This window comes from Macaca thibetana, chromosome 9 (genome assembly GCF_024542745.1).
Source record: "Macaca thibetana thibetana isolate TM-01 chromosome 9, ASM2454274v1, whole genome shotgun sequence".
Taxonomy (NCBI): domain Eukaryota; kingdom Metazoa; phylum Chordata; class Mammalia; order Primates; family Cercopithecidae; genus Macaca; species Macaca thibetana.
Genome location: NC_065586.1, coordinates 106,579,881 through 106,636,991, shown reverse-complemented (window position 1 = coordinate 106,636,991; position 57,111 = coordinate 106,579,881). Strand labels below are relative to the sequence as shown.

General features: G+C 47.0%; 2 pseudogenes; one reads left to right on the top strand and one right to left on the bottom strand.

Moving 5' to 3' along the window:
* Positions 1-18,370: 18,370 nt before the first annotated feature.
* On the top strand, positions 18,371-20,178 carry LOC126962280 (60S ribosomal protein L37a-like; annotated as a pseudogene).
* Positions 20,179-29,495: 9,317 nt separating this feature from the next.
* Positions 29,496-42,356, bottom strand: LOC126962279 (high mobility group protein B3-like; annotated as a pseudogene).
* Positions 42,357-57,111: the final 14,755 nt, after the last annotated feature.

Sequence of the window (57,111 nt, the reverse complement as noted above, 5' to 3'; positions counted from 1 at the left end):
TTTCTTCTTAAGTTAGGATAATTATTCAGTTGTAAAATAGAAACAAAATAATAGACGAGAAAATACCTTGTAAAATGCTCATAATAGTCTTTTCATCAGTAACTTCCTTGCTCCTGGGGGTCTGAAATCCTATCCTTCCTGGTCTAGGACTAGTGGGGAGAAATTTCCGAAATCTCAAGAGTTCAGAGCGAGGGCTTTGCCCAAGGTCCTACTGGAGTTTTACCACTTGATCTGCGGTGGGAGTTATTTCCCCTCTCTATGCATCAGTTTCCTGTCTTCTAAAGTGGGATTGTTATGGCAGTGCTTCTCAAACCTTATTGTGCATAAAATCTCAAGGAGCCTTTGCAATGCAGGTTCCTATTCTGGGACTGAGACTGTATTTCCAACTAGCTCCCTGGTCATGCCCATTCTACTGGTCCGTAGACCACACAGTGAGTAGCAGGGGGTTCTAGTGCTTAACTTCCTGGAGGTGTTGAAAGGCTTGAATTAGACAATACATCCTAAGCATTTAGCCTGGTGTTATGTCAGGTACTTATCATAGATAGTAGCTCATTGTCAATATTATAGTGAGTTATGGGTTTATAGGATGTGAGGTGGGTTGAGAGGTAACCCGACACGGAGCTAGCGATCGATGATACCTGTGAGATTTGGAAAGAGCAATGTGCTAGGAATCAGGAGACCAAGGTTCAAGTCCTAGCTTTATAATTTGTGCCATGAGCTGTGTAAGCTTGGGCAAGTCTCTCAACCTTTCTGAGCCTCAGTTTCCTCTCTACAAAAAGAGGGGAGAGGTTTGAATTAGATGGTGACTAAAGGTTCTCTCAGCTTTAAATTGCTGAAATTTGAGGGTTATAGTACCTGCTCCATCCTCACCACCAAAAGACACTTAGCAAGCCTGACCTTGGCCATAGCCTTGAACTTCATCTGTTGCAGGGATGGGGCTCTCTGAGCCTGCCTTGACCATGGGGAGGATGAATAACTGAACCGCCCAGCCTGGTGCCCTTGGCATTCCTCGAACCTCGGGTGACATCACTCCCAGAAGCCTCTGTTCTCTGGGCCTCATGCAAAGCTCTCCTTGTTAAGGCAGAGTGATTTACAGCCTGAACAGGAGTAAGTTTGTGGCATGCCCAGAAAAATGATGTGAAAAGGAGGCATTGTGCACATTCTATCCCACCACTTCAACACACAGAGGCAAAGATGATTCATGAGTAAACTCACTTCCTTGTAAGCACATGTCACCTCCCCCTCACCCCCAATTCCATTCCTTTGGCATGTCTCTCTGGACTCTAGGGACTTGAGACCCAAGCAACCAGACTCTGCAGGAAACCTGCCTCTTGGTGGAAGAAATGAGCATGCAGCAGCCTAGTGCCCAAACGGGAAGAACAGGCCCCTGAGATAAGTGAGCCCCTGGCCACAAGCACCCTCCCAGTCCAGCCCCAGCCTGTGTATTAACCTACAAGTCTATACTAAGTCCTCACCATGAACAAACATTTATTGAGCACCTGCTGCATACTTCTGTCTAAGCAAGTTCACCTGAATAACTTACTTAACCTCTGCTTCTCGGTGAAGAGATGAGTACAGATGGGGCACCCAGGTTCATAGTGGCTAAGTGACTTGCTCGGAGTCACACAGCACCAACAAGTATCACTCATGAGGTTGAGCTGACCCTCCCTTCTCTCTTCTCTGTTATGAACTTGTCAATGCCCCTTTCTTTCGTGTTTACATTTGATTATTTATGTTTCCCTCTCTCCCCCTGACCAAAGAGTCAGCTCCTAAAGCCCCCGCAGCCACATTCCCTCGCCTGTCCCTAGTAGGATGTTTTGCCCAATGAATACATGAAATTCCTGGGTGGAGTAGGGAAGGGAGAGAAGCCCAAGATTTCGTTCCTGACCTCAGGAAGGGCTGGGGAAAGGTATGCAAGGGTTGAAAACCAGGGAGGATTTACTCAGGCAGAGGGAGAGGGAAAGGCTCTGTAGCTGAAGGAGACAGGGGAGGCGGAAGCACAGGAAGTGGGAGGTAGGAAGCAGCCAGGTGTCATTTCCAGGGAGGATGAGGGGGCAGGGAGGTTTGGGGAATGGTAAAAAGGTGGGGGCGGGGCGGAGGTAAGTATAGGAAGTAACACCTGCTTTGTGCAATCAGGCATTATGCATATGAAGTCTAAAAATGTTTATTACCCTTTGACCTAGTAATTCCACTTCTGGGAAATGATCTTAAGGAAAATCTCCAAAATGCGGGGGAGGTAAAGCTATATTCACAACAGTGTTCATCACAGAGCTATTTATAAGAAAGTAAAAATGGAAGCAGCCCAAACATTTCTCCTAAGAGAATGGCAAAGAAACTAGAATCTAGCCATTCAAAACTAGCCATTCGAGGTGAGTTTTTAAAGACTCCAAAGAACATTCAGAATCAATTATGTTAAAACGTTAAGGGAAATGGAACAATAACTGTCATATATTAATCTTATTTCCTAGGGAACGAGGTGGGTGCTTTCCGTACTTGGTTTCATTTAATCCATACAACAACCCTGGAGCATGGAATAACTTCCATGTAACAGATTTGGAGACTGAGGCTTGCCTAGGTAGGGTGAAAAAACTGCATGTGATTCAGCCCTGGTCACACTCCAGTGTGTTCTGACCACCACTTTCTGTGAAAGGACCACATCCAGCAAGGAAGCTGAGAGAAATACATCAAATATTAACAATGGTTCTTTTTCAGAAATGGGTGGTGGAGGGAGGGTTGATTCTACTTCCAATTTTTCTGTGTTTTTCAAATTTTTCCTTATGAAGTTGTGATACCCTTTCTGTATTCTTTCCTAATTTTTAGTTATTTATTGTGCTTATTCTGCAACTTGGTTTGATGCAGTTACTAGTAGGTCTTAGTGACTTTATTATCTTTGGATGCGTTTTATTCTTTTCTGGGGGTGGGGTGTGCTCAGACTACACCACAGTTCAGATTTGGCCCAATTTATTTACTTGGATCTCCCTTTGAAGGACATTTAGCAAATTTCTAACTTTTCACGAATACAACCAATCCTGCCAGGAGCATCCTTGATTACACCCCTTTGGGCAGAGGGTTTTGATGGTTTTTTTTTTTTTTTTTTTTTTTTTTGAGACGGAGTTTCGCTCTTGTTGCCCAGGCTGGAGTGCAATGGCGCAGTCTCAGCTCACTGCAAACCCCACCTCCCGGGTTCAAGCAATTCTCCTGCCTCAGCTTCCCGAGTAGCTGGGATTACAGGTGCCCACGACCATGCCCAGCTAATTTTTGTATTTTTAGTAGAGACGGGGTTTCACCATGTTGCCCAGGCTGGTCTTGGACTCCTGACCTTGTGATCTGCCCGCCTCGGTCTCCCAAAGTGCTGGGATTACAGGCGTGAGCCACCACGCTCAGCCTTGATGTTTGTTTTTAACCAAAAAGACTGGACTAGGGAAAAAGTGTACTTATGGGTGACTATATTTTTGGCTTTGGGAGATTGCGAACGGAGGGATTTAATTAGAGGCTCTAGAATCAAAGACGTCCCTGTTGGTAAAAAACAGAGGGCTGGTGTGAGTGGGAGTATTTGAAGTCTCAGTTCTCTAACAGTATCCCTCATTCCTCCCACTTCCCACCAGGGCCAGCTCTATCAACAGGCTAGGGCTTTTCTCTTTGGGGGAAGTTATAGATTATGGTTCCCGCCCTTGATTCATATCGACATTGACATACAGCTTAATTCGGTTGAGCTGTGGGCAAATCCTCTTCAGGAAGACAGTTATTCTAATGCCTGTGGTGCTTCAGAATGCAGAATCTACTCCATTCAATTCCACCCCTTTCCTGGAGGTCTTTTATAGCAAATATAGTTTGAAAAACTGGGGAACCTCAGCCAATTCCTCACACCTGCTGCGTGGCCTGCAGCCAACTTTGTGAGAGCCCTAGGCTGCTGTGCTTCATTTATATGGAATAAGGGGCTAGAGTTAGAAGACTTCAAACAGCTCCAACCTTCTGCTGTGATTCCATGAGATCTAAGTAAGAAGATACAGCTCTACGCCTTATGAACTGTGTGATTCCGGGTGAGTTATTAACATCTCTGAGCATCAGTTTCTCATCTGTAATACCAGGCAGTGAGACCTACCTGGTACGGTTGTATAGATTAAATGAACTGCTACAAGGAGTTTGGCACTTAAGACAGTGGCCATACCTGGAAAATGAGCGACGCATCCTGGATCCAATCCGTAAGGCACCTAAGGAGCCCCTGGACTCCTTCAGCCCCATCTCCAGGATTACCTGGGGCTGCCGGGAAAGCTTTTCTTTGAAGACCTCTGACTTATTAGAGAAATGAACCTATTCATTTCTCAGCCAGTGAGTTGGTACCTTGAAGCTACCTAAGCTAAAGCACAAAAACAATAAACAAACACCCCATCTGAATGTAGCTCCTGAACAAGTGAGAGTACTAACCCGTCCAGCCGCTGTTGTAGCCAGCACGTTATGCAAAATGGCAGTTCATCCCAAGGTTTACCTTCATCCTTAGCTCCAGCAGCCAGAACATCCACATAAGGCTTTTAACAAGGGAGGCAACGCCGGGTGCAGTGGCTCACACCTGTAATCCCAGCACTTTGGGAGGCCGAGGCGGGTGGATCACCTGAGGTCCGGAGTTCGAGATCAGCCTGGGCAAAATGGTGAAACCCAGACTCTACTAAAAATACAAAATTAGCCAGGCATTGTGGCACCTGCCTGTATCCCCAGCTACTTGGGAGACTTAGGCAGGAGAATCACTTGAACCTGGGAGGCGGAGGATGCGGTGAACTGAGATAGCACCATTGCACTCCAGCCTGGGCAACAAAAATAAATCTCCATCTCACAAAAAAAAAAAAAAAAAAAGGCCAGGCGCGGTGGCTCACGCCTGTAATCCCAGCACTTTGGGAGGCCGAGGCGGGCGGATCACAAGGTCAGGAGATCGAGACCACGGTGAAACCCCGTCTCTACTAAAAATACAAAAAAAAATTAGCCGGGCGCGGTTGTGGGCGCCTGTAGTCCCAGCTACTCGGGAGGCTGAGGCAGGAGAATGGCGTGAACCCGGGAGGCGGAGCTTGCAGTGAGCCGAGATCGCGCCACTGCACTCCAGCCTGGGCGACAGAGCCAGACTCTGCCTCAAAAAAAAAAAAAAAAAAAAAAAAAAAAAAAGAAGAAGGGAGGCAACAACTTAATGGAGTTTAAAGATCTGGTTCGGCCGGGCGCGGTGGCTCAAGCCTGTAATCCCAGCACTTTGGGAGGCCCAGACAGGCGGATCACGAGGTCAGGAGATCGAGACCATCCTGGCTAACACAGTGAAACCCCGTCTCTACTAAAAAATACAAAAAAAAAAAAAACTAGCCGGGCGAGGTGGCGGGCGCCTGTAGTCCCAGCTACTCGGGAGGCTGAGGCAGGAGAATGGCGGGAACCCGGGAGGCGGAGCTTGCAGTGAGCTGAGATTCGGCCACTGCACTACAGCCTGGGCGACAGCGCGAGACTCCCTCTCAAAAAAAAAAAAAGATCTGGTTCAAAATGTATTATTGGAGAGTGATTCACAAGTGAGACAAAATGTCTGACACTACTATTGTAGGAAAAAGAAAAAACTCACTTAAGTTGGGTGCTGTGGCTCACTCCTGTAATGCCAACACTTTGAGAGGCCGAGATAAGAGGATTGCTTGAGGCCAGGATGTTGAGACCAACCTGGTCAACACAGTGAGACCCCATCTCAACAAAAATAAAAATAAAAACAATTAGCTAGGCATAGTCCTGGCTACTTGGGAGGCTGAGGTGGGAGGATTGCTTGAGCCTAGGAATTCAAGGCTGCAGTAAGCTGTGATTGCTCCACTGCACTCCAGCCTAAGCAACAGAACGAGAACTTGTCTCTAAAATAAATAAATAAATTTTAGAATTTAAAAAACCCACTTAACTACATGGGTATATATGTCCATATCTTTTTATATACTTGTATACATTTTACTGGTATACACATTCTGCTGGTATAATTGTTATCAGCTAACAGCTGTTCCTTTGGGGGAGTGTGGTGAGCTCTACCTGTTTACCTTCTTTAGCGTCTGACTTTCTGATATGAGCTTATCTTTCAAGAGAGGCGGTTATTGTAGTGGTTAAGAATGAGAGGAATTCCAGAGTCAAACCATCTTGTTCCGCTTCTTTTTTGTTGTTCGTTTGTTTGTTTCAGATAAGGTCTTGCTCTGTCACCCAGGCTGGAGTGCAGTGGTGTGATCATAACTCACATAGTCCCTATCTCTGAGGCTCGAGCCATCTTTCCACCTCACCCTCCAGAGCAGCTGGGACCACAGGCACATACCACCACAGCTGGCTAATTTTTTTTTTTTTTTTTTTTTTTTTTTTTTTTTTTGAGACGGAGTCTTGCTGTGTCACCCAGGCTGGAGTGCAATGGCCAGATCTCGGCTCACTGCAAGCTCCGCCTCCCGGGTTCACGCCATTCTCCTGCCTCAGCCTCCCGAGTAGCTGGGACTACAGGCACCCGCCACCTCGCCCGGCTAGTTTTTTTTTGTATTTTTTATTAGAGACGGGGTTTCACCGTGTTAGCCAGGATGGTCTCGATCTCCTGACCTCGTGATCCGCCCGTCTCGGCCTCCCAAAGTGCTGGGATTACAGGCTTGAGCCACCGCGCCCAGCCTTTTTTTTTTTTTTTTTTAAAGCAGAGATGAGATTTCACTGCATGGCCAGGCTGGTCTCAAACTCCTGAGCTCAAGCAATCCTCCTGCCTCAGCCTCCTAAAGTGGTGGGATTACAGGCATGAGTCACCATGCCCAGTCTTGTTTGGCTTCAAATTCAGATATGTGTCTATGTGTTTCTGCATCAGATACTGAAGCTGTGGCAGTTTATCTGTAGAAGCAGGTTGACAATAACAATAAAACTAGACTTATAGCGTTGTTTGGAGGGTTAAATGAAGGGGTCCCTATATTTACCACAATACTTGGCATTCAGGAAGTACTCAGAAAAGATAAACTATTATTATTACTTATATAAGTTATATGTGTGTGTATACACACACACACACACACACACACATAGGTTTCTTACCAAAGCACAGTGGTAACATGAGGTTGCACATGCATGATACATACAGCTATAAAAAGAATGTGAGGGGAAAGAAACAAAGAAAAGAAGGAATGAATGCTTTTCATAGCCAGCTCTGAAAGCCCCTGTCCCACATAATTTTCCACTATTCTCTCAAGAAGGGCAATTAAATAAAACTCTTGCCAGATACAGTGGCTCTCACCTGTAATTCCAGCTACTTGAGAGGCTGAGGTGGGAGGACCACTTGAGGCTAGGAGTTCAAGACTGGCCTGGGCAATATAGGAGACCCTGTCTCTAAAAAGATGGAAAAAAAAATTAGCTGAACGTGGTGGTGTACACCTGTAGTCCCAGCTACTTGGGAGGCTGAGGCTGGAGGATCATTTGAGCCCAGGAGTTTGAGGCTGCAGTAAGCCATGATTAGGCCACTGTATTCCAGCTTGGGTGACAGAGCAAGACTATGTGAAGGAAAAGAAAAAAGAGGAGAGGAAAGAAGGAAAAGAAAGAGAAGAAAAAGAAAAGAAACAAAGACAGGAAAAAAGAAGAGAGAGAGAGAGAAAACTGGTGTGGGAGGAGGTAAAATGCTTAAAGGCCCAATAGAGAGTCCACCCTCACACGTGGCTTCAGCGAATCCATGACACCATGGATTCACTGGAGAAGTGACACAGGCTTATCTTCTCTCTTGACCCACCAGCTTCTGAGGTAGAAAGGAATTTGAGCTGTCCCAGCCATCCACTTATCCATTGAATATGTATTAGGTGCCTTTTGTGTACCAGTTATTGTTCTAAGTCCAGAGATACAGCAGTGGACAGAGAAGACCAAAACAAAACATCAAACAAACAAAATCTCATCCCCTCATGGAGCTACATCCTACTGGATGGAAGTAAATAGACACTAAAAATGAGTAAGACTGGTGGAATGCCTAACAGTGATAAATGCTACGGAGAAAAATTAAGGAGGGAAATGTTTTAGGGATGATTAGGATGGGTTGCAATTTTAAATAGGATGGTTGGGTAAGGTCTCACTGAGCAGGTGACATTTGAGTAAAGACCAGAAAGAAGTGCAGGAGAGACCCCTGTAGAAGGAAGAGCAAGTGCAAGGACCCGGAAGTAGTAGGGTGAACAGCACGGAGGGCAGCAGGGCTGGCGGGAGTGGTCTAGACCAGTGGTCCTCACAGGGCCATTTTGCTCCCCGCAGGGTACATCTGGCCATGTCTGGAAACATTTTGCGTTGTCACAGCTGGGATGGGAGTGTGCACTATGAGGGTCAGGGATGCTGTTCAACATCTGACAATGCACGGGACAGTCTCCACATTCTCCAAAGAATGATCCTTCCCAAAACGTCAAGAGTGCCAAGGTTGAGAAGCTCAAATCTAGACTTAGGAAGAGTTGTAGGAAATGATGTCAGAGAGATAACAAGAAGTGTGGGGGATGGAGGAGGGGGTATGGAGAGGGAGATCACCAAGAGACCTGTAGGCATCCTAAGGATTTTAGCTTTTTATTGTAGGCCTGATGGGAAGCCACTGGTTGTTGGCAGTGTTTAGCTGGTGGAAATTCCAAGTCATAGGGAGAGGAATACCAGGTGGTCCTTGATCTTGGTCCCAGGCGCTGACTCCTTCTGACTTCCTCTGGGAGGGGCCTCACTTCAGGAGCTGGAAAGTATAAGACAGGTGATTTTTAGTCATTAAGCAGGACTTCATCAGCAGGTAAAATCACAGCTTTGCTAGGAGATCGTTAATCTTGATTCTGTGAGAATATCCAACCCAGCCTCCCTTAATTACTAGGAACAATACATAGTCTGGACTTGATCACAACAGAGGAGTCAACGTTTCATTTCACCAATGTTTCCTTAAGGCTGGTTGAAGTGCAAGGTTAGTGTTTGGGATGTAAACTTTGCCTTCTAGGAATTTTTTTTTTTTTTTTTTTTTTGGACGGAGTCTCACTGTGTCACCCAGGCTGGAGTACAATGGCACAATCTCAGCTCATTGTAACCTCTGCCTCCTGGGTTCAAGCAATTCTCCTGTCTCAGCCTCCCAGGTATATGCAACTACAGGCGGTCACCACCACGCCCGGCTAATTTTTATATTTTAAGTAGAGACAGGGTTTCATCATGTTAGCCAGGCTGATCTCAAACTCCTGACCTCAAGTCATCTACCTGCCTCAGCCTCCCAAAGTGCTGGGATTACAGATGAGAGTCGCCTTCTAAGAAGTTTTGATGTAATGAAGGACAGGAGAGGAGAGAAAGATTAACCCCCAGATTGATACCGCCAACATTCACGGAGCACCTGCTGAGATTAGAGGGGGAATGAACGTAAGCAGGTAAGGAAGAGAGGACGTGCTGGGAGGAGATGGCATATGCACACATCCCACCATTTGGTGACATAAGTGCAGTTACAGAGGGGGCCACTGGGCAAAAGGACTGGCTCAGCCATGGCAGCCAGTGGCACAGAAGAGGTGGCGTTTAGGCGTTGGAGCATAAAAGAGTGCAGGTGGTGAAATTATGAGGGAAAGGCATCCAAGCAAAGGGCAGACAGCCAGTGTTCTCAGGAGCTCACCTCTGCAGATTTCTGTACCACATCCTTCTAGATTCTTTTATATATATGTACACAACACACACACACAGACACACACACACACACACATTTATGTATGTATATGTTTTCTTTATGTATATGTACATACAATTTTTGTATATATATATATATTCTTTATATACACTATGTGTGTGTGTGTGTGTATATATATATTTGTGTGGTCTGGCTCTGTCGCCTAGGCTGGAGTGTAATAGTACTAACTTGGCTCACTGCACCTCCTGGGCTCAAGTGATCCTCCCACCTCAGCCTCCCAGGTAGCTGGGACTACAGGCACGCACCACCATGCCTGGCTAATTTTTTTTTTTTTTTTTTTTTTTTTGAGACGGAGTTTCGCTCTTTTTTGCCCAGGCTGGAGTGCAGTGGCGTGATCTCAGCTCACCGCAACCTCCGCCTCCCGGGTTCAAGCGATTCTCGTGCCTCAGCCTCCCGAGTAGCTGGGATTACAGGCATGTGCCACCATGCCTGGCTAATTTTGTATTTTTAGTAGAGACGGGGTTTCTCCATGTTGGTCAGGCTGGTCTTGAATGCCGACCTCAGGTGATCCACCCTTCTCGGCCTCCCAAAGTGCTGGGATTACAGGCGTGAGCCACCGCGCCCGGCCAACCTGGCTAATTTTTGTATTTTTTTGGTAGAGATGGGGTTTCACCATGTTGACCAGGCTGATCTCGAACTCCTGGGCTCAAGCAATCCCCTGGCCTCAGCCTCCCAAAGTGCTGGGATTACAGATATGATCCACTGCACCCAGCCTTACATTCTTGTAGATTATCATTCAGAAGACCTGGATCCCATCCAAGAATCTGCATATTACACAGCTCCTGGGACCTGCAAACCAGGTGTTTCTCTGCACCTTGCAAAGCCCTGCTCCAGGAAACGGAAGGCAGGCTTCAGGCATCTATCCTGGTGTGGTGCTTCCAAGAGAAAGGTGTCCAGGCCGGGCGCGGTGGCTCACGCCTGTAATCCCAGCACTTTGGGAGGCCGAGGCGGGCGGATCACAAGGTCAGGAGATCGAGACCACGGTGAAACCCCGTCTCTACTAAAAATACAAAAAATTAGCCGGGCGCGGTTGTGGGCGCCTGTAGTCCCAGCTACTCGGGAGGCTGAGGCAGGAGAATGGCGTGAACCCGGGAGGCGGAGCTTGCAGTGAGCCGAGATCACGCCACTGCACTCCAGCCTGGGCGACAGAGCGAGACTCCGTCTCAAAAAAAAAAAAAAAAAAAAAAAGAAAGGTGTCCAAATGCTGCTGCTTTGAAAGGCAAAAACCAGGGGTGGCTGGCCTGCCGGGCATGGCCACATGAAGTCAGTGGTTCTCAGCCTTGAGTGGCCCTATCACTGGGGAAGCTTGTTAAACATATATCTGGGTCACACAATAGACTCTCTGCCTCAGTCTCCCGGGGTGATCTGTTTGGGACCCCGCCAGGTGACTCACTGGCCCTGTGGCCTATCTATAACTGAGACACATTTTGACCACACTGAGCTCCCCTCCAGCCCCTAGAATCTTAAAAACACTAAGAGCCCCACGCAGTGTCCCATCTATTTATTTTAATCACAATAGCTGCTTTTTATTGAGCATTTACTGAGTCCTAAACTCTGTGCTGAACACTTTACATTTATAAGTCTCACAACAGGCTGGGTGTAGTAGCTCCTGCCTGTAATCCCAACACTTTGAGGCTGAAGCAGGAGGATCACTTGAAGCCAGGAGTTTGAGACCATCCTGGGCAGCAAAGCAAGACCCCCATCTCTACAAAAAAGAACAACAAAAACAAAAGAAAAAGTCTCACAACAACCTGGCAAAGGAGGAAGGTTTTTTGTTGTTGTTGTCGTTGTTGTTGTTGTTTTGAGATGGGGTCTCTCTGTTGCCAGGCTGGAGTGCTGTGGCATGATCTTGGCTCACTGCAACCTCTGACTCCCTGGTTCAAGCGATTCTCCTGCCTCAGCCTCCCAAGTTGCTGGGATTACAGGCACGCACCACTATGCCCAGCTAATGTTTGTATTTTTAGTAGAGATGGGGTTTCACCATGTTGGCCAGGATGGTTTCGAACTCCTGACCTCATGATCCGCCCCCCTCAGCCTCCCAAAGTGTTGGGATTACGGGCATAAGCCACCACGCCCCATCAAGGAGGAAGAGTTTTATAGGGAAACTGAGACACAGCAGTCATTGGTAGAGCTGGGACACAGACCTAGGCTTGCCTGACCCCAAACTCAAGCTCTTCAGCAGTTTCCTGCACCACCTCCCTTCGGACGCCCTGCTGTGCTTTCTGCTGCTGGTCCCCACAGCTAGATTACAAACTACTTGGGGCAAAAGTTGGATCTTAGGCTGCTTGTGTTCCTCAGACAGAATTTTATTGAAATAAACTGGGGTTGCTTCTCAGTCACGAGAGCTCTTTCTGGACCCTTCTCCCTGGTCTGCAGATTCCCAACTCCCTTAAACAGTCTCTTTCTCTTCCAGAGGGGAGCTCAGTGAGCTCCCAGGGTTTTTTTGTTTTGTTTTGTTTTTGTTGTTGTGTGTTTGTTTGTTTGTTTGAGACAGAGTTTTTGTCTGTCGCCCAGGCTGGAGTGCAGTGGTGCGATCTTGGCTCATTGCAACCTCCGCCTCCCAGGTTCAAGCAATTCTCATGCCTTGGCCTCTCGAATAGCTGGGATTAGAGGTGCCTGCTACCATGCCCAGCTAATTTTCTTTTTTTTTTTTTCAGTAGAGATGGTGTTTCACCATGTTGCCCAGGCTGGTCTCAAAGTCCTGGGCTCAAGTAATCCACCCAAAGTGCTGGGGTTACAAGTGTGAGCCACTTTGCCTGGCATTCTTCTTTTATTTATTTATTTCCTAACCCACTAGGCAATCAAGGACTTTCTTTAAAGAGATGGGGTCTTGCATTCACCCGGGCTGAAGTGCAGTGGCATGATCATAGCTCACCACAGCCTCAAATTCCCAGACTTAGGCCATCTCCCCGAGTAACTGGGACCACAGGTGTGCACCACCATGCCCAGCTAAGTTATTTTTTTATTTTATTTTTAGAGACAAGGTCTCACTATGGGCCAGACATTACCCAGTCTGGTCTTGAACTCCTGGCCTCAAGCAGTCCTCCCGTCTTAGCCTTGCAAAGTGCTGAGATTACAGGCATGAACCACTGTACCCTGCTAGCACCCAGGGTTCTAAGCCCCCTGCCCTGTGGAGCTTATTAGAAAGGCCTTATATTTGAGTTCTCAACTTTACCTTCTTTTTGACATGTTCTTTCTTCCCAGACTGTGAGGTCCTGGAAGTAGTAAGGCTGGCTTCTTACCATCTGTCTTCCCTAAAGTAGCACATAGTAGGCTCAATAAATTCAAGGAGGACTGATTTATATGCATTCAGATCTCAGACTTCTGTGAATATAAACCAAGGACCATAATTTTTTTCTCTAAATTACATTCATTGGTGTTTAATTTATTGAGCATCTACTGTGTGCCAGGAACTGGCTCAGGTATTAGGAATTCTGTGGTAAACAACGTAAATGAGTTCCCTGCTCTCTAGGGCTTCCTTCTAGTGGGGAAGACATACAAACTCTTAGCAAAGCCAGCTTCTGTGGTGGCTGGGGAAGATGGAGAGCAATTAGAACTGGAGGCCAGAGGGGCCTCTCTGAGAAGGCGTCATCTGAACTGACAACGGATTGATCAAAATGAGCCAGCTGTGTCTGAATCAGGGAAAGGGCATTCCAATCCTGAGACCAGGACCACTGTGGCCTGTTTGAGGATTCACAGATGCTACTATGGCTGGAACTTAGCGGGCAAGAGAGAGAGGTCAGAGATGAGCTGGGAGATGTTGGCAGGGCCTTCCTCACAGACCATGGTGAAGAGATTAGAGTTGGTTCTAACCGAGATGGGAAATCAGTAGAGGGTTTTATGCAGGGTGATGATGAAAGATCCCCAGCTGCTTGGAGAATGGACTGTAGGGAGGACAGAGTGGAAGGAGAGACCAGTTAGGAAATTACTGCCATGGTCGTGGTGACAGGTGATAGGGTCTTGGACAAAGATCGTAGAAGAGGAAGCTGAGAGATGTAGACAGACAAGACTTTCAGATGTAGTGGATGTGGCAGGGGTGGGGCATGAGGGAAAGAGGAATCACGAAGGACACCCTGGTTTGGATTAGGTAGATGGGGGTGTCATTTTTTGAGATGGGGAAGATAGAGGAAGAACAGGTTTGGGTGGCAAAATCAAGCATTCTGGTGTACTCCTGGGTCAAATAATGTCCTCGAAAGATGGCACGTGTGAATATATGACCTCACATGGCAAATCTGATTCAGTCAAGAATTTTGAGATGGGAAATTGTCCTGGAGGGCTCAATGTAAACACAAGGGGCCTTATAAATGAAAAAGGGAGGCAGGAGAGTCAGTGTGCTTCCATGTGAGAAGGAATCAACCCACCGTCGCTTTGAACTGGCTTTGAAGGTGAAGGAAGGGAACCCCGAGGTGAGGAATTAAGACATCCTCTAGGAACTGGGAAAGGTAAGGAAATGGTTTCTCCCATCGAGATTCTGAAAGGGACACAATCTTGCTGATACCTTGCTTTTAGCCCAGATAAAACCCAATTAGGACTTCTTACCTCCAGAACTGTGAAATCATGCATTTGTGTGGTTTTAAGCCACTAAGTTTGTGGTCATTTGTTACGGAAGCAATAGGAAATGGACACATTGGCCTTAAGGACATCCAGGTGGAAAGACAGGTGGGCAGCAGGCAGGCTGTACTGGCCAGATCCCAGGGTAGAGGCTGGCACTGGAACCCTTGGAGCATTCAGCCTACAGTTGGAACTTAAATCTGAGAGGTTTCGAATCACCTCAGGACCCAGAGTGAGCTGCAGGGCCGGTGATTAATTTCTGTCCTCTCTGCCTGATACAGGCAAACTTTGGCAACCGGCCTTTCTCTCCTAAGTAGAGAATCTTTAGCTTGGCCCAAGGCACTTGGGTGGGGCCTAAGCTGGACCGGCCTGCTCCTGAGTGAAAGTCCAAAGACCCTGTCACCCTGAGGGACGCTCCCATCAGGCTATCTCAGATGCCTCCAGGCTAGGTGGGAAGGAAAATTGGAGAGAGACTGGAAATGTTTATTATGTTTATTTAGCTCCTACTAAGTCCCAAGCACCAAAAAGGAGACTTTTTATCTGTGGTTTTAAACCTTGCAATAACCCTGGCAGGGAGCTGTAAGCCCCATTTATGAATAGGTAAACTGAGGGTCAGAGCGATCCGATTACTTCTTTACGATAACACCAGCAGGATGGCTGGCACAGTGGCTCATGCCTGTAATCCCAGCACTTTGAGAGGTCAAGTCAGGCAGATTGCCTGAGCTCACGAGTTCAAGACCAGCCTGGGCAACATGGCAAAATCCCGTCTTTACAAAAAATACAAAAATTAGCTGGGCATGGTGGTGTGCACTTGTAGTTCCAGCTACTCAAGAGGCTGAGGTGGGAGGATGGCTTGAGCCCAGGAGGTGGAGGTTGCAGTGAGCCGAGACTACACCACTGCACTAGAGCCTGGGCGATAGAGCCAGACCTTGTCTCAAATAAAAAACAAAAAATAAAAAATAAAAATAATGAAATAACGCCTGCAGGAAACTGAAGATCCAGGAGTCCACCAAGTGTGAATGAGCTTTAGATGTCCCCAGCGTGCTGCTCTTTCTGCCATGCCCCCATCTTGGCTGAGGACTATTTGAGAATGTTTTTTGTTTGTTTGTTTGTTTTTTTAACCAAAATAGCAACAATGCCTTCCATTCATTGACCTGTCCCGCTTTGCCTGAGCTACACATTTAATCTTCACACCAACCTCATTGTTTGTTAGTTTTTTTTTTTTTTTTTTTTTTCATTTTACAGATATAGATGCTGTGGCTCAAAGGATTAATTAATTTGCTTAAGATAATGCAACATGAGAAAAGCAGATCAGGACCGAATTCCAGAACAACGGTTTTGCTTGAAATAACACCACTACTAATAATTGTCTCTCAGCACCTCCTGACTTGTTTCTCTACTCCCACACCTTCCCTGCTGACCCTGGTCAAGGTGCTGTGAACATACAAATAGTGCCTGATACACTAGGGCCTCGGCATTGGCCATGGGAGTGAGAGGGAGAAAATAATTTAAGAGGCTTTGTAGTTGATTTCAACAAGATGAGGCAATGCTAATGAAGCGTCTTGCAGGAATCCCTCCCTGATTGCTTCGGTCCACAGCGCTCTTAGCTTTCTCTATACACTTACAATCTGTTTCACTTACTTCCTAGCAGACCTCGCAGAAACCATTATTTCATATGATATGTTTCCCCCATAGAATATAAGCTCCTTAAGGGAAGAGGTTTTTGTTTGGTTTTACAATGCTGAATTCCAAGTGCCTAGGAAGGACCTGGCAGGTCCTAAGCACAAGAAGTATTGGTTGGATGAATAGATACTTCTTGCAACCACAGGAACTGACGTTGGTCTGGGCCAGGCCTTGCCCTGGCTTCCAGCGATGCAGAAGTGAACCGAATAACTTCCTGCCCTCTGAGCTTATGGGGGAGACATACATACCTGCGTATTCACAACAGATTTCCTAACACATAACCAAAGTAAAAAGGTGGCCACCAGAAGGGGATTGGACCTGCTTGTTGGAAGGGTACAAATGGAAATTAGAGAGGTGATTGTTTCAGACATTCCCAGTGGGACAGGTAGCTGTGAGCCTGTGATGAACTGAGAGGCACCACTGAGTAAAAGTTAAGAGGACAGGCTCTGGAGCCCAACTGTCTGGGCTGAATCGTTCTCTACCAATTACTGGTTGTGTGATGTCGTACCAGTGATATACTGTTGAGATAAATGCATATTTCAAGACTCACTGCAGAGATTCCAAACCAGCAAGTCTGGGCTGGCTATGAATCTGCTTTGTTGTTTTACAAACATGTCATGGTTTATTGCAGAGGGTCTACAGACCATGCCTTGAAAAACCCTGGCCATCAGGGAGAAAGCGTCGTGCTAACCAGCAAACTGGAATGTCACACTGTGTGTCATTGACATTTTTCAGTGTGAAATCACAAACTGTCATTCAGGGTTAGACTTTATACTACCCAGTAAGTGTCATGGAGGAGGCTTCAGGACAGCTGGGGAATTCAACAGGCCTGATCTCTACCAGGTCCTCCCAGGACACTCACCAGCAGCAGATTTCAAGACATTCTGCCTTCACTTTAGGCCTGGGGTGAACCTGCAGGAGGCTCTCTGCAAATATTCATTGATCAACTGATAGCTTTTCTAGCCAAGCACCAGCTGCCTAGCCTCAGTCCCACGCAGAGGTTCCGGAAGGACTGCAGGAACCCCAGAGAGGGCTAGGGTACAATTAGGGCGCAAGAGGTGGTACCCAGCTCTGATGTCTTCATGTCTTGACTTGAGCTAGGACTTCACACCCAGGACCCCAGAGAAACTAGATGGAAATAAGGTCATGGGAGATGTGAGGGCTCAGAGCCTGCAATCTCTGGACAAACTCCATCTCTTTGAGCCTCAGATGAAATGCAAGGCCTGAGTGTTACAGATCGTTCTTCATTTGTTCATCCCATTAATATTTCAGCTTCTGTCATGTGCCAGGCTAGGCTAGGGAGAGCATGGTGAGACAGGTCTCTGTACTTAGTGAGCTTATACTCCAGAGAGGGATCAGACAATAAGGTAATATACATTAATTAATATCAGAGAGTTATGAGAGGAAGACCATAGTCCAGGAGCAGCTATGGCGCATGGCTGTAATCCCAACACTTTGGAAGGCCAAAGCAGGTAGATCGCTGAGTCCAGGGGTTTGAGACCAGCCTGGGCAATATGGTGAAACCCTATCTCTCTCTCTCACACACACACACACACACACAAAAAAAAAATTAGCCAGGCATGGTGACGCACTCCTTTAGTCCCAGCTACTCAGGAGGCTGAGGTAGGAGGACTGATTGAGCCCAGGGGGTCAAGGCTACAGTGAGCCATGATCACATCCCTGCATTCCAGTTTGGATGACAGAGTGAGACTCTATCTCGAGGGAAAAAAAAAAAAAAAGAGAGAGAGAGAGGAAGAACATAAAAGGGTAATGGAGCTGGTCATGGTGGCTCATGCTTACAGTCCCAGCTACTTATCCAACCCGTGGCCCATGAGCTGCATGAAGCCCAGGACGGCTTTGAACATGGCCCAACACAAATTCATAAACTTTCTTAAAAGTTATGAGATTTTTGCCAGGCACAGTGGCTAACGCCTGTAATCCCAACACTTTGGAAGGCTGAGGCAGGCTGATCACCTGAGGTCAGGAGTTCAAGACCAGCCTGACCAGCATGGTGAAATCCCATCTCTACTAAAAATACAAAATTAGGTAGCATGGTAGTGCACGCCTGTAATCCCAGCTACTAGGGAAGCTGAGGCAGGAGAATCACTTGAACCTGGGAGGCGGAGGTTGCAGTGAGCCAAGATCATGGCATTGCACTCCAGCCTGGGCAACAAGAGCAAAACTCCATCTCAAAAAAAAAAAAGTTTTTTGTGATTTTCTTTCTTTTTTTTTTTTTTTTTTTTTTTTTTTTTTAGTTCATCAGCTATCATTAGTGTTAATGTATTTTATGTGTGGCCCAAGGCAATTCTTCTTCCAGTGTGGTCCAGGGAAGCCAAAAGATTGGACACCCCTGCTCTACAGTGTTCTTAACAAGAGATCATCTAGCCTCTGGGTGGCCGTCTGCACTGTCTGAGGGCTCATGACTGTGACCTCAGAGACTCTTTAAATGATGAAATCATGGCCATAACTATGGCAAACCTCAATGGAGAATGTCATGCCAACCATAATCTTGTCTCACCTGAGCTGCACAATCACTTCTCAGGTAGGTGCTCCTACTGTATTAGGGGCATTTTACTCATTGGGATGCTGAGACTTAGAGAGTTGAGACAAGTTGCTCAAGTCACTTATTTGTTAGGCGGCAGAACAGGGATTCTAATCCAGGGCGAACTCTAGAGTGCTGGGCTCTTAAATGACACATGGCGTTGTTGATCTAATGGAGTTTGGTACCCCGTATCCCCCATCCTACTTTTCTCTAATGCAGGAACACTTGGATCTGGAGGTCACAGCCTCCCCTTAGACTGTAAAAGAGTGCCTGCTGGGCACTAGTCCCATGCTGAGGGCACCCCTCCGGCACATCCTCTGAGCATGGGATTGCTGAGAGCTACAGTCTGGGGGTGGTGAGCCAGATCAGCACAGATCACAGATGGAAACCATCCTTCTAGGTAACTCCTTCTAGAAGGAAGAGTTCCTGGTCCAGAACTGTGTTCTGTTCCCAACTTGCCTCCAGTCTGCCTGCTCCATGACCCCAGACGTCTGCTTGAGTCAGCCCTGGGCCTGTGTGGGGGTGGCCCCTGGGCTTCCGCAACATCCTGTGTTCTGCCTTCTGCATACCTATTTTCCATTTCCAGGGAATCCCTCCCATCAGGGTTGGTTTTTACACTCTGGACCAGCCCACAGAACAATTGCAATGGCTCCCTCAGAGGCTCCTGGAGTCATTCCTGCATTACACAATCTCCAGTCTCCAGGGTCTGGCAGGAGCTGCCTTTCTTTCTCTCTCCTGAAAGACTCCAAGTGCTGCTCCTCCTTCAGTTCACACTGGCAAGATCTTCTCTTCCAAAGAGCCTCACTGCTGTCCCCACTTCCCTGAGCTCCTGTTCCCTTGTGCTGACTGAGCCACTGGAGGGGACATCTGCCATGTTTGTTGTTTGTCTTCCAGCATCCCTTCCCCTCCTTCCTCTGTGAACCGCACTCCTTTTCCCTGGGAATAGCCCCTCCTCCACTTTCTGAGACTAGCTGGGGCTGCCACTCACACAGTACCTTTTCTCCTGGCCAGGGTGGTTGGTCCAGGGTTAGGCATGTGACCCAAAGCAGGCCAATCACAATCCTTCCCTGGGATTTTTTTTTTATATGGAGCATATGGAGAAAAAAAGAAAAACTCTTTGGTTTGGGTTTGCTAAGCTGGCTTGATGGAAGCCAGGCTGGAGCTACCTGCATTCCTGCTTCTCTTCCCCTTTCTAGATAGAGGCTACCTATATGAAGTGGGAGAAAGTGAAGCCAATACACAGAGAGAAGCAGAGAGAATAAGGAAGTGATCTGCTCATTATTTCAGTTTTTAGAGACCTTGACACCAGCCCCACCTAAACTAATGAGTCAGTTTATTTATTTACTTACTTATTATTTACTTACTGGCTACTTTTACTCAAACTAGTTTGAATTTGGTTTCGATCACTTGCAATTAAGAGTCCAAACATGTCTTCCTGGGCTTAGACCTAGTTCACAGGGCTAAACGCACCATGAAAGTTGGAATCATCAGTAAATATGGGACCCGCTATGGGGCCTCCCTCCAGAAAATGGTGAAGAAAATTGAAATCAGCCAGCACACCAAGTATACTTGCTCTTTCTCTGGCAAAAACAAGATGAAGAATTGAGTTGTGAAGATCTGGCACTGTGGTTCCTGCATGAAGACAGTACCTAGCAGTGCCTGGACCTACAATACCACTTCCAAAGCTAGGGTAAAGTCTGCCATCAGAAGACTGAAGGAATTGCAAGACCAGTAGAGGCTCCTCTACTCTTTGAGACATCACTGGCCTATAATAAATGGGTTAATTTATTGAACAAAATTGATTTGGCTTGTTACTTTATTAGACATTCTGATGTTTGCATTATGTCACTACTGATGTATTGGAGAAGCATGCTGAGATGGATTCTTGTAATTCAGTCCCTTTTTTAAGTAGTCAGATGATAAAATATGGCATAAGAATATAAGCCTTCCAAGTTAGGTATGTGTATTAGGTTTGTATAAGTCTGTTCCTGCCAGTTTGACTTTGAGGTACATTGGAGCAAACTGCAAACTTTAGTTTTGAAATTACAGTTAATATTTTAAAAAAAATCTTTCTAGTCTGGGCGCAGTGGCTCATGCCTGTAATCCCAGCATTTTGGGCAGCCGAGGCAGGTGGATTACTTGGAGCCAGGAGTTCAAGACCAGCCTGACCAACATAAAGAAACCCCATATCTACTAAAAATACAAAAATTAGGCGTGGTGGTGCACTGTAATCCCAGCTACTTGGGAGACACAGGCATGAGAATTGCTTGAACCTGGGAGGCAGAGGTTGCAGTGAGCTGAGATTGTGCCACTGCACTCCAGCCTGGGCGACAGAGTGAGACTCTGTCTCTAAAAAAAAAAAGTGCTCCAAGATGGCCGAATAGGAACAGCTCCAGTCTGCAGCTCCCAGCAAGATCAACGTAGAAGATGGGTGACTTCTGCATTTCCAACTGAGGTACCTGGTTAATCTCATTGGGACTGGTTGGACAGTGGGTGCAGCCCATAGCTGAAGCAGGGCGGGGCATCACCTCACCCAGGAAGCACAAGGAGTCAGGGGATTTCCCTTTCCTAGCCAAGGGAAGCCATGACAGACTGTACCTGGAAAAATGGGGCACTCCTGCCCAAATACTGCACTTTTCCCAAGGTCTTAGCAGCCGGCAGACAAGGTGATTCTCTCCTGTGCCTGGCTCAGCAGGTCCCACGCCTGCGGAGCCTTGCTCACTGCTAGCACAGAAGTCTGAGATCGATGTGCGAGGGGGAAGCCTCACTGCAGGAGGGGTGACAGCCATTGCTGAGACTTGAGTAGGTAAACAAAGCAGCTGGGAAGCTCAAACTGGGCAGAGCCCATCACAGCTCAACAAGGCCTACTGCCTCTAGACTCCACCTCTGTGGGCAGAATATAGCCGAACAAAAGGCAGCAGACAACTTCTGCAGACTTAAATGTCCCTGTCTGACAGCTCTGAAGAGAGCAGTGGTTCTCCCAGCACGGCATTTGAGATCTGAGAATGGACAGACTGTCTCCACAAGTGGGTCTCTGACCCCCGTGTAGCCTAACTGGGAGACACTTCCCAGTAGGGGCTGACAGACACCTCATATATGTGGCTGCCCCTCTGGGACAAAGCTTCCAGAGGAAGGATCAGGCAGCAATATTTGCTGTTCTGCAATATTTGCTGTTCTGCAGCCTCTGCTGGTGATCCAGTGTCTGGAACAGACCTCCAGCAAACTGCAACAGACCTGCAGCTGAGGGACCTGACTGTTAGAAGGAAAACTAATAAACAGAAAGGAATAGCATCAACATCAACAAAAAGGTCATCTACACCAAAACCCCATCTGTAGGTCACTAATATCAAAGACCAGAGGTAGATAAAACCACAAAGATGGTGAGAAACTAGAGCAGAAAAGATGAAAATTCTAAAAATCAGAGTATCTCTTCTCCTCCAAAGGATTGCAGCTCCTCGCCAGCAACAGAGCAAAGCTGGTTGGAGAATGACTTTGACAAGCTGACAGAAGTAGGCTTCAGAAGGTTGGTAATAACAAACTTCCCTGAGCTAAAGGAGGATGTTCAAACCCATCACTAAAACCCTTGAAAAAAGATTAGACGAATGGCTAAGTAGAATAAACAGTATGCAGAAGACCTTAAATGACCTGATGGAGCTGAAAACCATGGCATGAGAACTTCGTGATACATACAAAAGCTTCAATAGCTGATTCAATCAAGTGGAAGAAAGGGTATCAGTGATTGAAGATCAAATTAATGAAATAAAGTGAGAAGACAAGGTTAGAGAAAAAAGAATAAAAAGAAACAAACAAAGTCTCCAAGAAATATGGGACTATGTGAAAAGACCAAATCTACGTTTGATTGGTGTACTTGAAAGTGATGGGGAGACTGGAATCAAGTTGGAAAACACTTTTCAGGATATTATCCAGGAGAACTTCCCCAACCTAGCAAGGCAGGCCAACATTCAAATTCAGGAAATACAGAGAACACCACATGATACTCCTCGAGAAGAGCAACCCAAAGACACATAATTGTCAGATTCACCAAGGTTGAAATGAAGGAAAAAGTGTTAAGGGCAGCCAGAGAGAAAGATCGAGTTACCCACAAAGGGAAACCCATCAGACTAACAGCAGATCTCTCGGCAGAAACTCTACAAGCCAGAAGAGAGTGGGGGCCAATAGTCAACATTCTTAAAAAAAAAAATATTCAACCCAGAATTTCATAGCCAGCTAAACTAAGCTTCATAAGTGAAGGAGAAATGAAATCCTTTACAGACAAGCAAATGCTGAGAGATTTTGTCACCACCAGGCCTGCCTTACAAGAGCTCCTGAAGGAAACACTAAATATGGAAAGAAACAACCAGTACCAACCACTGCAAAAGCATGCCAAATGGTAAAGACAATTGATGCTGTGAAGAAACTGCATCAATTAATGGGCAAAATAACCAGCAAACATCATAATGACAGGATCAAATTCACACATAATATTAACCTTAAATGTAGATGGGCTAAATGCCCCAATTAAAAGGCACAGACTGGCAAATTGGGTAGAGTCAAGACCCATCAGTGTGCTGTATTCAGGAGACCCATCTCACACACAAAGACGCACATAGGCTCAAAAATAAAGGGATGGAGGAAGATGTACCAAGCAAATGGAAAGCAAAAAAAAGCAGGGGTTGCAATCCTGGTTTCTGATAAAACAGACTTTAAACCAACAAAGATCGAAAGAGACAAAGAAGGCCATTACATAATGGTAAAGGGATCAATTCAACAAGAAGAGCTAACTATCCTAAATATATATGCACCAAATACAGGAGCACCCAGATTCATAAAGCAAGTCCTTAGAGACCTACAAAGAGACTTAGACTCCCACACATTAATAATGGGAGACTTTAACACCCCACTATCAATATTAGACAGATCAACGAGACAGAAGGTTGTAATTTTGTGTGTATGTGTGCTGAGAATTTTTCTGGAAAAAGAATGAGTAGAAAACAGAGAATTTTTTTCCAGGGAGGGTATATACCCAAAGGATTATAAATCATGCTACCATAAAGTCACATGCACAGGTATGTTTATTGCGGCACTATTCACAATAGCAAAGACTTGGAACCAACTCAAATGTCCATCAATTATAGACTGGATTAAGAAAATGTGGCACATATACACCACGGAATACTATGCAGCCATAAAAAAGGATGAGTTCCTGTCCTTTGCAGGGACATGGATGAAGCTGGAAACCATCATTCTCAGCAAACTATCACAAGGACAGAAAACCAAACACTGCATGTTCTCACTCATAGGTGAGAATAGGACGATGAGATCACTTGGACACAGGGCAGGGAAGATCACACACCAGAGCCTGTCAGGGGGTGGGAGTCTGGGGGAGGAATAGCATTAGGAGAAATACCAAATGTAAATGACAAGTTAATGGGTGCAGCAAACCAACATGGCACATGTATACCTATGTATCAAAGCTGCACGCTGTGCACATGTACCCTAGAACTTAAAGTATATTAGAAAGAAAAAAGGAAGGAAGGAAGGAAGGAAGGAAGGAAGGAAGGAAGGAAGGAAGGAAGGAAGGAAGGAAGGAAGGAAGGAAGGAAGGAAGGAAGGAAGGAAGGAAGGAAGGAAAAGGCTGGGTGCGGTGGCTCATGCCTGTAATCCCAGCACTTTGGGAGGCCGAGGTGGGCGGATCATGAGGTCCGAAGATCGAGACCATCCTGGCTAACACGGTGAAACCCCGTCTCTACTAAAAATACAAAAAATTAGCCGGGCATGGTGGCGGGCACCTGTAGTCCCAGCTACTCGGGAGGCTGAGGCAGAATGGCGTGAACCCAGGGGGCAGAGCTTGCAGTGAGCTGAGATCATACCACCACACTCCAGCCTGGGTGACAGACTCCGTCTCAAAAAAAAATTTTTTTAAAGCTTCTAAAGGTATAGGCTATACTAAAGGATATACATATACTGCCTCTTCTATTCTACTTTTGGTGTTTCATTTGACCTACACTGTATCAATATCTTCAGGAAACAATATGAAACAATTATAATTTCACATTAAATGTTGCAAATGTCTAAAAAAACCAGAGTCCAAACATGTATCGACATTCATAGAGATCTTGTCTTGTATTTTGACATACAAAATGCTTTTTGTTGGTTTGTGCATCTGGCTTCTCAAATAGATAGCATTCTCCTTCATAGCAGGAGTAATGCAGTATTTCTTTCTTTTAAAATGTTGTTTTTTGGTCAGGTGCAGTGGCTCACGCCTGTAATCCCAGCACTTTGGGAGGTCGAGGCAGGCGGATCACGAGGTCAGGAGATTAAGACCATCCTGGCTAACATGGTGAAACCCCGTCTCTACTAAAAATACAAAAAATTAGCCAGACGTGGTGGCGGGCGCCTGTAGCTCCAGCTACTAGGGAGACTGAGGCAAGAGAATGGCGTGAACCTGGGAGGCAGAGCTTGCGGTGAGCCGAGACCGTGCCACTATACTCCAGCCTGGGTGAAGGAGCAAGACTCCGTCTCAAAAAAAAAAAAAAGTTGTTTTTTTTTTTTTATAAAAGAATACTTGTAATTAATAAAACATAATGAAACAAAGACTTGTAACCTACTATGTGGCACAACAACTAGAATGTGACTGAAACCATTGACCTCCTCATGCCATATCTGTTTGCCCCTCTGAGGTAACAACTGTCCTAAATTTGATGCTCAAAATCTCTTGCTGTAAAAAAGTTTTAAGACATTTATATGATTTATTTAGAAAAGGTTTATCTTTGCTTATTTTTAAGCTTTAGAAAAATAAAGTGCATTTTTATTTTATAGTGTATTGTAGTCTTCTGGAACTCATTTTTTTACGCATCATTTGTTTCAAGATTCATTCATCTTTAAAAAAATTTTTTTTAATTATAAAAAAACCAAGGATCCAGCACTTCTAAGTTTCTGGGGTTTTTTTGTTTTATTTGTTTGTTGTTGTTGTTGCTGCTGCTGTTGTTTGTTTGTTTACTTTTTTGAAACAGAGTCTTGCCCTGTCACCCAGGCTGGAGTGTAGTGGCGCGATCTCGGCTCACTGCAACCTCCACCTCCTGGATTCAAGCGATTCTCTTGCCTCAGCCTCCTGAGTAGCTAGGATTACAGGTGCCCGCCACCACGCCTGGCTAATTTTTGTATTTTTAGTAGAGACGAGGTTTCACCATGTTGGTCAGGCTGGTCTTGAATTCCTAACCTCAAGTGTTCTGCCCGCCTTGGCCTCCCAAAGTGCTGGATCACAGGCATGAGCCACCGCGCCTGGCCTAATTTTCATAGTTTTTGTAGAGACAGGGTTTCACCATGTTGGCCAGGCTGGTCTCAAATTCCTGGGCTCAAGTGATCCACCTGCCTCGGCCTCCCAAAGTGTTGGGATTACAGGCGCGAGCCACCACGCCCGGCCATCATCCATCTGATTCATTGTAACTCTAGTGCATTCATTTCTCACTACTGCATAATATTACATTGTGGGAAGAGATCTCAATTCATTCCTTCTCCAGTCAGAGGAGAATTTTCATAATTTTACGATTATGAACAATGCTTCTTTGAAGATCCTTGTGAAGGCTTTTCATACATGTGCAAGAGTTTCCAAGGCATCATTTTAGGAGTGGAAGTAATTGCTGGGTCATTGGTGTGTGCAACTTCAGTGTTACAAGATAATGCCCAGTTGTTTTCCAAAGCCACTTATACTCCCCACCATCCCTGTAAAAGTCCCCATCACCAACCTCTCACCACCACTAGTGCCCCTGATTTGTAATGGGCTCAAAGATAATTTATTTATTGACTGCCTGAGACAGTGGAATGGATGGAGTGTGTAGGTGGCATGTAAGACAATCAGAAAGTTGGAGAGCACAGACACCATCTTCACTCAGAAAGATGAATGACTGAAACTCCAGCATCTCAGACCGGCGGTGATGGCCATAGGCTCTGGGCTTCTTTGATCCAATTATCTGGGACCCCTGGGGGCCTTCATGGCCGCTTGGTTGTGACCCACAGTGCTCAGCAAGCCCTGTCTGGACACAAGCTTCTAGTATGTGCCTGTTTTAGGGGCCTAATGCCTATCTCTGCTGCAGCACTCTGTAGGAGACTTTCTTGATTGCCAAAAATCAGGAAATCAGGATTTTGAGACCATCCCGGGCAATATGGCGAAACCCCATCTCTACCAAAAACACAAAATAATAACAATAATAATAATAATAATAATAATAATAATAATAACCAGGCGTGGGGACTTGTGCCTGTCGTTCCAGCTACTCGGGAGGCTGAGGTAGGAGGATCACTTGAACCCAGGAGGGGCAGGTTGCATGAGCCTTGGAGGCCAGCCTTGAAAACCCACGGAAATCCTATCTATGAATAATAAGTCCTACACCCATATGGGCCCTGATGTTGGTTTCAAACAGCCATGTTTCCCTGCCCTCTTTACACTAACATTTTTCTTTAAGGTTTTTTTTTTTTTTTTATTTCAAACAAGCAAGTCCTAGTAACATGATAGAAACTTTTTTTTTTTACTGTTTTCATCCATACCTAAAATTTAGTCTACACACACACATACACACACACACACACAAATGCACCCTCACAAAGAGCACATTCTTTACTTCTTTTCAAGTCCAGAGCCTGTAAGAAGAGTTTTCTGTCGAAGGTCAGCAGCTCTGATTGTATTGCTTTATTTAGAGCGTAGTTTTTGCTGAAACTCATTCCATTACCTTTGAGTTCACGGAAGTGGAGCCCATTAGAAGAATCGGCAGTCAAGAGGCTCTCATACAGGGTTAGAGAGTGATGCTAAACTTAGGTTCATTTGGCTACTGTGGTTTATTGACAGGGGCCTCTCTTTTTCTCTCTCTCCTTTTAATGGAGCCTGCATTTTCCTGTTTTGCAGCCGCCAACCTGTTCATGGTGGAAGAAAGGAAACTTCTTATCTCTACTCCTAAACTCCCTACTCCTCCAGCAAGTGGCCTACTTCCCATTGCCCTAGTATGGCTAATCGACACCCACATCCAGGCCTCAGGCTGGCACAGGCAGGGGTACAGAATAGACAGTTCTGTGTCCCTGGTCCTGGTGGAGTGGGTTTACGGACCTGACCATTGCCCTGTCTCTTGGCTTCCGACCTGTGTACTGTGTCTTGACTGCCAGAGTCCTAGTATCTGTGGAGGCAGCCACTCCCCCACCTGGCCCCTGCTTTCCACCCCACTGGCTTTGTGCCCTGGGGTGGGTGTCATGTGCTTCCTGGTCTACAAAATGGGGGTGATAACACCCACAACACCTATACAGGTGTGCTTACCCTTAAAAAGTACAGTTACAGGCCAGGTGTAGTGGCTAATGCCTGCAATCCCTTGGGAGGCTAAGGTGGGAGGATTGCTTGAGCTCAGAAGTTTGAGACCAACCTGGGCAACATGGCAAAATCCCGTCTCTACCAAAAATACAAAAAAAAAAAAATTAATAAGGCATGGGGACGTGTGCCTATAGTTCCAGCTACTTGGGAGGCTAAGGCAGGAGAATCACTTGAACCCAGGAGTGGGAGGTTGTAGTTGAGCTAAGATCAAGCCACTGCACTTCAGCCTGGGTGACAGAGCAAGACTCTGTCTCAAAAAAAAATTATATTGTAAGGTGTCATGAAACATTTGGACCATGCCTATGTTGACATTGTGAAGGGCATGCCCTCGGAGTCAGCTGGCAGTGGGGGTCAGGGTGAATTAATCCAACTGTTCCCAAGGGCAATTTGTCAGTATTTGTGAAAACAAAACCTATAATTTATCTTTTGAACCATGGTTCAAATGGAATTTGTGCAATGAAAATACCAAAGACTACATATGGGGAGTTTTTTTGTGACATTCCTTATAGTAGTTAAATCCCGAAACCATCTAAATGTCCACTTTCCTCTCTAACACAGCTATTCTATGGTATAGTATGTACCCACTAAAAAGACTGAGATTGTGATCCGTGGAGTGATAAGAAATGATCTTCAAGAAATATTTGTGTGTGTGTGAAAAAGGGTACAAAACAGTATGTATGCGATCTTTATGTTTAAAAATAGGATGTAATTTTGTGTGTGTGTGTGCTGAGAATTTTTCTGGAAAAAGAATGAGTAGAAAACAGAGAATTTTTTCCAGGGAGGGAGGACAGAGGTGGAGGGAGAATTATTTTTCACTGTGTGCTCTTGCACTTGAAATTTTTATGCGTTTGTATAATGTAAACACAATTTTGGAATATAAAAAATACGTAAGCTACTTCCATTCTAATTACTGGCAGGTTTTTATTTCTAGAATGCTTCTATGTCACAGAGAGTAGCTCTGAGAATGACCTTTGAAGAATGGGAAGATGACACAGGCTTCAGAGAACCAAAGTAGGATGTGGGCTCCAGAGTCGGTGACATTTGCTACCTCTGGAGGCTGCCTGTAGTCTTAAGCCCAGGAAAGGCAGTCTCCCCAGTCCCTGTCACTGCTACCTGTGGCCACATCTAGCCCCCAGCACCTCCTCCTCAGGCCCCCATCTCTGGAGGGGCCATCACTCATAATTCAGTGGCTGCCAGGCTCAGTGCTAACTAAGCACTTCAGGTGCGTTAGGATGAAGGTCTTTGCTTCTCACCTCCCTGCACCTCACAGCTGGCACCATGGTCCAGGCCACCACAGCTTCCTTGGAACTTCTTGCCCTTTTTGAGCCATTCACAGCCACCGGAGTGATCTTTCTAGGCCATAAGGCATAATGGTCATTGCCCTACTTAAAACCCTCCTAGCCTGTCACTGTTAGGATCCAATCCAAGCCCATTACAGTGGCTATGAGGCTGTCTTCCTTGCCTCTCCTACCTCTCCTCATGGGCTCTGCTCCAACTATACTGATTGTCCTGTTCCTGAAAGAGAACGAACACATTCCTGCACCAGGACCCTTGCATTCGCTGTTCCCCGAGTATGACGCCTGTTCCCCAAGACCTTCCTGAGCTGTGTCTCATCGTTCAGTTCTCGACTCAGTGTCACCTTTCAGAGAGGCCTCTCTGACTACTCTAGGTGAAGAGAAGTCTCCCTCCCCTGAATCCACCTATCCCTCCGTCCCACACCACCAGAATGCATTTTCTTCACGGCATTTGTTAGTCTTGGCAATTGCCTTGTTGATTTGTTTGGGCTCTGAGCCCTCTTCGTCGAATGTCAATGCACTGAGCATATGGGCGTTTTTGGTATTGATCACCGTGGAGCATGACGTCAGCACCACAGGTGTTTACGAAGTGAATGGATGCAGCACATGCATTGCAAGTGCCACATGTTGCTGGAGTCTTTGCTGCTTACTCTCTGTGTGGCCTCAGGAACATCACGTTTTCTGCAGCTGTGCAGTGGGGCAGGCTGGGAGTACCAGGGCAAAATAGAGAGCGGCTCCTGAATGGGGCTTTTTGTTTGTTCTAGAAGTCTATCATTCTGAAGAAGTTGTACGGAAACATGTACTCTGATTTTCCAGCTGGGTTGTTTTCTGCCCACCTTCCCGTTCTGGGAAGCAGGGCAAATTCCTGGGAGACTCTCCCTGGACTGGGGGGCAGGGGGTGGCCTGGAAAATAGCCCAGGGCCTAGGGGGAAAGGGGGGGTGTAAATGCGGGAAAGGGGTGACTCTGGGAGAGTTGAACTGTCTCCTGAAAAAGAGTGTGGGAAGAAAGACTGGAACAAAGTACACAGACCTTAGGAAGGTTAGTGCAGCTGAAACCCTCCACACAATGCTTGATGCTCATGTCAACACAGAACATGTAAAGAAAGAGTCGCCGTGATGATTATTAATTATTGCTATTACTGAACTGTGTCCATTTCTACCAAGGAACCAGACTGTCTCAAATTGTGCCTTTTCACAATTCTCTGCCTCATTTCAGCATCATAACAGTCCTTTGGGGCAGGTGCCCTTGTTATCCTGTTCATAGAATTGAGGAAACCCAGCCACGGAGAGGGTGTCTGGCTCAGGTTCACACATAGCTGCAGAACTGGGATTCAAGTGTGGTTGGGCTCTTCTGGCTACAATTTTGAAGTTTCTTGAAATTTCCCAGGATTCTTTGTTTTTGTTAGGCAATGCCTGTTTCCTTGAGGTTCCCAGCAGTTAAAACAACCATTAGGAAATGAAGGGAGACTGCGGACTTGGTTAGGAGGGAACAGGGCTGGGAAGAAGTAGGGGCACCCTTGCCTGGCTCTCCAGGAGAATCTGACCCCACAGGGGGCTACCTGGGAAGGGACAGAACCAGGGCCAAATCCTGAGGACCTGTCTTCAGCTATGAGGCTAAGTGGCTACATCTCCCTTCTGGCCTGAAAGGCTATAGAGGGGCAGTGACCCTGTGGATGGGTCTCAGCAACAGCAGAGGAAACACAGCTCCCACTCGGGCCCTATCCTCACCCTCAGGGTTGGGGCTTGGCCTCAAATCCTGATCTTCCAGGGGCCAAGCCACCATGGGCGAAAGCAACAGGTATAAAGAATGCCTGACTCAGAACGGAACCTGGAACCACCTGCCCAAGATTCCTGGGGCGGGGACCTGTCTCTTGCCCTGCCACTGTGGGGATGACATCCTCCACCCTCACTCTCTCCCTTCCCCAGAATGGCACCTACGGTGTCACCATTACCACAAGTGTTTTGGGGTGGGCACTTGGGGTCAAGCCCCTTGCTCAAAGGATGACATGAAGTCTCCAGTACATTTGTGGGCCTTTATCTACTCAAGGGTGTGTGGGGGTGAATTAGCTGTTCCAGGGATGTGTTCCAGGGGCTGCAAGGAGGTGGGGAAGGCACAACAAGAAGCAAGGATGGAACCGGAGAAAGGGTCCCAGCATGGCCTGGGATCAGGACCTCGAGAACGAGTGGGGAAGCCTGGAGGGAAAGCGGAACTGATCAGGTGCATGTCAATTAGGCCATGATATTTTAGGCAACACCTCTGCTGGAGAGGTGGTTGCCTGCAAAACCGGATGAAGGCAGTGCTGTCAGGGTTTGGCGCTCTGTGAACAGCCACCTGGGGTCTGCACGTGTATTCTGCCTCCACCCACCCCCGCTCAAACCCCCTTCCTAGCACCTCCCTCTCTGCAAGGTTCCGGAGTGGCCACCCACAGAGCAGCTCTGGGCTGGGTGCTGAGTCATGAGGCTGTGGTGCCTGCCAGGGGGCGAGGGTGGCAGATGGCTTTATGTGGGCGTGAGTGAGGAGGGGGGCAGATGGGAGAGGCAGTGACCTTGGGCCCAGCAGATATCCAGGGAAGTGGCCTGGGAGGTAGGTCTCCAACTCTTCCTTTCCCGTGTCTTCACTGCCGTTTTCCAGGGATGCCTGTTCCTGCTGGGGTAGCCAGCTGTGATCAGGTCAGGGTGGAAAGTGACCCCTGGGAGACCTGAGGCCTGAGGCCCTGGGCTTCCGCTTGACCTGGCTGGGTCGGCCGTGGGAGGCAGAGCCTGGCTCTGTTTATCCAGGCCGGACACTTCCGGAGCAGATGGGCGCCTGTCAGAGCCGCCAGCCAGGAACTGGGCTGACGTCCTCTCATTGCCAAGTGGCAGGTGACTCGAGGGCCTGGAGGGAACATGGGTTTGGTTTGCCTGTTTATTAGGGAACTCTCTCTCCGGGCTGGGAGCTGCCTGCACAACTGAGTGAGCACAGGGCAGACTCTTGGACCCGAAGGGGCCCGGCCCTTTCAGGCGCTGAATGCTGGGGACTCTGTGGGGGCTTCAGGGTCTCCCCAGAAGTCATGACTGAGCTCTGCTTTTTTTGCTCCCCCTACTTTGGTATATGCATTTCCTGGGGCTCCTGTGACACAGTACTACTAACCACGTGAGTGGCTTAAAACAGAGATGCCTCTCTCACAGTTCTGGGGCCAGCATTGAACTCAAGGTGTCAGCAGGGCTCCCGCCGGAGGTCCTGGTGGAGGGTCTGCTCCAGGCCACGCTCCTGGCTTCTAGTGGTTGCCGGCAGCCCTGTATGTTCTCTGCTTGTAGAGGTATCACTCCTGTGTCTGCCTCCATCTTCACATGGCGTTCTCCCCTCGGTGTCTTCTGCGTCCGTTCTCCTCTCCCTTTTTTTTTTTTTTTTTTTTTTTTTTTTTTTTTTTAGATGGAGTCTTGCTTTGTTGCCCAGGCTGGAGTGCAGTGGTGAAATCTCAGCTCACTGCAACCTCTGCCTCCCAGGTTCAAATGATTCTCCTGACTCGGCCTCCCAAGTAGTTGGGACTACAGGCGCCCGCCACCATGCCCAGCTAATTTTTTTTTTTTTTTGAGATGGAGTCTTGCTCTGTTGCCCAGGCTGGAGTGCAGTGGTGTGAACTCAGCTCACTGCAAGCTCCGCTTCCCAGGTTCACACCATTCTCCTGCCTCAGCCTCCCTAGTAGCTGGGACTACAGGCACCTACCACCATGCCTGGCTAATTTTGTGTGTGTGTATTTTTAGTAGAGATGGGATTTCACCATATTAGCCAGGATGGTCTCGATCTCCTGACCTTGTGATCTGCCTGCCTCGGCCTCCCAAAGTGCTGGGATTACAGGCATGAGCCTCCGCTCCCAGCCTCTACTCTCTCCTTATAAAGACTCCAGTCATACTGGATTAAAGGCCCACCCCACTCAGTATAACCTCAAATTAATCACATCTGCAATGCCCTATTTCCATATAAGGTCACATTCTGAGGTTTGGGGAAGGACATGAATGTTGGGGGGATACTGTTCCACCCAGGACACTTGGGTTGCCCATCTGCCTCACTCTTTCTCTCATCTTCAGCTTTTCCTCCCTCTTGCTCTGCCATTTAGAGAGAGGACGCCCTGAACCCAGGCCTGAGCTTTCAGGGAGGGGGAGGCCGCCATTTTCCCAAGAGCTGGCTGACTCCCAAGCATTCGACTGTAAATTAGAAAACCCAGTAAGAGGCAATCAATGTACAGCTTGGTTTTCATCCTGTATAGAGTACCAGAGGCCTATGGGAATCAAAAGGAAAGCTCTGAACTCCCGCCCAGGGTAAATGTACATGCAAACACGCACAACTCTCAGTGGTGACACAGCCCTTCCAACGCCCGTTTGTCCTGGGACTCCAGAGAGGGCCTTCTCCGGGCCAAGGAATTTCTGTCTGGAGCAAAAGGAGGCCCCAGTGCCTCAGCGCTGTGCTGCCTGTGAGGTCAGGGGTTGCCACGCTGGGTGAGGACTGGGAAGGGTTTCCTTAAACCAGACCAGCGTCAGTGTGTGTGTGCAGTCACAGGGTCGGCATGGACAGCGGATGGTGGAGGTATTCAGGAGAAGGGTGGGGTGCTCTGCTGTGGTGTTAAAATGGTTTTTTTTCTTGGCCCTGTAGCCACCGCCCTCCAGATATTGTTGAAAAGAGGCCCAGAGAGAGCCTGATGCTGGATTTCCAGGCATTTAAAGCAGAGGTTCTAAGACGTGTTGTTAAAGGGAGGGAGGAGGGAGTTGCCCAACATAACCTCTTCCCATTATCCTCTTTATGTGAAAGCACCCAGACTCTGTCCTTCTGTGTGTACAAATAAATGTCCCTAAAGGTCCTGAAGGGTAAACATCAGGTGTCAGTGGCTGCTTCTGGACAGGATTTAGCATTGAGGGCATCAAGGAAGGACTTTTCCTTGTTGCTATCTCTGTTTTGGTGTGGTTTGAATGTTTCCAATGAAAGTAGATTCAAGTGATAATTGTGTGTTAAATTAAAATCTTTTCAAAGAAAGGCTCTTGATGTTCTGGGAGTTTCAGATCCCTTTAAGAAGTTCCTGAAAACCACGGTCTATCTCTCCCCAGTGCACCTGCTCACCACAAGAATCCCCAGCCTGAGGGAGGGGCAGACCCCTGGCCCTGAAGCAGACCAGCTCCTTCTTCCGGAGAAACCCACCTGCTGCCACCAGCCAGGCTACTGGGATTCTCCTCTTCCCCTCTCCCCACTCCACATCCAGGCACGCAGAAAATTCTAGCTGAATTGTTCTCCCGACCAGTGGTTCCCAGACGGATGGCATCAGAATCATCTGGGGGCTGGTTGGAATGGCATGTTGGACCACCCCTTTACTTTTCTAAGATTTGCTTTTCTAATGAGGGTCCAGGTATCTGATATGATGGATCCTCCCACCTCACTTTGAGAACCACTGATCTAGGTAAAGGGCATTAACTGTGCCTTCCGAGGTTCACCTGGACTCTGGAGAGGGGTTCCAGCTGGGAACAAGGTTCATTCCTCTCCTGTGTGGAGGTGAGCAGAGGAGCATCCGTGGGAACCACCTGGGGATAGGGAAGAGGGAAAATCGTTCTCTTAGGAGTAAGGCTGATGAGATGCTTTGCACTGGAAGACTGCGATTGTCTCAATGAGAAGGTACCCGGGGGACCCCTCATCACCTCCCACTCCTCAGGGACTGGAGGGTTAAGAGGTATGAGCAGGTCCTTCCAAGTCCCTCCCACCAGTTGTTTCCTGGGACTCTGAGCTCTGATCTGCTGTGCCCCCTCAGCTTCTCCTCACCCCTTACCATTTTTTTTTTTTCTTAGAGACAGGGTCTCACTCTGTTGCCCAAGCTGAAGTGCAGTGGTGTGATCACAGCTCACTGCAGCCTCAACCTCCTGGGCTCAGGTGATTCTCCCACCTCAGCCTCCTGCATAGCTGGAACTATAGGTGTGTGCAACCATGTCTGGCTAATTTTTTGTAATTTTGGTAGAGACAGAATTTCTTTTTTCTTTTTTAGAGATAGGGTTTTACCATGTTGCCCAGACTGGTCTTGAACTCCTGGACTCAAGAAATCTGCCTGCCTCAGCCTCCCAAAGTGCTGGGATTACAGGTGTGAGCCACCACACCCGGCCCTTCTCCTCACCATTGAGATGGAGGCTGGGCTAGCAAGGCTGGGGCTGGAGGTTAGGAAGGCCGGGGAAGGACCCTCCAGTCCCTCAGCTTCCCCGTGACTCCTTTTCAACCTCTGTAGTTCTCAGGCATGAATACACAGTCTTACATCACTCTCACCTCAAGGGACTGGATTGAACAGACTAGGTGCCCCTGGCACCTGGCTCAGCAACTGGTGTGGAATTGGCACCCAGTAAATGTTTACCAAAGAAAAGAAAGGTGGAACTCCAAAGTGTGAAGGAAGGAAGGGTTTCTGCAGTACTTTTCCACTCCCTTCCCTTTCTGCATCTCGCCCTCCAGCAAATCCCAGTCCTGTGGGTTCAAAGGGACTCAGCTCTTTTTTTTCCCTACAGTAACTGTGTTCCACCCTGGGGGAATTTTCATCTCAACTGAGGACTCCCAGTGCAGGTGACTTAAACCCCAAGGATGCAATGTCGGGCCTCAGGGCAAATGAAGTTGTGCAAGGCCAGGATCCAGGAGAAGCAGAGTTCTAGTCCGGCCCTCCACCCCCAACTCATGTCAGATCCACCCTGCAGCATGTGCCTTAGGCCTGTGCAGGTGTCATAAAGATGCAGGTCCCTGGGGGAGGGGGACTCACTTTGGAGGAGCCTTGTATGTGTGTGGTGCTTCTGTGAATGAGCTCAGCTGCTGTGTACACCATCTTTGTCTGCCAGACTGCCCTAGGAGTGATGAAAGAGGGTCAAAATGCCAAATTCTTCCAGCAGCTTCTGAGATAAGAGCCCCTACCAAATTCAGGGGGTGGCAGAGTTGGCGAGTCTGGGCCTGAGAGAGAGAAAGAGAGGGAGCCTGTCCATTAGAAAACTCATTGAGAAATCAGCCCGATCCTCCCTGTCCCCCAATTTTTTTCACTTGCTGGGGGGCAGGTGGTGGTGGGGAGTGACTTGTGGAGGAGACAGGGACAGCCAGAGCAGCTCTGAATCCCTGTTAACCCCTCAATGCCCAACTGCCAACAGTCACCAGGGACTTCTGATGAACAAATCCAATAATCCTCTCTCAGGCCTCTCTTCCTCCACCGCTGCAGATGTCTGCACTGGGGGAGTCCTTGCCTTCCTCTAATGATCGACAAGCACTTATGCAGTGCATGCTCTGTGCCAGGCACTGTGCCAGGCTCCTGGATACAAAGGGAATGAGTCCCAGCTCCTATTCAAGGAGCTGCCAGGGTGTGGAGAGAGCAAGGTGGCAACCAGCAGTTTCAGCACAGCACACCGTGAGTGCAGTGGCTGGAGAATTTTAGGAAGGAAGCAACTCCAAGAACTCCTCTTTCCACATCCACGCTGGGCATTCTCTCTCTCTTCTCCCGTTAGCTATTACCAGTTTATGTTTGTTGAGCTCTGGGAACTCAGATACGAGCTTGATATGTGTTCTCCATCTTCACCACAACACAGCACAGGTATTCACTGTGAACCCATTTCACAGGGAAGGAAACTGAGGGAGAGTGGCTCAGGAGCTTTCCCCATGCCATACACATCTTCCGCCCCTTGAATGCCCTTCACTCCTAACTCTCTCATTGTGGCAAGATTCCTGCTCACCAAGGTTCTGACCTCCATTCTCTGTCCTCTTTCTGGTCACCCCTCCATGATATCATGTCTTCCCACACACTCAGCTGCCACCTCCTGTGTCTGGGTCAGAGGCTCCTGCAGCCTCCAGACTTGCACACACACTTCCTGCCAGCCTGCTGAGCAGCTCCACGTGGGCACCCTGCCAGCACCTCAGCCCTGCTGTGTCCAAGCCCACCATCTCTTCCATACTTCTCTGTGACTATGAATGGTGCCCCCTGCTCCTGGTTACCCAGGTGCCAAGCTGTCTCTCTTCTGCCTCCATCTGGAACACAGCAGACAGAAGGTATAGTGGGAGACCACTCTGAATTCTTTTGGTTGCAAGTGACAGAAAAGTCCTATTCAGACTGCCTTGATCAATAACAGATTTTTTTGAGTAGAGCTAGGTTCAGACACAGCTAAATCCAGTGGTTCAAATGGTTCTATCTATTCTTGGTCTTTTAGCTCACCTTATATTGGTTTCATGTTTAGTTCCCACGGGGTGGCAGAATGGCCATCAGTTCATACCCTCTTAAGGATAAGCAGAACAGACCGCCCTTCTTTTCCTGGTAAATCCTACACAAGTCCTGGGATTTGCCCTGTCTGCACCAACTAGAGTCTTGGGACCGGTTGCTGAGGTTAGAAGGATTCAGTTCTCTGTTTGGCCAGGCTGGGTCATGGGCTTCACCAGAACCAAATGGACAGAGAGTAGGAATGCTAATAAAGGCTTAAAGATACCCAAGGGCTCCATGAGATATATCCCTTCCGTGCTTGAGGGTGCTGGGGAAGGAGAGAAGAGGCCCGATTTGTCCTGATGATATTTGTGACCATTACTAGGTGAGATACATATCCAGAAGCTCTAAAGGTTGAACCTTAGAATCTACAGTTAAGACAGAGTGGGGTTTGAGCCTCAATTCCACTAATGTGTTAGTCAGGATAAGCTAGTAGACTGTGGTGATAGACAACCCTAAAAATTGTGATTAACACAGTAACCATTTATTTCTCCCCCATGCCACATGCCCCATGCAGGACAGTGGGGGCTCTGCTCCACACGGTCACTTAGGGATCTAGGTGGTTGGAGGCACCATTATCTTGCAACTGCACTGCCTGCACATCTCCACAGGTTCCATGCCAGGGGAAAGAAAAGACTGGAGAATTGTGCCTGGAGACTTTTCACTGCCTCAATTTGGAAGTGACAGACATTACTTCTGTTCATATTTCATTGGCTAGAACTAGTCATAGCCCAGCCTCCCAGGAAGAGGGTAGGTATGAAGGAAAGCATATGGAATAGTCAAAGAAAATTACCACTGCTGCCACACTCATTCACTAGCTGTGTGTCTGTGGCAAGATACTTAACCTCTCTGTGTCTTCATTTCCCCGTCTGTTTTGTTTGTTTTTATGGACGGAGTCTTGCTCTGTCATCCAGGCTGGAGTGCACTGGCATGATCGTAGCTTACTGCAGCCTCAACCTCCTGGGCTCAAGTGATCCTCCTACCCTAGCCTTCTGAGTAGCTAGGGCTACTAGCCTTGTTAAATTTTTTTGTTTTTTGAGGGGCTGTCTCACTATGTTGCCCAGGGTGGCCTCAAATTCCTGGCTTCAAGTGATCCTCCTGCCTAGGCTTCCCAAAGTGCTGGGATTACAGGCATGAACTACTTTGCCTGGACTCAGTTTCCCCTTTTTTTGTTTGTTTGATTTTGTTTTGAGATGAAGTTTTGCTTTTGTTTCTCAAGCTAGAGTGCAGTGGTGCAATCTCGGCTCACTGTAACCTCCACCTCCTGGGTTCAAGCAATTCTCCTGCCTCAGCCTCCCGAGTAGCCAGGATTACAGGCATCTGCCACCATGCCTGGCTAATTTTATATATTTTTAGTAGAGATGGGGTTTGACCATGTTGGCCAGGCTGGTCTCGAACTTTTGACTTCAGGTGATCCACCCGCCTTGGCCTCCCAAAGTGCTGGGATTACAGGACTGAGCCACCGCGTTCGACCCCCATCTGTTAACGGAGGATTACAATAGTTCTTTTAAAAATGTTTTCTTTTTTAAAAAATGTAAATCTTTTTTGTGGGTACATAATAGCTGTATACATTTATGGGGTACATGAGATCTTTTGATATAGGCATGTAATGTGAAATAAGCACACCATGGGGCATGGGGGTGTCTATCCCCTCAAGCATTTACCCTTTGAGTTACAAACAATCCAGCTACATTCTTTAAGTTATTTTAAAATGTACAATTAAGTTATTATTGACTATAGTCACCCTCTTGTGCTATCAAGTTGTATCAAGTGCTATCAAGGTCTTATTCACTTTTTTTGTAGCATTAACCATCTCCAACTTCCCTCAGTCTCCCACTATCCTTCCCAACCTCCAGTAACCACCTTTCTACTCTCTGGGTCCATGAGTTCAATCATTTTGATTTAAATGTAAATTTTTTTTTCTTGCCCCACCTAATGCCATCACGGTTTGATTTTTAGATCCCACAAGTAACTGAGAACGTGATGTTTGTCTTCTGTGCCTAGCTTATTTCACTTAACATAATGATCTCCAGTTCCATTCATGTTGTTGCAAATGACTGGATCTTATTCTTATTTAATAGCTGAATAGTACTCCATCATGTATATGTACCACATTTTCTTTATCCATGTTCCAGATCTTAGAGGAAAGACTTTCAGTTTTTCCCCATTCAGTATGAGACTAGCTGTGGGTCTGTCATATACGGCTGTTATTATGTTGAGGTATGTTCCTTGTATCCCCAGTTTTCTGAGGGCTTTTATCCTGAAGAGATGTTGAATTTTATCAAATGCTTTTTCAGCATCAATTGAGATGATCATAGGGTTTTGTTTGTTTTTTGTTGTTGTTGTTGTTGTTTTTGAGACAGAGTCTTGCTCTGTTGCCCAGGCTGGAGTGCAGTGGTGCAATCTCAGCTCACTGCAACCTCCACCTCTCGGGTTCATGCCATTCTCCTGCCTCAGCCTCTGGAGTAGCTGGGACTACAGGTGCCCACCACCATGCCCAGCTAATTTTTTTGTATTTTTAGTAGAGACGGGGTTTCACCATGTTAGCTAGAATGGTCTCAATCTTCTGACCTCATGATCTGCCTGCCTCAGCCTCCCAAAGTGCGGGGATTACAGGCATGAGCCACCACACCAGGCTGATCATATGGTTTTTATCCTTTATTTTGTTGATATGATGTATCACATTGATTGATCTGCATATGTTGAACCATCCTTGCATCCCAGAGATAATCTCACTTGGTCATGAGGAATGACTTTTTTCTAATGTATTGTTGAATTAGGTTTACTAGTATTTTACTGAGGGTTTTGCATCAATGTTCATCAGAGATATTGGCCTGTACTTTTCTTTTTTTGATGTGTCTGTGTCTGGTTTTAGTATCAGGGTAACATGGCCTTGTAGAATGAGTTTGGAAGTATTCCCTCCTCCTCTATTTTTATGAATACTTTGAGTAGGATTAGTATTAGTTCTTTAAGTGTTTGTTAGAATTGAGTAGTGAAACCATCAAGTCCCAGGCTTTTCTTCAACAACCAATTTATGCCTAGTGTTCCATTATTGGAACACTATGTTTGTGGCAGTTATTTATATCCTACTGCTCAAGGTCATCGTCAAGGTCTGATTTTTCACACACACAAAATTTGCAACCTCCGGCATAAATGGGTTAATGGGAGACTTTTTATTATGGCTTTGATCTCGTTACTTGTTATTGGTCTGTTCAGGTTTTGAATTTCTTCCCAATGTAATCTTGGTAGATTGTGTGTATCTAGGAGTTTGTCCATTTATTCTAGATTTTCCCATTTATTGGCATATACTTGCTCATTGTAGCCACTAATGATCCTTTGAATTTCTGAAGTATCAGTTGTAATGTCTCCTTTTTCATTTCTGATTTTATTTATTTGTATCTTCTCTCTTTTTTTCTTAGTCTGGTTAAAGATTTGTCAGTTTTGTTTAACTTTTCTCTCTTTCTTTTTTTAAATGTAACACTGTTTATTTAACTTCAAAAACATTTTAGCATTCTAAACATACAAAAAATGTTTCAAATCGTGTTTAAGTACAGAAAGCTCTTGAACTTTCACTGATACAGTGGCTCTTCACTTTGCTGACAATGAAGAGTTCTACAGTTTATTTAAAAAGTAGTCCCAGCTACTCCGGAAGCTGAGGCAGGAGAATCACTTGAACCTGGGAGGCGGAGGTTGCAGTGAGCCGAGAGATCGCGCCACTGTATTCCAGGCTGGGTGACAGAGCGAGACTCCGTCTCGGGAAAAACAAACAAACAAACAGCTTCTTATGCCAGCTGAACCCCACTTTGTCCACAGCTAAGATGGCAGCAAAATGCTATGTCACAATATATAGAAACCATACAACCTGAAACTAAATGGATGCCCACTGCAGAGTCAATAGGTCCAGCCTCAGTGACGCCCTGAGCTATGGCCCCTCCAAAAGGCATCTTCCCCACAGCCTCAACGCCAAGCAAAGAGCATCAAGAGTTTGTCCTGGTTGTTTTGTTCTTTTTACCAACTATAGATATATACAGTTGATAACTTAGGTTTTCCAGCCAATTACCATATAGTTAAGACCACCTTACAAATTAAAAAAAAAATGCCAGAAACATCTTTAAATGCCTTGTCACACCAACTGCAAAGCACACAGAGTGAGGAGAACACAAGAGTGCCTTTTCATTTTAAAAATGTTTGGAAATATGTACAACTTTGATACAGTTTCAGGGTGATCTGGACACCCATGGCCACGTCATGTAAACCACTGACAATTTCTAGAGCACTTTGAGAGACTACAATATGATCGTGATCAAATTTTGTAATTAAACCTAATGAGGGCAACAGACACTTCTCAAATAAGAAATGTGTCAATCGCGGCCCTCCCCTACTCTAAGGTATTCACAAGGAGACAGATAAACAGGTATTTTTTGTTTGTTTGTTTGTTTGTTTTTTAATTCATCCTCCTCCTTCTCTTCCTCTTCTCCCTCCTTGTCTTCTTAACCTTCCTCTTCCACATTTTTCCGGGCAACTTTAGCAGGACCCTTTGTGCCATCAAACTTTCCTTTCGACTTAGAGTCAGCAACATCCTTCTCATACTTCTCCTTCAGCTTTGCCTCCTGAGTGATGTAAGGCTGCTTTTCACTGTCATTTAAGCTACTCTACATCTCACTCAGCCTTTTTTTTGCCACGTCTCCAATAGAGATGCCAGGGTTTGTGGATATGATCGTGGAGCGGAATTCTGAACAAAACAGGAAGAATCCAGACTGGCATTTTGGGGACATTAGGATCCTTTTTCTTCTTGCCTCCCTTAGCTGGTCCATAATACTTCTTTCCCTGATCATAGTGCACTTTATCCACCTTTGCCATTTCATCAAATTTAGACTTCTCCTTCCCATACATTGTCTTCCACCCTTCAGAGTACTTCTTGGAAAATTCTGCAAAATTGACAGGGACCTCTGGGTTTTTCTTTTTATGTTCTTCTCTGCACGTCTACACAAAAAGGCATAAGCAGACATCTGCTCCTTGGTTTCTTGGGGTCACCTTTATCCATCTTGACTGTGTTGTTCACTAGTCTCAATTTTGTTTAACTTTTTGAAAAACCAACTTTTTGTTTCATTGATCTTTTGTATCTTTTTAATTTCAATTTTATTCATTTGCGTTCTGATCTTTGTTATTTCTTTTCTTCTACTAATTTTGGGTTTGGTTTGCTCTTGCTTTTCTAGTTTTTTAAGCTGCATTGTTAGATTGTTCATTTGAAGTTTTTTCTCTTTTTTGATGTAGGCACTTTTAGTTATAAACTTCCTTCTTGGTACTGCTTTTGCTGTATCCCAGAGGTTTTGGCATGTTGTATTTCCCTTATCATTAGCTTCAAGAAGTTTTTTTCATTTCCTTCTTCCTTCCTTCCTTCCTTCCTTTCTTCCTTTCTTCCTTTCTTCCTTTCTTCCTTTCTTTCTTTCTTTCTTTTCTTTCTTTCGAGATAGGGTCTGGCTCTACCACCCAGGCTGGAGTGTGGTGGTGTGATCTCAACTCGCTGCAACCTTGACATCCCACCTCAGCCTCCTGGGAATACAGGAGGAAATACAGGCACGTGCCATCACACCCAGCTAAGTTTTGTATTTTTTGTAGTGACAGGGTTTTGTCATGTTGCCCAGGCTGGTCTTGAACTCCCGAGCTCAAGGGCTTGGCCCATGTAGGCCTCCCAGAGTGCTAGAATTACAGGTGTGAGCCACTATACCCGGCCCAATTTCCTTCTTAATTTCTTCATTGACCCTCTGGTCATTCAGCAGCAGATGGTTTAATTTCCACGTATTTGTATAGTTTCCAAAGTTCCTTTTGTTATTAATTTCTAGTTTTATTCCACTGTGGTCAGAGTAGATGCTTGATATTATTTTAACTTTTTTGAATGTTTTAAGACTTATTTTGTGACCTAACATATGGTCTATCCTTGAGAATGATCCATGTGCTGAGGAAAAGAATGTATATTCTGCAGCTCTTGGATAAAATGTTCTGTAAATATCTCTTAGATTCATTTGGTCTATAGTGCAGTTTAAGTCTGATTTTTCTTTGTTGATTTTCTGTCTGGAAGATCTGTTCAATGCTGAAAGTGGTGTTGAGGTCTCCAGCTCTTATTGTATTGGGGTCTGTCTCTGTTTTTAGCTCTAATAATATTTCCTTTATATGTTTAGGTGCTCCAGTGTTGGGTGCATATATATTTTAAATTGTTGTATCCTCTTGCTGAATTGACCCCTGTATCATTATGTAGTGGTCTTCTTTGTCTTTTATAGTTTTTGTCTGATATAAGTATAGTGACTCCTGCTCTTTTTGGTTTCCATTGGCATGGAATATCTTTTTCCATCCCTTTATTTTCAGTCTATGTGTGTCTTTATAGGTGAAGTGTGTTTCTTGCAGGCACTAGATCAATGGGTCTTGTTTTCTCATCCATTCCGGCAGTCTATGTCTTTTGATTGGAGAGTTTAGTCCATTTACATTCAATGTTATTATCGAAAGTAGGGACTTACTGCTGCCATTTTGTTATTTACTTTCTGGTTGTTTTCTGGTTTTCTCTTCTTTCTTTCCTTCCTGTCTTCTTCTAGTGAAGGTGATTTTCTCTGGCAATATGATTTAGTTTCTTACTTTTTATTTTTTGTGTATCCATTGTATGTTTCTTGGTTTGAGGTCACCATGAGGTTGCAAATACTTTCTTGCATTATTTTTAACTTTGTTTCATCAGTTATATTTACATCTGTGAGAGCTACCACAAACTGAAGGTACTTTTTCATCAGAGTGGTTTGGTCAACCACCATGGCTCCTTGTGTTGCAACAAATGCCATTTTTCTTTTGAGCTGGTTTGTTTCTCGAGAAAAGTATCAGGTCCATGAGTTCAGTCAGCCCTGACCTCAATGGCCCAGCTCCCACAGCCCTAGCTTGTGATCCCCAGATGAGCCCTCACCTCTGTTGCTGCTCTACCGTGCACAGTCCCACCCCATACAAGAGTTCATTTCTTATAGGGACACTGCCAGGATTAAATTAGTTTCTACATTTAAGTGTCTCAGAAAAGTGCCTGACACATAGAAATAAGTCAATAAGTGTTAGATATTAACAATATTCTGCCACCCCTACTTAGGGTCTCTTCTGTACAAAGGATGTCATTGCAATATGAGTGAGGAGGTCAAACATCATTCAGTAATGTTCTGGTCTAGGACAAAATTTAGAACTGAGTAATTTTTGGCAAGTAGTTTGATATCTTTGAACCTCAACTATGTCTTCCATTAAAAACAGATTTCTGGTTACCTTTTAGGGTTCATGTGAGAGCTCAGTAAGAAAATGGTTGGTTAAGGCAATTATGCCTGCATTAAGCTATTTTGCCTACCACAATGGTAAAAATGATGCACACATTTTAAAGATTTGCATCAAGATTAAAATCAAAAAGGGGTTTCTGCAGCTCATCTCCACTTAAGCGGGAATTTCTGGGGACCAAGACCACTCTTATCCCTAGTCCCTATTTCCTGACCTCTCCAGATCTGCCCACAGGGCCTCTTTGGCATCTTGACAAAAGCACTCATTTGGATGCGGTTCTTTGTTGCAGTTGTCTGTGGGCACAGATGGTCTTTTCCAGCCAAAGAAGGACAGGAGAAGCGCAGGCCCATGTGTGACTGCATTGGTCTGCAACAAACAAGAGTCATTCATTTGGTCCTTTATGCATTCTTTTTTTTTTTTTTAAATAAGATAGGGATCTCACTATGTTGCCCAGGCTGGTCTCCAACTCCTGGCTCAAGTAATCCTCCTGCCTCAGTCTTTCAAAGTGCTGGGATTACAGGTGTGAGCTACTACCCCTGGCCATACATTCTTTCATTCAATAAATATTTATCAGTGGCTTACTCTGTGTCAGGCCTGTGTGAGGACCTGGGGTTCAGAGGTGAACAAGGGAGATGTGTCTAGTGAAACTTATGTTTTAATTGGGGTGGTGAGTGACAACGGTTGAGGAATCAAGTCATATCTTTGGAAACTGGTAAGTATTAAGAAGAAAAATAAGACAAGGCAATGCTGAGAAAGAGACTCTAGAGAGAGGGGAAGAGAAATGGCAACAAATTGGACAGAGTGGTCAGGGAAGGCCTCAAAGAGGAAGTGACTCAGGCAGCGCCTGCTGTGAGACAGGAATCTGGCCCTGCAGCAACATGGGAACACACCATTCTTGGCACAGATGCCCTGGGATTGGAACGAGGAGACCAGGGTGCCAGGAGCTTTGTGGAAGGGGCAGGCAGAGGCTGAATCTTGGGACCATCCTTTCTTACCTTGCAGGGCCCAACACGTCCGTGTAGGGCCTTTTCCAGCAAGGCAGAGCCTACCCCCAGCTGACTCTGTGTCCCTTCCTGTGGTTGCCTCGCTGGTCCGGTCTCACTAGTCCCTCTGGCTCCCTCTGGCTACTTCCGGCTTCCTCTGGCAACAGGCTACTGGGGGAGATAAGTGAGAATTGCAACATGCCCTCTCCTTACCCTCAAGGAACTGGGAAGATAGAATCTCTATGGACCACACAAGATGACTGATACTACAGACTGGACAAGAGCGCCCGGTGAGGGCTGAGGGACAGGCAGTAAATATTTAATGAGGCTGAGTTCACATATCCTCTGCATACTGTATTAAAAGGGCAATCAGGAAAAGAAGGCCCTGCTTGTGTCCACCACTCCCAGACACTCGGTAGTAACAGTGGTCAGTGCTCTCCTTACCCTCACCCCGTTGCAGGGGAAAGGATCTCACAACCTAGCCGAAGGCTGAACACACTCCTCCGACTCCTACCTGGATGAGGGTCCCAGCTGGGGTCCAGGGACAGTGGTTGGGATCAATAGCATTTGACTACTGGTTTCTGTTAACAAGTGTTGACTGGCTACCTGCTTTGGGATCCAGTGAGCACAAAATGTCCACTAACCAATGGATTTTTTGAGCATCTCCTCTGTTCAAGCTCTGTATAAGGCACAGGGCTCAAAGTAAAATTAAATGCTTGGTTCCAGAAACCACATTAGCCTAGGTTTTTGTTTTCCATTTTTAATTATTAATGACAGTAGCTTCCGTATAGATATCAGAGAACTGTATCCTTCTAGTCATGAAAATCTTATTTTAGCCTGGTTTTTAAATATTATTGTTCCCTCCCATCTTTCCTATAAAGGGTTGTTAATTATATGAATTAATATATTTGTAAAATTTTATTGGGATTAGGTCCATAGCTTTCATTAGCTTCGTAAATTTTTTTTTTAAATCATATTTTTCTTTTTTAGTTCAGAAAAAAGTCAAGAAGAAAATTAAAATGACCCGTAATCCTACTGCCCAGATAACCCCTTGTTTTCACTTTTTAAATGCATATGGAAAACAATTCATGTTCTAGAAAGATACAAAATGAGAATCAAAATTCTCTCACTGCTCCCTCCCCACTTCCGTTTCTCTTCCATAAAGGTTTCTTATATATCCCTCTAGAAAATGCTTAGTGCATTTATCAGCATTACAAATGCATTATGTACATCCTATTCTTAAAAGCTTCTCCCGGAGGTTAAGAACTATTGCTCTCTCTATGGTTGATTGTCTGTTTTTATGCTTTTTGCCCTGCTGATCTGCATTTTAAAAAATGACAGTAGGAGGAAACTGCTTTCTCTTTCTTTCTTTCTTTTTTTTCTTTCCTTCCTTCCTTCTTTCTTTATTTTCCTGTTTTTTGTTTTTTTAGAGATGAGGTCTCACTGTGTCGCCCAGGCATGCTGGAGTGAAGCGGTGCAATCATAGCTCACTGCAGCCTCAACCTCCTAGGCACAAGCAATCCTCCCATCTCAGCCTCCAGAGTAGCTTGGGACCACAGGCATGCACCACCATGCCTGGTTAATTTAAAAAAAACTTTCGTAGAGACAGGGTCTCACTGTGTTGCCCAGGCTGATCTCAAACTCCTGTACTCAAGTGATCCACCCACCTTGGCCTCCTAAAGTGCTAGGAATACAGGTATGAACCACTGTGCCTGGTCAAGGAACTCATTTTCTAATGCTCCTCTGCCTTGGACTAGTGGAGAGATGTCAGGAAGTTACTTTACCTTGCTGAGCCTCAGTTTCCTCATTCTTGTGGGGACTCAATGGCAATGTCAATGCAGAAAGGCCTGGGCACACGATAGGCCTTCCATAAATGGTCAGTGCATTCCCTTAGGCCCTTTTGGAAGAAGGAGGGGCTGCCGGTTCTAAATAAATGTTACAGAAGGACCTGTCATCAGTTGCCCCTCAGAGTGACCTGTCACTTTGTTCCCAGCTACAGGAAGAAGAGTGTGGGAGTCCCCTGACTGGAGGTGACAGGGTCATACAAATTCCTCACCCTTGGTGTTGGCGCCCACCCCAGGTGCTCAGGCAATCCAGACCCTGGGAGACTGAGGCCATCTGTCCCTGGCTGGGAAGGAATCTCTGCCAACAGCTAAGACAGGCCCCTGATATACAGCCCCTGTCACCTCCCCCTCTTCTTTCTGGGAGTTGAGGCTTTAAGACCTCTGTGACCCCAGCGTCAGAGGGCAAATGGCTTACAGGAAAGGTCTCCAGTATCATCTGGGCCCAGAGGCGGCTTGGCTATTGTCAAGCTGTGACCAGCCCCAGGAAGCCAGAAAGAAGGGCAGGACTCCAGTCCGAGGAGGTGGGGGCCGTGGTGATGGCAGATGATGGCAGAGGGTGGACGAAGTCCATTTGTTGTGTGCCGGGAAGCACTGGCCACATTGCTCGGTCCTTGGCAGGCGTTACTTGCTGGGGCCTCCCGGCTGCACCCCCGCTTTGTAGATGAGGACTCTGAGACTCAGAGAGGCAAGCCACCTTGCCCTTCGGGGAGGCAACGGCAGAGTCAGGACTGGCATCACCTGTGTAGTCCAGCGCTTATATTTTACTACTTTGGGCACAGGTAGACGTGAGGGAGGACACCAGACAGGACACCTAGAGCCTGGGCCACCAAGTGGCTGCCCACTCACAGGCACAGACACCCTTCTCCCAGGGTCCGCTTCTGCCAGTCCTGCTCTCTCTGTGTTCTCAGAGACTAGGTCAGCGCCTGGCGCATAGTAGGTGCTCAGGAAGTCTTTGTGGAACGAAGAAGGGAATGGACAACAAAAATGGCTTCTGGCCTAACTAGACTGGCCCACCCTAACTCTCAGGTGGACCCTCCCTAACTTGACGTGTTCTCAGGGCTCTGTGACAAGAGGTGCAAGCTTGGTACCAAGCTCCTAGGCAGACTTTGGAAAGAATCGCTGACCCAACTCTATTTGGTAGCCTCTTGCCAGGCCTCCTAGGAGGGACGGAAGCGCAGTGCCCAGCTAGGAGCGGGGCGCCAGACCCAGGCTGGTCTCTTCTTGCCAGCTGACCTTAGGGACTGACTTTGTCCCCACAGCTGCTGCGCTTTCTTCCCCGTAGCACACAGTGGGGGCTGGGAAGGCACTAAAGCCTGAAGGCTGTTGGAGGACCGCCCAGGGCTCTGGGCTGAGAGAGGAAGGGAGGAGTGGGCCAAAGGTCACAGCAGGTCTGCCTTTGTTCCCCAGTGTGGAGGTAGAGTCCCAGCTTCTGGAGGGAGTCACATGTCCATAAGGAAGGTTGGCCTGGCTGGGCACAGTGGCTCATGCTTGTAATCCCAGCACTTTGGGAGGCCGAGGCGGGTGGATCATCTGAGATCAGGAGGTTGAGACCAGCCTGGCCAACATGGTGAAACCCCGTCTCTACTAAAAATACAAAAATTAGCTGGTCGTGGTGGCAAGTGCCTGTAGTCCCAGCTACGCGGGAGGCTGAGGCAGGAAAATCTCTTGAACCCAGGAGGTGGAGGTCGCAGCGAGCTGAGATGGTGCCACTGCACTCCAGCGTGGGTGACAAAGCGAGACTCCATCTCAAAAAAAAAAAAAAAAAGAAGAAGAAGCCTGGCCCAGGAGGAGCGCATATTTGATAACAGTTAAGAGCAGTAATTAGGGAGCATTCGCCATGCATCAGACACAGGTGCTTTCCGTGTAATAGTCTCATTTAACTCTCACAACACACTTAGGAGATAAGTACTATAATTAGCATCTTTCTCATTTTACAGATGAGAAAATGGAGGTACCAAAAAGTGGGCTCTGAACCGTGGAGCCTGGCTCCAGAGCCCTCGTGTTTGACTGCTGGGATCCACCTTCATTCTCACAGCCGCGTTTCCCACAGGGCTGCTTTGTAAGGCCTCTTAGAAAAGTCCTCCCTGCCTCCACCATCCAGGTGGGCCAAGGTCATCTGTGAACAGCTCAAGGACAAAGCTGAGAAAGCCAGCTCTGGGGGAGGGTCAGGAGGGCTGGGGGAGGAGGAGCCCCGGTGAAGATGTTGGCCTGATGGACACTGGGGGACAAGAGCAGAGTGTATGAAGGCACAGTGGCGTGGTGTGTTTTGTGGCACTCCCTTCGCTTAGGTTAGAGAGTGTTGTGTAAAGGGGAGGAGCTTTGAAAGATAAAACCGGAAGTATCATGCATAGAGAATTAGGGTTTTATCACTTGTCTGAGTGGCAGAGGCTGAGACTGGTGTTTTAGATGCAGTGATGTGACAGCTAGCTGAGAGTCACAGTGGTGGCCAGGCCCTGGGAGAAGTGCTGCACCTCCATTCTGTTGCTGCACCCTCTGAATGTCCTGTGAGACGAGGAATGGTATTCTTTCTTTCTTGTTTTTTTGAGACGGAGTCTTGCACTGTCGCCCAGGCTGGAGTGCAGTGGTGCTATCTCGGCTCACTGCAAGCTCTGCCTCCTGGGTTCACGCCATTCTCCTGCCTCAGCTTCCCGAGTAGCTGGGACTACAGGTGGCTGCCACCACACCTGGCTAATTTTTTGTATTTTTAGTAGAGACGGGGTTTCACCATTTTAGCCAGGCTGGTCTCGATCTCCTGACCTCGTGACCCGTCCGCCTTGGCCTCCCAAACTGCTGGAATTACAAGTGTGAGCCACCGTGCCTGGCCAAGGACTGGTTTTCTTTCTTTCGGGAGCTCCTTAAGGCCTTGGAGCATCTTAGGAGCCCTGAACTTCCAGGTAAAAAGTCCAGTTCCTTTGCTGGAGAGGCCACGTGGAGACAGGGTGGCCCTGAAGGCTAGGAAGAGAAGCCCAGCCATCCCTGTCTTCCAGCTGAGCCCAGGCCTCTGCCAGCCACTAGCCAGCTGAGTGCAGTCATACGAGTGACCCCCAGCAAGACAAGCACAAAAACTGCCACATAAGCAGAGAAGAGCTGACCCCTGCAAGCTGAGTCCACACTGCAGAGTCATGAACAAATAATTGTTTTAAGCCACTAAGTTTTGGGGTTTTGTTTTAACTCAGCAATAGATTTATTTTTATTTTCATATTTTTAGAGATAAGGTCTCCCTCTGTTGCCTAGGCTGGAGTGTAACGCATAATCATAGCTCACTGCAGCCTTGAACTCCTAGGCTCAAGCAATCCTCCCACCCCAGCCTCCTGAACGTGCTGCCACACCCAGCTACTGTTTTTACTTTTATTTTTTTACTTTTTTTTTTTTGAGACGGAGTCTCGCTGTGTCGCCCAGGCTGGGGTGCAGTGGCGTGATCTCGGCTCACTGCAAGCTCCGCCTCCCGGGTTCACGCCATTCTCCTGCCTCAGCCTCCGAGTAGCTGGGACTATAGGCGCCCGCCACCACGCCCGGCTAGTTTTTTGTATTTTTAGTAGAGACGGGGTTTCACCGTGTTAGCCAGGGATGGTCTCGATCTCCTGACCTCGTGATCCACCCGCCTCGGCCTCCCAAAGTGCTGGGATTACAGGCTTGAGCCACCGCGTCCGGCCTTATTTAATAGAGATGGTGTTTTCACTGTGTTGCCCAGGCTGGACTCAAACTCCTGGCCTCAAGTGATCCTCCTGCCTAGGCCTCCCAAAGTGTTGGGATTACAGGTCTGAGCTGCCACGCTTGGCCAGCAATAGATATTTGAGACAGAAATTGGGAAGGAAATTGACCTTGGAGATCCTGGATGAATGAAAACATGAAACCCTGGTGAGCCACTGACTGAGATGCTTTTTTTCCTTCTCAGGGAAGCTTTTCTAGGTGGATCAGGCCCAGCCTGGCTCACCCAGGTCCCTTTGGTCACTTTTCTTTCTTCGGCCACCATTAATTACTCACATGTGTCTGTTCCCCAAGCCCTGGCAGCAGGTTCACCAGGAGAAGGGGCCTAGAGAGCTGTATTCTTTTGCCTTTGCAGAGCTTCAGCGAGAGTTCTGCAGGTAGCGGAGGCCCAGTGCTGTCTGATGCACACAAGTCAGCTTCCAGTTCAGGCCTTCATCCCAAGTGAGGTGGTAGTGGAGGCAAACCCTTTGGAGCCAAAGTGCCTGGTCCAAAGCCCAGCTCTGCCACTTGTTTGCTGTATGACCTCGGACAAGTCAGGTCACCTCTCTGAGCCTCTATCTCCTTATCCGTAAAGTGGGGAGAACAATGCCCGACCTTGTGAAGGTAAATGAACTCCCATCTGTAAAGAGCCTAACACAGTTCCTGGCATAAGTGTCCCCATACATAGCCACATTCACCCCTCTTATCTACAAATCGGGTAAGCAACTTTAGGTTCCAACGTCCCCCTCCATAGGCCACCTCAAAAACCTTTTCTCCACGGGTCCAGCCTGAGCCTGAAATTCTGGCATCAATCATTGTTTTTGGTTATGCTTCTGCTCTCCTGCAGGTCTGCTGGAGCGAGGCTGATGTTGGAGTGAGCTGCACTTCTCTTTTTATTTTTTTGGAGACAGGATCTCTCTCTGTCTCCCAGGCTGGAGTACCGTGGCGTGATCAGGGATCACTGCAGCCTTGACTTCCTCAGTTCAAGCAATCCTCCCACCTCAACCTCCAGAGTAACTGGGACTACAGACATGTACCACTACAGCTGGCTAAATTTTTTGCTTTACTCTTTTTGTAGAGATGGGGGTCTCACCATGTTGCCCAGGCTTGTCTTGAATTCCTCGGATCAAGGGATCCTCCCATCCCAGCCTCCCAAAGTGCTGGGATTACAGGCATGAGCCACCATGCTCAGCTCGTCTCACTTCTAGAATCAGAAGATCTGGGCTCTAGTCTCAGCCCTTGTGCCTGCTGACTGGAAGACCTTGGGCAAGTAGCTCGTCCTGTGTGCGGTGGTTCCTGCCTTGGCCTAGAGAATTGCTGGGAGGCTCCAGTGAGTACCCACAAACATGAAGGAACTTTGCCACTGGTATAGGATCAAGTGTGATCATCTCAATGATGATACTGTTTTTGGTCCTCTCAGTAGGAATTGGTTCACTAGAGCTATGCTGTCTAAAATAAAATAAAAATGAAAACACAAGTCTAGGCTGGGTGTGGTGGCTTATGCCTATAATCTCAGAACTTTGAGAGGCCAAGGATCACCTGAGTTCAAGAGTTCAAGACCAGCCTGGCCAACTTGGTGAAACCCTGTCTCCACTAAAAATACAAAAATTAGCCGGGCATGATGGTATATGCCTGTAGTCCCAGGTACATGCCTGTATTTGGGAAGCTGAGACAGGAGAATCAGTTGAACCTGGGAGTCAGATGTTGCAGTGAGGCGAGATCACATCACTGCACTCCAGCCTAGGTGACAGAGCAAGACTCCATCTCAAAAACAACAACAACAACAAACAAAACAAAACAAAAAACAAAAACCAACCAAACAAAAACCAACAAACACAAGTCTTCATTCTCATGAGCCACATTTCAAGTACTCAATAGCCACATGTGGCTGGTGTCCACCATATTGGACAGCACAAATAGAGAACATTTCCATCATTACAGAAAGTTCCATTGGTCAACACTGCCCTAGTGTTTTTCCAATAGGACAGCTGGTGACAGAAATGAGAGGGCGAGATGGGGGCAGAGGAAGCCTGAGCCCAGAAGGGTGGGCAGCATGGACATTTTGTTTGTTTTTGTAGACCCTGTTGAGCTGACTGGATTCAGGGATGGCCACTGCCCTCAACCTCCTCCCTGTTAACAGTCATCCTGGGCAGGTTCACTGGAAGCAGCATTTTCTCACTTTGAGGTCAGGGAGCCTAGGGCCACCTCCAACATGAAGTGGCCACAGTAGCCTGGGGCCAGGCTGGGCACTACATGCTGATTTATCGCCAGTCCTAGTTGTGCAGGGGTGGGCCCAAGGCTTGATGGGGCTCCTCCTGTCCCCGGTGCAGCCCAGTTGGACGGGCGTGGCAGGAAGCAGGCGCAGCAGCGCCAGGGCGATGGTACCTGAGCTCGGTGCTAAGGGACCAATTAGCCAGTCATGGGGTGCATCCCAGGACCCTGCTGCCAACCCTCGGAGGCTCCCTGAGTCCCAGATCCTCTCCCCATGCCAGGCCGAGGCACCGAAAACCCAGCCTGTTCATGGGCACTAGCATCAGCCAGTGTAGCTTGGCCAACAGGCTCTGTGGCAGGGGAGGCCTGGAGAGCAGAAGGGACACATCAAAGGGCCCACTGCATGAGAGGCCCAGCTGGGAGCAGACCCCAGGGAATTCACATTTCCTGACTCATTTGATTAAGCTCTTTCCTGCCCACCCAAACAGACACGCAAATCGTATTCACATCTGTACACAAACAGACTCACATACAGGAGGCGCCCAGATATGCACCCATAGATCTGCCCAGAGATGGACAGCAGACACACAGGCACCCAGACACACACAGCAGACGTGCCCTCATGGGTGCAGGCTCATGGCTGTACTTACACATGTGCAAGTGGGCCCAGAATTCATCCCTGTTCCCCTAAACCAAAAACACCTTCCGTTAGCTGAAAGTGTAAACTGTGCGTCTTGCTGAACAAAATCAATCCCCAGGACCCCGTCTCCCTTGTGGACTACAAACTGAACCCCCTGCAGTACCGTGAGCCCCCACACCTTGCATGGAGGCTGGGGGAGGGGGCACCCAGCTGGATGCGTCACCTTCCTCTGCATTCAGCCAGAGGCTTGGTCTCTCTCAGGACAATGAGAACGTGAGAACACAACACCTGTTCTGGGGCTCTCCCAGGCATTCCTGGGAGGGCACCTTCTTCTCCCCCTCAGGCCCCCTCTCTAATCTTCACAAGAGCTTCAGTTTTCCCATGGGCCCCCCGTCCCTCCTGCCCTCTGAAGCAGTCAGGCAGCATGACAGGTGACAAATGAAAAGTCACTTTCTCGGCCGGGCATGGTGGCTCACACCTGTCATCCTAGCACTTTGAGAGGCCGAGGTGGGAGGATCGCTTGAACCCAGGAGTTCAAAAGTAGCCTGGGCCACATATCAAGATGCCATCTCTTATAAAGAAAATAAAGGCCGGGCGCGGTGGCTCAAGCCTATAATCCCAGCACTTTGGGAGGCCGAGGCGGGCGGATCACAAGGTCAGGAGATCGAGACCACAGTGAAACCCGTCTCTACTAAAAATACAAAAAATTAGCCGGGCGCGGTGGCGGGCGCCTGTAGTCCTAGCTACTCAGGAGGCTGAGGCAGGAGAATGGCGTGAACCCAGGAGGCGGAGCTTGCAGTGAGCCGAGATCGCGCCACTGCACTCCAGCCTGGGCAACAGCGTGAGACTCCGTCTCAAAAAAAAAAAAAAAAAAAAAAAAAGAAAAGAAAAAGTCATTTTCTCAGCTGGGCACAGTGACTCGTAACTGTAATCCCAGCACTTTGGGAGGCTGGGGTGGGAGGGTCACTTGAGCCCAGGAGTTTCTGACCAGCCTGGACAATATAATGAGACCCCATCTCTATAAAGTAAATAAGTAACTTTTTAAAAAGTCATTTTCTGGCCGGGCGCGGTGGCTCACGCCTGTAATCCCAGCACTTTGGGAGGCCGAGGTGGGCGGATCACGAGGTCAGGAGATGGAGACCATCCTGGCTAACACGGTGAAACCCCGTCTCTACTAAAAATACAAAAAACTAGCCGGGCGTGGTGGCAGCGCCTGTAGTCCCAGCTACTCGGGAGGCTGAGGCAGGAGAATGGCGTGAACCCGGGAGGCGGAGCTTGCAGTGAGCTGAGATCGCGCCACTGCACTCCAGCCTGGGCGACAGAGCGAGACTCCGTCTCAAAAAAAAAAAAAAAAAAAAAAAAAAGTCATTTTCTAATGAACAGGTGTGGACCAGGGCTGGGGCAAGCTGGGAGTGGGGCAGGTAAAGTTCCTAGAAGTCTTTGGGACTCTAGGGTGTCATGGGTTCACAGCTGAAACCCCGTTTTTGGCAGTTAGGGTTGCCAGAAGCCACGGCTGACCTCCTCCCTCCCTGCCCCAGTGCCAGGTTCACTGTCCACGTTAGCCTTTGTGAACTTTAGCCACCTGCCCAGGGCCAGGCTTTCTCTTAGAATCAGATTTTCATAAAGGATTCTCAGAAAAAGACAGGCACCATCCTCTCAGCCCCAGTCTGGCAGATCCCCTACACTCCTTCCTGTAGTTCCTCGGTCCACTCCCAATTTTTTTTGTTGGGGGACGGAGTCTCACTCTGTTGCCCAAGCTGGAATGCCGTGGCACGATCTCACCTCACTGCAACCTCCACCTCCCAGGTTCAAGCAATTCTCCTGCCTCATCCTCCCTCCCGAGTAGCTGGGCCTACAGGTGCATGCCATCACACCCGGCTAATTTTTGTGTTTTTAGTAGAGACAGGGTTTCACCATGTTGGCCAGGCTTGTCTCAAACTCCCGACCTCAGGTAATCCACCCACCTTGGCCTCCCAAAGTACTGGGATTATAGGTGTGAGCCACTGTGCCCGGCCCACTCCCAAGTTTTTAACCCATTCTGCCTCAAAGCTGGTCAGCTATCAGTAGTATCAACTCCCATCCCCAAACCCAGGGGGAATTTAAAACCATAGGAAATATTCTTGTTGCCAACCCAGAGGGTTAAATATCTTCCTGCTTTGTGCCCTCTTAAGGCCAAGAGCAAATCTATTAAATAACAAATCACTTAAAAATAATAATTTTACCAGCCTGGGCAAGATGGCAAGATCCCATCTCTACAAAAATAAAATAAAAATAAACTAGCCGGGCACGGTGTCACATGCCTATAGTTCCAGCTACTTGGGAGGTTGAGGCAGGAGGATCACATGAGCCCAGAAGTTCAAGGTTGCAGTGAGCTATGACTGTGCACTGCACTACAGCCTAAGTAACAGAGTGAGACCCTGTTTCTAAAAAAAAATTAATTAATTAATAAAATAATAATTTTAAAATATGAACTAACATTACTTACATAATAATAATTCATTTTAAAATAATGGCTTGGTTACTCTGGGCTCACTGCTTATAGGGTAGCCCTGCTCTGCAAGGAGCAGTAAAAATATATAATAATAATAATAACAATAATGGCTATCACTGAAATGTAAGCAACAATATAAACTCTGCAAGGGTAGGTATTTTTCCATTTTGTTCACCAGTGGATCCCAATAACCTAGAGCAGTGCTTGGCATATTGCAGGTACTCAGTAAGTATTTGTTGACTGAAGTAGTTACTATTAGACACTATCTAAGTGCCTTTCAAGGATCAGTTTAATTAATTTTTACAACATTGTGAAGTGAGTATTATTGCACCCATTTTGCAGACTGAGGCAGAGATAAACTAAGAAATCCACCCAAAGTCACATACCTAGTAAAGGAAGACTTTGTGTCCAAGCAGCCTGCCCTAGGGCCCAGGCTTTTGATCACCAAGTCTATTGCCTTCCTTAACAGCAGTACCCTTAATAGCAATTATATTTCATTGAACTGTTTTTGTTTCGTTTCTCAGACAATAATTTATTGATGTCTGTGTCTCTTACCAGACTATGATGTCCGTGAGGTCAGAGGAAAGGGAGGATGTCTCACATACAGAAAGGGCTTGATCAAAATTGATGGAACGATAAATGGTATTTCCTTC